Source organism: Marmota monax, unplaced genomic scaffold, assembly GCF_021218885.2.
Source record: "Marmota monax isolate L192 unplaced genomic scaffold, Marmota_monax_Labrador192_F-V1.1 WCK01_AAM20220418_F8-fsc00029, whole genome shotgun sequence".
Lineage (NCBI taxonomy): Eukaryota > Metazoa > Chordata > Mammalia > Rodentia > Sciuridae > Marmota > Marmota monax.
In genome coordinates this window covers 16,824,054-16,896,142 of record NW_026693024.1, presented here as the reverse complement: position 1 = coordinate 16,896,142, position 72,089 = coordinate 16,824,054, and the positions used below count along the sequence as shown (strand labels likewise).

Sequence of the window (72,089 nt, the reverse complement as noted above, 5' to 3'; positions counted from 1 at the left end):
CAGACCAGGGCCCAGGAACAGAACCGGCCATTCAGGGAGACAGGACCCGGGGTCCAGCTCCGGAGCCCTGAGGTTGGTGATGTCGCCTGAGAGGCTGAAAGACAAAGTCGTCTTCTTTTCTAATTGTTTGGGTGGTTACATGGTCCCACTTGGTTCTTCTTTAGCTTTAAATGACCGGAGGGTCCACTCTAGGTAGAAAAACTCAGGCCCCAAGTGAATGGAACTAGAGTTTCAAAACAAGGTCAGCCCAACTGTAGAGTGAAATCAAACCAAGGACCAAAATGCTCTACGCCTGCATCGTGTGCTTCTGAATAGAGGCGGATGGTGTTGGTCGCCTCCCCAGTAGCTGTCCCTGCTCTTTTCTTTCTCTGCTAATAGGGCAGTGTTTTGTTTGAATGACAATGTGCCCCCTCTGTGGGAAGTGGGGAATAAGTTACCATAGACTGAGCCAGTTCAGGACATCCTGCTCCCCATTGGTAGTGACTGGACTAGGGATGGACAACGAGGTGTGAGAGGAAACCTGCTTAGGGACTTATGGGAAAGGTTTTCTCATTGATAATAGGGAGTATTCCCTCCTGCTCTGGAAACTGTTGTTTCAGCATGTGCTGCTGCAGCCAGGTTGTGACCAAGAGTAGCAATTCAGGGGAACCATGGAAAAGCTGCCCTTGTGTCCTGGTCTTATTGAACCTTCTGCTCCGAACGATAGAACAAATTCTGAATCTCCCTATCTCAAGACTTCTTATAGTAGAGGACAATTAGATGTCCTGTTTCTTAAATCCTATTGACCTGATGTTCTGTTACTTGCAACTGGAAATAGTAAACCGAGAGCATTTGTAGGTGCTATGGATTGAAGGTTGCCTCCAAGATTTCACGTATTGGAAACTTAAACCACAAAGACAGATGTTAATGGATTTTGGAGATGGGAAATTTGTGAGGTTATTAGGATCAGATGAGGTCGTGAGGGTGGGGCCTGCATGATGCAAGTAGTGGCCTTATAAGAAGAGGGAGACCTGAGCTAGCAACTTGCTCTGTCTGTCCGTGCAATGTCCTTTGCCATGTCATGACCAACAATCAGCCCTCACCACATGCTAGACAGATGCTGGCATCATGCCCTTGGACTTTCCAACCACCAGAACCATGAGCTGGGTAAACCTTTATTCTTTATAAATTACCCCGTCTGTGGTATTTAACTATAGCAACAGAGAATGGATAGAGGTGGGATTAGGTTCATCTGTGAGGCACAGAAACCCCAATATAATACTGAATCAAAGGAGACGGAAGTTCTGTTCTCTCTTACATAATAGTCTAGAGACGAGCAGCCCAGATCACGTAGTCCTCAGATGTTCTCTGTACCTGGTTGGTCAGCAACCCATACCCTCCTTTTCCAAGGTCACCTTGGGATCTGTGCTGGTTGCTCCGGTTCCAGTGTCATTTCCTTTCTTCATCCAGCAGAGACAGAAGGGGACAAGGGACTCAGGCATGGGGCTTATGTCCAAATAACAAAGAAATAAAGGTTTTCAGGTATGGACCCCAGATATGGGTGCATCTGAAGGTCTCGGTAAGGTATGGAAGGAGATTCTCCCCACTGCAGAGATCCCCTGTGGGAGTAGTTGGGGGGTGTCCTGAGCAGGAGCAGTGCCTGGCGGGCAGGGCTGGGGCAGGGTCAGCGGGTGGAGGCATCAGTAGGAACAGGGCATTAGGTTTCTGATACATGAAGAGGGCCCCCGTGGAAAGCCAGCAGGTGGAGGCTCAAGGTGGTAAAGGGCAGCAGGCGGCCCCGGGGAGGAAGGGACTTCGGGGCAGAGAAACACTGTTTATTATTTTAACATGGCACGTCCCCACCCTTACCTCCAAGCTAGTGTGGATTGGGCCATGCAGGCCACTCGGCGTGTGGGTACCTTCTGAAGGACAGACTGAGCCAGGCGGACGGGGCACCAGGGCTGGTGGGGCATCTGAAGTGCCGATTCCCAGCTCCTTAGCGCTCATCCCACTTCCGACCCGATGCTCAGGTGGGTCTTGACAAGGGCAGGGCTGAGGGTGAGGTGGCTTCCGTGGTCACTGGAGGACGGTGGAGGACACTCAGTCCTGGGGCCGCACTCTCTAGGCAGGTGCAGCTCAGCAACCTGGAGAGCAAGTGATGCAGCAGATAACAAAGGATCCACATTTGAAGGTGGCCCCTCGGCTTCTAGTTCTTGGTCAGGTTATCCGGCCTCATTCAACTTGAAGGTCCTTTCATAAAACAAGAAGCAGAAGCAGTATCCAGGCATGGTGGGATGGGAGTTTCCTTTGCTCGATCCCTTGCAGGCCCAAGGGACCGCCCCAGTCTAGGTGCTGAAGGGTCCATGCTAAGACAGGGGAAGGCCCAGGGCTTTGCTTTGGGAACGGACAGTAGGGAAACCTGGCCGTGAATGTGGTCGTGGCGGCCAGAGGAGACCCCTGTGGAGGCCTCACAATGAAGACACCCCCGTGGGTCCTGCTGAAGGTCAGCACAGCCTTCGAAGGAGCCACAGGACCCACCCTCAGAACACGGGAGATCTCACAGTGTCCCTGCTGCCCACCCAGTGGGAAGAACTAAGGGTACAAAAGGCCCCGAGGACCCCGAGTGGAGGGGCCAGAGGAAGAGAGACCCGGGAGGGGGATCCCTGAGCTGGCTTCTGGGTCCAGGAGCTGAATGCTTCTCCCTGGGAAAAGCCATGTTTTACACCATCTCCTTACCATTGTCTTTTTCTTCTCTAGTAATGGGCGATCCCAGGACCTTCTTACTCATGTGGACTTAATGAAGTGCTTGCATATTTCAGAGAGAATTAAATGTTCTTTGCCGGGTTTCTGTTCTCACGACTAAAAGGCTCAGGGGTCACTCCAGGTAAACTGGGCTGACTGGGCTGCACAAAGTAACCCCACAAGAGACACAAATACCCTTTTCTTTGGGGTCGCTGTGACGGCTCCTCTGACCTTAAGGATCTGCAGGAAGAGAGCGCGCTGACTCCTTTTATTGAGGAGAAGCTATTCAAATGAGGCAAGGAGTCAAGTTTCATGGGGCTGAGTCTATATCTTCATGGTGTCCACTGTCAGCAGGTTGACTGACACCTGGGTAGGCCACACCCAAGGGCACAGTAAGAGGAGGGGACACACACAGGCACTTCCATGGAAGATTTTATCCCAAACAGGGCAAGGGATTATATCACAAAGGGAAAGGTGGGCGTAGCTTCACCCATGGGGCTGTAGCAAGACACACCCATGCAGGAGACACTGACCCTGGAACCCAAGAAGGGTGGGGAAGCTCTGCCACATTTCTGTGACTGAGCACCTTAGCACCCAGCTGGGGAGTGTGACTCAGTCAAGGTTGGTCTCCCACAGTTCTTATGAGTCCAAAGCACTGAGCACAGAGCCCGGCACAGGGTAAGCTTTCAACAGCTGCCGGTCACTGGGTTTACAAATGGAAGTGACTTTAATCTTTGTTCCAGTCCTGGCAGCTGTGTGAAGACATAAATGCTGGTCTTTCTTTAAAGAAATGAGATGACCTCTAGCATCTGTTTTAGCTCTCATGCCCTTGTGGGGTCAGGGTGCAGGGATAGAAAGACCAGGGAAGCATGTTTGCTATGATCTTGGATGATGGGAATCAGCAGGAGGGGTTCTTATCCTAAGATTTCCCCTAAAGACATCTCAATCCCAAACCTGGAGGACTTCAGAGGGAAAACTGTGTCCAGTCTTGAAATATTTTCCGTGTATATGAAATCCTGTCATTTGTCAGTTATTTTTAAGAATCCTCTTTAAAAATGGCAATGCTTTAGGCAAAGGGTAGCAGCATTTTTTTTCTAATGGGAACTGGTTCAATTAAACTGATTTTCTTTGAAGACTTGAGCTGAGGACTTTCTTTGAAGACATGAGCTTCAGGTAGAAAATGAGAGGTTTGACATGAGGATGGAAAAGTAGAGAGCAGAGGGGTGAGGGACGAAGACATGAAGGAGATTATAGGTCTGCCTGGGACACTTGGACTCTGGGTTTGGGAGGGATGGCAGGGATGCCTAAGGGCCTCCAGACCGTATGAGTGTCTCGTGGCTGCTGTAACAAATTAACACAAACTTGGTGGCTTAGAATGATAGACATTTATTCTCTCACTGTTCTGGAGGCTGAACGTCTAAAATCAAGTTGATTTCATTTCAAGGTTCCTCACAATTACATCGCCAAAGATCTTAATATCCAAAGAAGGTCCCTTGTAAGATCCTGGTTCATCATGAATTTGGGGTGGGGGTATGATTCATCCCACCTGATAGACCCTGCAAGAGCCAGGTGTGTGGTGGGGTGGGGAGGGTGACTTGAGGGGCAGAGTCTGAATGCCCACGAGGCCAGATGTATGGTTTTCTCTGCACAGTACACGTTTTCTCTAGCACTGATGCTTTCTTCCAGGTGGAATGTGGCTTCTATTTTCAGAAAATCAGACTTAGGGCGAAGGCACGGCCTTTGCAGATCCTCCCCCCTGCTTGCTCTTCCCCGCAGAGGAATCTGATTCCAAGGAACCCGGGAGGGCTTCATAGACACTGGGCTGCAGGGTGCTCTAGAGAACCTGGTGTTTGAGGTTTCTGTCCAGGAAAGAAATCACTAGTGGCATTCAGCCATATAAATGGCACCCTCTAACTGTCTAAGAGTATTATTAATCACTGACATAACGTGTGAGTGAATGGGTCTCCTCAGCCTCTCCCCTGAGCATCCATCATCTATACAACAGCTCGTGTCTCACAGGCACATCTGCGCCTCTCCTTTATGGGTGACACACCCAGTCCAGGAGCAGAGGGTGGGATTCCTGTTAGCATTTCCCACCAGCCAGGCTGGGTTCTCCCATGCAAATGTGCAGGGCGCTTTCCTTTTATGTGAGCGTCTGATCTACAGCAGGGCTTTCCTCTGACAGCTTTTATCCTGCTCAGATCCTGCAGAGCCCTTTTAAGGTAGGAATCACTAGGCAGCTCTGTCAAAAAAGTTGGCCTTCTTATACTAAGAAGGAGGAGTTCTGAGGTGGGCCTGAAACTCCTCGAGACAAGCGGTCCATATATGCTTAGTGCGATGGTGCATTCATTCTGAGTTATCCCCCCCCCCTTTGGTTATGATAAAAGATCCACGCAAATTACCTTATGCATCTGAAAGGATTTGATAGGATATCGGTGTTTCTTGTATAATCAAAGGAAAGAGCCAACCAACAGCCGGAAGGGCAAAGACACGGGACTGCTCGAGGAAGGGTTGCCGTGGGAGACTGCACTGTGGCCCTAAGGTCATCACAGACGGGCCTGAACTCTGCATCGTGCTGCTTGCACACCTACAGCAGGACTGACTCACTCTCTCTTTGGTCCTATAGTAAATTGCAATAGCAGGGACAGCTGATTGGCTCAGAGGGGTCATTCCTGGGCTGAGAGCCTTCACACATGAGAAGTTGGTTCCCTGGAGAGTTGATCAACTTAGGTTGAACGCGCTAAGCTTAACTAAGTCATCCCCTTTTCTGTGTGATGAAGATCTTGATGGTTTTATTCAGCCCAGGTCTCTTTTGAGGAAATGGATGGTTTGAATATGGTGTTTGCTGCCTTTGACAGAACTTCTCTGGAAATATCCATTTCAGCAAAAAAGTCGGCAGTTACAAGTTTATTAAAATGGGTTCTATATTAAAAATCTCTTGTCACTATGTCAAGACTATTTAGTGCTATCATGTATGGATTCAATAAATGCTATTCAAATATATTATGTCTTGCATGAAAAACCGTGTTCTGTTTTTAAATATACCTTTCATTTACTGAAGAATTGCAATGGGATTTTGGGGGAGAGCTGATAAAACAGTTCTGGGCTACATCTCCACTTTTTAAAAATAAGATCCACAATGGTAGGATGGAATTTGTAGGAAGACAAACGTTGATTGCAACACAAACCATATCCAGTCCTACCACTAGGCCCAGCTCTGACGCTGTCAACCATCATCCCTTGTCCCTCTCTTGCCTCATTCCTGGCTCCCTGGGATAGCTGGCACTTCCTTTAGAAATACGTATTTGCCCCTTTTGAAGGATGTGGGCCAAACCAAGAAGATTGAACAAAGAAGCTGGCTGTCCTGTGGCAACACAGTGCAGAGTGTAGAGGCAGATGGGCCTGGATTCAAATGCAAACTTGACCTCATGCTGTGTGACGCTAAATATAACAGCCAATACTTTAAAGTTCCGAGTCTCTCATTTGTGAAATCGGGATGCCAGCATCACAGGGTGGTTTTAAGCGTTAAATGCTGGTGCAGGGTGCTTAGCCGTGGTTACTTGGTGAGAGTGATATTTGGACACAACCATACTCTGATCTCATCCTCTCACCCAAGTCTCTTCCTAGACCCCTCGACTTTTTAAAAAATATTTATTTTTTTAGTTGTACTTGGATACAATATTTTTAACTAATTTATTTATTTTTTATGTGGTGCTGAGGATCGAACCCAGGGCCTTGCCCATGTTAGGCGAGTGTTCTACCACTGAGCCCCAGCCCCAGCCCCTAGACCCCTGACTTTTCCAGAACAAGTGAGGACCACACCCACCCCTGGGGCCACTTGATGGAAGGCCAAGGCCAGGCACCTTTATCGTCCCTTCTTTTTGTTATAGGAATGTGTAGTCACTTTGGGTTGGCTGGCTCATCTGACGTGGAGTGACTGACTATCCTATGCACCCTGAAGGCTTTGTGAGGTGTGTCTTGAGCAGAATGTTGCTCTCCTTTAAAACTTTTGACTTGGTGTGTATCCCAGTTCTCCCTTCTTTCACCTTCCACATCTATTGGATGTCACTTGAAGCATCCCATATTCTTCGGAGAATGTTTGTTAGAAGAAAGAGGTCTCAAGTAAAAGCACCATATGGGGGGTATCCACGATGGCGGGATGGAGGGAGGCTGCGTTCTGTGTCACTCTGGGACCTGGGATTCAAGTAGTGGGAATACTGTTTCTCTGCGAGTGATTAGAGGATCCCCAACAGCTGCTCCCACTCAAGAACACGGCAGCTGTGCCGCTCAGTTCTCCAGGGCTCAGCATCAGTGCAGGACTCCGGGCCACTCCACCTCGCAGGTCCCCTGGGTACCCGAGTAGGACCACCCACATCAGCACCTGTGCAGGACTCCTGGCCACACACCCATACAGGACACCTGGCCACTGCCCATACGCAGGAGCTCTGGCCACCACCCCTGGGTGGACCCCCACCTATCAATGTCGGGCTCCTCCAGTTGCCTCCATCTTGGGACACTACAACCACTGCCACAGTCCCCTACATGCGGTAGCCTGTACCTGGGGACTACACCAGGTCTGGAGAGAGCCACCAGTCACAACACTGCATGCCACAGAGCTGCATCTCTGAACACGCCACTCAGTGCCACCACCTGGTCCCGCCTGACCCAGGACCCCATCACTGAAAGCAGCCTCCTCTTCTTGCGACACCTTCGTCACCATCTTTAGTGGGGCAACTCCCAGCTTGGAACGCTGGCTGGGCCTTAGAAGCAGTATCAAGGTACTGAAAATCCCCCAACTGCCCCCTCCCCTGGCAGCTGCTAACCCTGCACGACCGGTCCAGTCCCTAGGTTGCAGAACTGGGTCACAAAACCGAGTCCTGAACTGCCCAATATAAAACAGCTCTTCTCAACAGGTGCGCAGCCCCCAGAGTGCAGCCCACAAGATGTCCAGAGAGAGCGGTTTGGGATTGGGAAGTAGAAAGGGAGGAGTGAGTGAGACAGAGTTTAGAGGTTAAATTAAAGACCAGGAATTGCGAGGTCTACAGGTGATATAAAGAGATAAGACCAGGCGCCCACATCACAAGAGCAGGCCCCAAAGGAGGTCCTTGGACCAACCCTCCCACCCTGAAGACCTTCACCATCCTGAGGGTGGAGATACCAGCAAACAGACGACCCCACCTATTGGATGAGGAGGAAAACTGGAAAGATACTGAGCTCCAACAGAAACAATCCTTGTATCATCTCTCAAGATTTTTTTTCTCTCTCTCTCTTCTCCCGCCCTCACATCCCCAACATTTGTGGAACCAAGTACTTTTCATGAATTGGTCTACTGAGGACTGGGATGTCTGAATAGTATGTTACAGTGGTGTTGTATATTGTTTTATCTCCTATTTTTACATTTTTTACTTTTCTTAATATTTATGTTTGTTTTTTGAGCTCTACTCTCTTCCCACTTATTTCTCTCCCCCAAATCACTTTATCTCTCTTCTCCTGCTACTAACTAACTTCTTCAGATTCCTCTTTTACACTTTCTAAGACCTAATAACCCTATATCCTCACCTCCTACCCCCTCAACATCTCATCCTACACCTCACCCCCGGTTCTTTGTCCACCATCAGAAAATGTAGACCGTTTTGCAAGTCTACAGTTTATATTGTAGATAATAATTGAACTCACCATTTCTGTATATTGTGACAAAACCGTAAATGTGGGTGTATATTGTTTGTATTGGGATCTGTTCACATTGTTCTCCTCCTTAAAGGAGAGGTATTGGAACCCTGCAGGAATACCATAGGCCTATAGGGTAGAAACTGTGACACCTCGGATCCGCAGTGCTAGAAGGGAAGACACACAAACAACATGAAAAAACAAGAGAAGAAAGTGCCCCCAACAAACCAAGATATTACATTATGAGAATCCATGGCTAGTGCAACAGAAGAAATGACAGAGAAGGAGCTTAGGATGTACATAATTAAAATGTTCTGTGAATTAAAGGGTAAGATAAGAGAACAAATACCGGCAGCAAAAGATCATTTTGATACAGAGCTACATAAGCAACTACAGGAAGCAAAAGATCACTTCAATAAGGAGATAGAGGTTCTGAAAAAATAGCAAACAGAAATCTTTGTAATGAAAGAAACAATAAACCAAATTAAAAGCTCAATGGAAAGCATCACCAACAGATTAGATCACTTGGAAGACAGGACCTCAGACAATGTGGACAAAATATATAATCTTGAAAATAAAGTTGACCACACAGTGAAGATGGTAAGAAACCACGAGCAGAACATTCAAGAGTTATGGGATAACATAAATAGACCAAGTTTAAGAATTATTGGTGTAGAGAAAGGCATAGAGTTACAAACCAAAGGAATGAACAATCTGTTCAATGAAATAATGAGAAAATTTTCCAAACATGAAGAATGAATTGGAAAATAAAATACAAGAGGCTTACAGGACACCAAATATACAAAATCACAAAAGATCTACACCAAGTCACATTATAATGAAAATGCCTAGCATACAGAATAAGGAGAGAATTTTAAAAGCCACAAGAGAAAGGAATCAGATTACATATAGGGGGAAACCAATTAGGATATCTGCAGATTTTTCAACCCAGACCATGAAACTAGAAGATCCAGGAACAACATATACCAAGCTCTGAAAGAAAATGGAAGCCAACCAAGAATCTTATATCCAGCAAAATTAAGCTTTAGATTTGATGACAAAATAAAAACCTTCCATGATAAACAAAAGTTAAAAGAATTTACAACTAGAAAGCCTGCACTACAGAACATCCTCAGCAAAATATTCCATGAAGAGGAAATGAAAAACAACAATAAAAATCAGCAAAGGGAAGTATTACACTAAAGGAAATACAAATCAAAGGAGAAACCAAAACACGTTAAATACCAAAGTAAACAAATATGACTGGGGATACAAATCATGTCTCAATAATAATCCTGAATGCTAATGGCCTAGACTCACCAATCAAAAGACAGACTGGCAGATTGGATTTTAAAAAAGACCCAACAATATGTTGTCTTCAAGAGACTTGTCTCATAGGAAAAGACATCTGCAGACTGAAGGTAAAAGTTTGGGAAAAAACATACCACTCACATGGACTATGGAAACAAGCAGGGGTTTCCATCCTCATAGCAAATAAAGTAGACTTCAAGCCTAAGTTAATCAAAAGGGATAGAGAAGTACATTTTAATATTGCTTAAGGGAACCATACATCAACAGGACATAACAATTATAAATATATATACCCCAAACAATGGAGCATCTACATTTATCAAAGAAACTCTTTTCAACTTCAAGAGACAAATAGACCACAATATAATAATTCTGGGTGACTTTAATGTGTCTCTTTCACCACTAGATAGATCTTCCAAACAAAAGCTAAACAAAGAAACTATACAACTCAATGATATAATCAATAACTTAGACTTAACAGACATATATAAAGTATTTCATCCTTTAATGAGTGAATACATTTTCTTCTCAGCAGCACAAGGATCCTTCTCTAAAATAGACCATATATTATGGCACAAAGCAACTCTTAGCAAATACAAAAAAAAATAGAGATACTACCTTGCATTCTATCAGATCATAAGGGAATGAAATTAGAACTCAATGATAAAATAAAAAATTAGAAGCTACTCCAATACAAGGAGACTAAATAATATGCTATTAAATGAACAATGGGTTGCTAAAGACATCAAAGAGGAGATTAAAAAATTCTTAGAGGTAAATGAGAACATTCATACAACATATTGGAATCTCTGGCACACTATGAAGGCAGTACTAAGAGGAAAGTTCATGCATAGAGTTCATTCCTTAAAAGAAGAAAAAGTCAACAAATAAATGACCTAACATCACATGTCAAAGCCCGAGGGGAAAAAAATCAACTCAAAAACAGTAGAAGAGAGGAAGTAATTAAAATCAGAGCTGAAATCAATGAAATTGAAACAAAAGAAACAGTTGAAAAAATTGACAAAACAAAGAGTTGGTTCTTTAAAAAAATAAATAAAATTGATAAGCCCTTATCCATGCTAATGAATAGACAGAGGGAGAAAACTCAAACTACTAACATCCACGATGAAAAAGAAAATATCATGATGAACACTAACAGAAATACAGAAGGTATTAGAAATTATTTTGAAAATTTGTACTCCAATAAAATAGAAAATATTGAAGGCATCAACAAATTTCTAGAGTCATATGATTTGCCCAAACTGAATCAGGGTGATATACACAAGTTAAACAGATCAATTTCCAGTAATGCAATAGAAGACATCATCAGAAGTCTACCAACCAAGAAAAGCCTTGGGACCAGATGGATACACAGCTGAGTTCTACAAGACCTTCAAAAAAGAACTAATATCAATACTCCTCAAATTATTTCATAAAATAGAAAAAGAAAAAGCACTTCCAAACTCATTTTATGAGACCAATATCCCCCTGATTTCAAAACCAGACAAAGACACATCAAAGAAAGAAAACTTCAGACCAATATCTCTAATGAACATAGATGCAAAAATTCTTAATAAAATTCTGGCAAATTGAATACAAAAACATATTAAAAGATATGCATCACGATCAAGTGGGATTCATCCCAGGGGCGCAAAATTGGTTCAACATATGGAAATCAATAAATGTAATTCATCACATAGATAGACTTAAGATAAGAATCATCTGATCATCTCAATAGATGCAGAAAAAGCATTCAACAAAACACAGTACTGCTTCATGTTCAAAACATTAGAAAAACTAGGGATAACAGGAACATATCTCAACATTGTAAAATCTATCTATGCTAAGTCCAAGGCCAGCATCATTTTAAATGGAGAAAAATTGAAAGAATTCCCTCTAAAAACTGGAACAAGACAGGATGCCCTCTTTCACCACTTCTATTTAACATAGTTCATGAAACTCTAGACAGAGCAAATAGACATTAAGGAGATATGGATAGGAAAAGAAGAACTCAAGTTATCACTATTTGCCAATGATATGATTCTATACCTAGAAGATCCAGAAAATTCTACCAGAAAACTTCTAGAACTAATAAATGAATTTAGCAAAGTAGCAGGATATAAAGCCAACGCCCATAAATCAAAGGCATTTCTGAACAACAGTGACAAATCCTCTGAAAGAGAAACTAGGAAAATTACCCCATTTACAATAGCATCAAAAACAAAACAAAACTTGGAAATCAACCTAACAAAAGAGGTGAAGACCTTTACAACAAAAATTACAGAACATCAAAGAAAGAAATTAAACAAGACCTTAGAAGATGGAAAGATCTCCCTTGTTCTTGGAAAGGCAGAATTAATATCATCAAAATGGCCATACTACCAAAAGCACTATACAGATTTAATGCAATTCCAATCAAAATCCCAAAGACATTCCTCATAGAAATAGAAAAAGCAGTCATAAAATTCATCTGGAAAAAGAAGGGACCTAGAATAGCTAAAGCAATCCTTAGCAAGAAGAGTGAAGCAGGTGGCATTATTATTCCAAACCTTAAACTATACTACAGAGCTATAATAACAAAAACAGGATGGTATTGGCACCAAAATAGACTTGTTGACCAGTGGTATAGAATAGAGGACACAGAGATAATCCCACATAACTACACTTATCACATATTAGACAAAGGTGCCAAAAACATACATTGGAGAAAACAGAGCCTCTTCAACAAATGGTGCTGGGAAAATTGGAAATCCATATGCAACAAAATGAAATTAAGCCCCATCTCTCACCATGCACAAAACTCAGCTCAACTCAACGTAGATCAAGGACCTAGGAATTAAACCAGAGATTCTGCACCTACTAGAGGAAAAAAGTAGGCCCCAAACTACATCATGTAGAATTAGGCATTTCTTATTAAATGCTTATTAATTATTAAAGACTCCTATAGCACAAGAAATAAAATCAAGAATCAATAAATTGGATGGATTCAAACTAAAAAGATTCTCAGCAAAAGAAACAATCAGTGAGGTGAATAGAGAGCCTACAGAATGGGAGCAAATTTTACCACACGCACATCAGATAGAGCACTAATCTCCAGGGTATATAAAGAACTCAAAAACCTTAACACTAAAAACAAAAAAACAAATAACCCAATCAATAAATGGGCCAAGGAATCGAACAGACACTTCTCAGAAGAGGATATACTATCAATCAACAAATATATGAAAAAATGTTCAACATCTCTAGCAATTAGAGAAATGCAAATCAAAACTTCTGTAAGATTAAATCTCACTCCAGTCCGAATGGCAGCTATTACAAATGCAAACAACAATAAGTGTTGGCAAGGATGTGGGGAAAATGACACACTCATACACTGCTGGTGGGGCTGCAAATTGGTGCAACCACTCTGGAAAGCCATATGGAGATTCCTTGGAAAACTTGGAATGGAACCGCCATTTGACCCAGCTATCCCACTCCTCGGTTTATAACCAAAGGACTTAAAAACAGCAACTATAATAATGCAGCCACATCAATATTCATAGCAGCCAATTCACAACAGCCATTGTTGTGAAACCAAACTAGATGCCCTTCAGTAGATGATTGATACAGAAACTGTGTAATATATACACAATGGAATATTACTCAGCATTAAAAGAGAATAAAATCATGGCATTTTCAGGTAAATGGATGGAGTTGGAGAGTGTTATACTAAGTGAATAAGCCGATCCCCCCAAAAACAAAGGCCAAATGTTTTTTTCTGATATGTGGTTGCTGATCCATAATAGGGATGCAGGGGGAGTATGGGGGGAATGGGGGAACTTTAGATAGGGCAAAGGGGAGAAAGAGGAAAGGTGGAGGCAGGGGGTAGGAAAGATGATGGAACGAGATGGACATCATTACCCTAAGTGCATGTGTGAAGTCATGAATGGCATGACTCTACTTTGTTACAACCAGAGACATGAAAAATTGTGCTCTGTACATGTACTATGAACTGAAATGCATTCTGCTGTCATATATAACAAATTAGAATAAATAAATATTTTTTTTAAAAAAAGCACCACACAGGTGGAGAGGCACTGTTCTCTGGAGTCAGGGGTCCAGCTAACCCCATCCATGGCCTTCTGACCCTATCAAGGCTAGCTAACCCTCTCTATGGCTGGCTAACCTGATCTATTGCCAGCTAACCATACCCAAGGCTGGCTAAACTTATCCATGACTGGCTGACCCTATTTATGGCTGGCACTTTCTACCCATGGTTGGCTTGAGTCCTGGAGAATTCAATAAAGGAAAATCCACTGGCAATCAGAAATAGTGCCATGTAAACACTCAGGCACCAATATCCTCATCCAAGAAACTGCTATGAATGTCAAGTGCACCATATTGACTGAGGCAGAATCACAGAGTAGCCAAAGCCTCAGCCACTAGCAGTGGAAGGGTGAAATATTACTGTCATTTCCCCTGACACCCAGTTTTTTTCTGGGTGACATTTCCCCTTAGTCCTAGAAGGAAACAAACATGTCTTTGGCCTTCTCTTGGTACCAGGAGCCCAGAGTCATTCTAATTTTCTACTTATATCAACATGGAGGCCAGAAAAAAAAATCCACACTCCAGGACCTGGGATGAGATAGCAGTGAACACCACGCACGACTCGGCAGGGGGCTCCACAGGATGGCCAAGAATCCTGCCCTTTCCAGCTCAGCTGAAGGAAAGGTGGGGACCAGCTATCTCCAGAAGTTCAGACCCAGCTTCCTGAGAATTTGCACAACTGCCATAGACGGCAGCTCGACCCTTGGAGCCACCTTTGAGTTCCACCAGCCTCTTGCTGAAGGCTGCACACCACACCCTCTGAGGGCTCCTCCGCCGGCCCAGGGCCAGGATGATACTATTTCTGTTGAGAAGAGTCAGGAATACTCTTCATTTAATCCTGTCTCAGATAACATTCAGCTGCTCTAATCCATACAATGAATCCAGTGCTTTGAGGTCTACTGTGTGTCTGGGTGTTTATATATAGACTGCGGGAGCTGTGTTTCAATATTAGTAGAACAGGGACTAAATGTCTGTAAGATGAAGCCGTGAAAATATTTTAAAGACTCTAATTGTCTTGATAATTGGAGAAAATGCAATAGAATCAGATAAAATAAGAGTAGATTTTTTAAAATTCTAAAGACAATAAGTGGATCTGTTGCAGAGGCTAATTTTTATTTCTTAATTAGAAAAAGGTAAGAAAACCATTCCTATTGCTTTTGGTTCAGGTTCTGAATGAATAATTGCTTCTACCCCAGAATGGGAATTGAACTTGTCTAAAGAGACATTGCAGGGACATCTACGGTGGCAAAGGCAACAGCTTGTGACTCTGTCCAGAGCGTGCTTCATGAACAGGTGCCTATGGCTGCAGAAACCTCAGCCTAGGAAGTGCAATGAGATACAGTTCCTGTTAAGAGAAGCAAAGTGAAAATCCTCTCATCACTGTTTTTTAAATGATGTTTCTCATCTGTAAATACAGCCCAGAGAACACCACCAGCCATTTCTTGGATCACTCAGAATCTGAAAGTGTCTTAGGCTTGTCCTTTGGAAAAATCAGTTCCCTATGCAGAGACTCAAGCTAGGGTTATAGTAGCTATATGTCCATGTGTGTTTTTAACAAGTTTTTTTTTTTTTTTACTCATGCAATTTACCTTTTTTTAAAAAAGCATATAAATGTATTTACTACATTTTTCATGAGATGAGAGGCTTCATAAAGTGAAATAAAGATTCCCCCAAAACAGGGAAACTGGATATTTGTGCTGAGGCTAGGTGAGAGTGGACGGTCATACAGAAGCAAGATTGGACAAAGGGGTGAAAACCTGGGGTCAGCACAGCGAGCCTGTGGGTTCAGGCATCTCTGTCTTCATTCCTCTCCTCTAGGTCCAGGAATGTCTGGAATAAAAGTCCCAGGACCTGCTCACTGCAGGGGCTTCCTCTTCCAGAGAGCCTTCTAGAAGAGGCTGGCGGGTTGCAGAGCTCAGTTCAGGGGAAGAGGGCAGTTGCTGTCTCCCAAGGAGGCCTGCTGGGCAGGAGGGCTGGTTTGGGGGGACTTTGGGGGTCTTGTTGAAACTGGAGTTTTAATTTGAGACTAGATTCTCGCTTTGCCAGTTTCCTCTGGGTTTCTGTCTCTCGAATTTTGAAGAAAAAAATCCACAGACAGTCACAAAGGGAAGAGTAAATGGAGCAGGATTTATTTAAGTGAGAGGAGATAGAACTCCCACCATGTGGGAGGGGGCCTGATAGCTGAAAAGCCCCGCAATTTACCCCTTAATGACAAAAACTGAGAACAGAGAAATTCATTAAGTCGATGATGCTAGTTGATCATGTTATAGTTAATAAAGATGTTTTATACAGACACACATAGTCCCTTTTGTCTTTATTCCATATTTTTATTAGTGCATTATTGTTATACATAACAGTGGGATTCATGGTTATATATTCATACACGCACACAACATGACAATATTATCTGGTCAACATCACTCCTCTCTCCTTCCCTACTTCCTCCCCAGGTCCCTTTTCTCTATGCTACTGGTCTCCGATTTTCATGAGATTCCCCTCCCCCTCTCCTCACTTTTCCCTTTCTTCTCTTTGACTTTCACACATGAGAGAAAACATATGACCCTTGGCTATCTGAGTTTGGTTAATTTTTCTTAACATAATGCTCTGAAGTTCCATCCATTTTCCTGAAAATGAAATAATTTCATTTTTTCTTTATGGCCGAATAAAACTTCAATGTGTATAGATTCCGTATTTTCTTCATTCATTTATCTATGGATGGACACCTAGGATGGTTTCATAGTTTGTCTATCTTGAATTGTGCTGCTATAAACATGGATATGCATATCACGTAGTTAGACGACTTTAGGTTAAATACCAAGGAGAGTATAGCTGGGTCCTATGGTAGTTCTATGCCTAGTCTTTTGAGGAAGGTTCATACTGATTTCCATGAAGGTCGTACTAATTTACTGTCCCAATCAACAGTGTAAAAGTGTTCCTTTTTCTCCAAATCCTCTTCAGCATTACTACTGTTTGTGTTCTTGACGACTGCCATTCTGACTGGCGTGAGATGAAATATCAGTGTAGTTTTGATTTCCATTTCCCTAATTGCTAAGAATGTTGAACATTCTTTCATGTATTTGTTGGGTATTTATATTATTTCTCTTGAGAAGAATCTGTTTAGTTTATTTGCTCATTTATTGATTGGGCTATATATTTTTTATTTTTTGGTACAAAGTGTTTTGTGTTCTTTATATATTCTGGATATTGATTCTCTGTCAGGAGAGTAGCTAGCAAAGATTTTCTCCCATCCTGTATGTTTCTCTGCAGACTCCTAATTATTTTCTGTGCAGAAGCTTTTCGGTTTGACACAATTGTATTTGTTCATTCTTTGTAGGATTTCCTGAGCGCTGGAGGGCCTATTGAGGAAGTTGTTGCCTGTTCTGTATGTTGAAATGTTGACCCTACGTTTTCTTCTAGCAGTTGCAAAGTTTCTGGTCTAATTCCTAATGTGATCCATTTTGAGTTGACTTTTGTTCAGGGTGAGAGGTAATGATCTAGTTTCATTCTTCTAGTTTTCCTAGAACCATTTGTTAAAAAGGCTTTCTTTTCTCCAACATATGTTTTTGGCATCTTTATCAAGAATCACATGACTGCATCAGTGTGGGTTTGTCTCTGTGTCTTCTATTCTGTTCCACTGGTCATGTGTCTGTTTTTATGCCAGTAACATGCAGTTTTTTTTAATTATTTGTTGTAATTTGTTATACATGACAACAGAATGCATTTCATTTCATTGAACACAAATGGAGCACAACTTTTCATTTCTCTGGTTATACACAATGTAGGGTTGCACCACTTGTGCAACTGTACATGTGCTTAGGGTAGTGATGTCCATCTCATTCACCATCATTCCTACTCCCATGCCCACTTCTCTCCTCTCCCTTCCCTTTGCCCAGTCCAAAGTTCCTCCATTCTTCCCATGTCCCTTTCCCCCATTATGGACCAGCATCCACTTATCAGAGAGAACATTCAGGCATTGTTTTTTGGGGATTGGTCTACTTCCCTTAGCCTGATCTTCTCCAACTCCAACCATTTATCTTCAAACGCCATGATTTTATTTTCTTTTGATGCTGAGTAATATTCCATTATGTATATATACACCACGGTTTCTTTATCCATTCATCTATTGAAGGGCATCTAAGTTGGTTCCACAGTTTAGCTATTGTGAATTGAGCTGCTATAAACATTGATGTGGCTGTGTCACTGTAGTATGCTGATTTTAAGTCCTTTGTGTATAGACCAATGTGTGGAATAGCTGGGTCAAATGGTGGTTTCATTCCAAGTTTTCTAAGGACTCTCCATTCTGCTTTCCAGAGTGGTTGCACCAATTTGCAGTCCCACCAGCAATGTATGAGTGTGCCTTTTCCCCCCACATCCTTGTGAGCACTTATTGTTGCTTGTATTCTTGTTAATTGCCATTCTGACTGGAGTGAGATGAAATCTTAGAGTAGTTTTGATTTGTATTTCTCTAATTACTAGATGAACATTTTTTTCATATATTAATTGATCGATTGTATATCTTTTTCTAAGAAGTGTCTGTTCAGTTCCTTAGCTCCTTGGTGTTTGGGTTATTTGTTTTATTGGTGTTAAATTTTTTGAGTTCTTTATATATCTTGGAGATTAATGCTCTATCTGGTGTGCATGTAGTAAAGATATTCTCCCAGTCTGTGGGGTCTCTCTTCATGTTATTGATCATTCCCTTTGCTGAGAAGAAGCTTTTTAATTTGAATCCATCCCATTTATTGATGCTTGATTTTGTTTCATGTGCTATAGGAGTCTAGTTAAGGAAGTCAGAACCTAATCTGACATGATGGACTTACTTTTTCTTCTATTAGGCACAGGGTCTTTGTTCTAGTCTTTGATCCACTTTGAGTCGAGTTTTGTGCATGGTGAAAGATAGTGATTTAATTTCTTTTTGCTGTGTATGGATTTCCAGTTTTCCCAACACTATTGTTGAAGAGGCTGTCTTTTCTCCAATGTATATTTTTGGTGCTTTTGTCTGGTACAAGATAACTGTACTTATATGGGTTTATCTCTGTCTTCTATTCTGTACCATTGGTCCACATGTCTATTTCAGTGATAATACCAGCTGCTTTTGTCATTATAACTCAGTAGTATAGTTTAAACTGTGGTATTGTGATGCCTCCTGCATCACTTTTCTTGCTAAGGATTGCTTTGGCTATTCTGGGTCTCTCAGTTTTTCCAAATGAATTTCATGGTTGCCTTTTCTATTTCTATGAGATTTTAATTTAAATTGCATTAAATCTGTATAACACTTTTGATAATATGACCATTTTGACAACATTAATTCTGCTTATTCAAGAACATGGGACATCTTTCCATATTCTAAGGTTTTCTTCAATTCCTTTCTTTAGTAATATTCTACAGTTTTCATTATATAGGTCTTTCACCTCTTTTGTTAGATTGATTCCCATTTTTTTTATGCTATTGTGAATGGAGTAGTTTTCCTAATTTTTCTTTTATAAGGTTCATCACTGATATACAGAAATGCATTTGATTTATGGGTATTGATTTTATATTTTGCTATTTTGCTGAATTCACTTATTAATTCTAGAAGTTTTCTGGTGGAATTTTTTGGATCCTCTAAGTATAGAATCATGTCAGCAAATAGTAATAGTTTGAGTACTTCTTTTCCTATTCATATCCCTTTAATTTCTTTCATCTATCTAATTGCTCTAGACAGAGTTTCAGGGACTAGGTTAAATAAGAGTGGCAAGAGAGGGTATTCCTGTCTTGTTCCAGTTTTTAGAGGGAATGACATAACAATCATAAATATATATGCCCTAAACAATGGTGCTGCTATGTTCATCAAACAAACTCTTCTCAAGTTACAAAGCAGTATATAATGTCCATCTTTATCCATTTTGATTAACCTTGGCTTGAAGTCTACTTTATTTGATATGAGTATGGAAACCCCTATTTGTTTCCGCAGTCCATATGAGTGATATGATTTTTCCCAACCTTTCACCCTCAGTCTGTGTATGTCTTTTCCTATCAGATGAGTCTCTTGGAGGCAGCATATTGTTGAGTCTTTTTTCTAAAATCCAATCTGCTAGCCTATGTCTTTTGATTGGTGAATTTAAGCCATTAACATTTAGGGTTACTATTGAGACATGATTTGTATTTCCAGCCATATTTGTTTATTTTTGTTATTTTACTTGAATTGGTTTTCCTCTTTGATTAGTTTTCCTTTAGTGTACTACTTCCCTCTGCTAATTTTCATTGCTGTTTTTCATTTCCTCTTCATAAAATATTTTGCCAAGGATGTTTTGTAGTACCAGTTTTCTAGCTATAAATTCTTTTAACTTTTGTTTATCATGGAAGGTTTTTATTTTATCTTCAAATCTAAAGCTTAATTTTGCTGGATACAAGATTCTTGGTTGGCACTCATTATCTTTCAGAGCTTCATATATGTTGTTCCAGGATCTTCTACTTTCAGGGTCAGTGTTGAAAAATCTGCCATTATCTTAATTGGTTTTCCTTTATATGTAACCTGATTCCTTTCTATTGTGGCTTTTAAAATTCTCTCCTTATTTTGTATGTTGGGCATTTTCATTATAATATGCCTTGGTGTGGGTCGGTTGTGATTTTGTACATTTGGCATCCGGTAAGGATTCTTGAATTTGGATTTCCAATTCATTCTTCATGTTTGGAAAGTTTTCTGATATTATTTTATTGAATAGATTGTTCATTCCTTTGGTTTGGACCCCTATGCCTTCCTCTATCCCAGTGACTCTTAAATTTGCTCTTTTTATGCTTCCCATATTTCTTGAATGTTCTGCTTGTGGTTTCTTATCATTTTTGCTATGTAGTCTATGTTCTTTTCAAGATGATTTATTTGATCTTCATTGTTTGATGTCCTATCTTCTAAGTGGTCTCCTCTGTTGGTAATGTTTTCATTTGAGTTTTTAATTTGGTCTATTATTTCTTTCATTGCAAGGATTTCTTTCTTTTTTTTTTTAAAATAGAACCTCTATCTCCCTGTTGAGGTGATCTTTTGCTTCTTGGATTTGTTTATGTAGCTCATTGTCAAAGTGATCTTTCACTGCCTGTATTTGTTCTCTTACATCTTCTTTGAGATCCCAAAACATTTTAACCATGTATATCCTGAAATCCTTTTCTGTAATTTTTTCGGCTGTAGCTGCCAATGCTTCTAATGATGTGTTGTCTTGATTTGTTTGTGGTACTTTCTTCCCTTGTCTTTTCATGTTGCTCATGTGTCTTCCTTTCCAGCTCTGTGGATCTGGTGTGCTATTGTTTTTACCCTATAGATTTGTAGTGCTCTTGTAGGGTTCCAAGATCTCTCCTTTGTGGAAAAGAACAATGTTAACAGATCCCAATATCAACAGTACATCAACTATGAACAAATTGTTGTTATTAAGACATTTACAGTTTAGTCTCAATGTCCACAAATGTTGGATTCAATTATTATTTAAAATATAATCAGAAAGGTTAACAGTTTCTGGTAGTGGACAATGAACTGGGGGTCAAGCATAGGGCAATATGTTGAGGGGAGAAGATGTGAGGGTATAGAATTAATATGTCTTAGGAAATGTGAAGGAGAAATCTAGTGAAGAGGGTTAGTAGCAGGAGAATATATAGGAGGTAATTTGGGGTAGACAATTATGTGGGAAGATAGTAGAATTTGGGGTAGACAATTATTTGGGAAGATAGTAGAAACAGACACACATATGTTTTTTGAAAAATACAGGATGTTAAAATAGTATAATTTGGAGGGTGGGGGAAGAAGAAAGAGAAAAAAGGGAAAGAAAGAAAGAAAAAAGAGAAGAAAAAGAAAAAAGGGGGGCTATGCAATTCCTCTGTATTAAATTATGCAGGTGACTCAGCCTTCAAAGTCCTATTTCATGCAAGTTCTTGGTTTTACATATGTTGGGGATGTGAGGGCTAAAGAATAGAAGAAAAAGAAGAAGAGAAAATAAAAATACTCTTAGAGATCTGTTTCTTTCTCTTCTCACCCAGTAGGTGTTTCTGCCCTCAGGATGGTGTAGGTGACCAGGGTGTGAAGATGGACCTGGTGTGGAGCATTGGAAAGTGGAGAGTGCCACCCACCAATTCCAGCAGGGAAATAGTGCCTCACAGGTCTTTTTTGTGACCTCTCGTCTGACTTGAGCCCCCATTATCATCTTCCTCTCTAGCCTGGATCTCTCTGTTATGCTCCAGCTTTAATCCCCTCCCCTATCTTATTTTTCAGGTCCCAACTGCGGGACTTCTCACCCCCAGGCTCACACCAGATGGGTGGCATCAGTTTTCACTGCACTCCTGTCCAACTGAGAGCTGTTCTCGTGTTGGGTGGCCACTGTGCTGAGTTAACTCCATTGGGGAGGGGGAGGAATTGGAAATCAGGTACCTGTTCAAATGGTGATCCGATCTGATGGCCACACCCACCACAAAATGGTGAGGAAGGTTTTCCAAGATGGAGTCAGTCTGCTTCCAGCACTGGGGTGTCTGGTGTTGTGGGGGGAGCCAGGTGATGGCGTTGTGTTGTGGGTAGGTAGCAGCTGAGTGACCTGCATGGGAGAGGAGTGAAATCTTGGTGATCTGCAGGTGTGTTGAGACGTGATTCTGCTAAGGTGCTCCCCGAGTCTTGTGTGGACTGGAACTTTGGACTTTGGATGCTGCTCCAACACCAGCATCCTATTCAAACACTGAGGCCCAGAGCCCTGCATGGGGTCACAGCTCTGGTGATTTCTGAAGAGACCAGCTGTATAGGGGTCCTCTAAAACTCTCAGAGATGCAGTATTCTGACTAGGTGAGATCTGGATCACAGAGCAACACAGAATGCTGCCTCCCTCTGGTCTGCCATCTTGAAGTCCAATTTCCATATGTCGAACCAACCTTGCATTCCTGGGATGAACCCCACTTCATCATGGTGTACTATCTTTTTATTATGTTTTGTATGTCATTTGCCAGGATTTTACCGAGAATTTTTGCATCTATGTTCATCATGGATATTGGTCTGAACTTTTCTTTCCTTGATGTGTCTGTGTGGCTTGGATATGACAGTGATCCTAGCTTCATAGGATGAGTTTGAAAGGGTTCCCTCCTTTTCTATTTTATGGGAGAATTTAAGAAGTATTTGCATTAATTCTTCTTTGAAGTTCTTGTAGAACTTGGCTGAGAATCTGTCTGATCCTGTGTTGTTAGGCTTTTGATAGTGTCTTCTATTTCAGATCTATTGAAATAGATCTGTTTAAATTGTGTATGTCCTTTTGATTCAGTTTGGGAAGATCATATGTCTCTAGAAATTTTTTGATGTCATCAAGATTTTCTATTATATTGGAATATAAATTTTCAAACTAGATTCTAATTATCTTCTGTATTTCAGTAGTGTCTGTAGTGATATTTCCTTTTTCACTGTGAATTTTAGTAATTTGAGTTTTCTCTCTCCTTTTCATTAGTGTGGCTAAGACTTCATCAATTTTCTTTATTGTTTCAAAGAACCAGCTTTTTGTTTTGTCAATTTTTTCAATTGTTTCTTTTGTTTTGATTTCATGGATTTCAGCCCTGATTTTAATTATTTCCTATCTTCTATTACTTTTGGTGCTGATTTGTTCTTCTATTTCTAGGGCTTTGAGATATAATGTCAATATTTGTTGACTTTTTGTTCTTTTAACAAATAAGCTCAATGCAATGAAATTTTCTCTTAGCACTGCCTTCATGGTGTCCTAGAGATTTTGGTATATTATATCAGAATTCTCATTTACCTCTAGAAATTTTTTTAATCTCCTCCCATGATGTCTTCTAACATGTTTTTGTAACTATAGGTTTGTAATGTAATTTGAAGTCAGGTATTGTGATGACTGCAGCATTTTTTGTTTGTTTGTTTGTTTAGAATTGCTTTGGCTATTCTGGGTCTTTAGTCTTTAAAACTAATTTTAAGTCCATGTTTCTATTTATATGAAGAATATCATTTGTATTTTGGTGGGGATTGTATTGAATTTGTATATTGATTTTTGGTAATAGAGCCTTTTCAACAATGAAAATTCTACCTATCCATGAACATGGGAGGTCTTTCCATCTTCTACAATTTCTTTCTTCAATATTCTATAATTTTCATTTTCTAACCTTCTTGGATAGATTCTTAGAACTTTTTGTTTGTTTTTAAGCTTCTGTGAATGGGCTTTCTTTCCTTCTTTCTTTCTCAACAGCTTCATAATTGGTGTATAGAAAAGCTATTTATTTTTGTATGTTGATTTTTTAAAAATCCTGAATGGACTCCCTTTCAAAACATTCAAAATGTGCTTTGCTATCCAAACCTTGTATCTTCCTGTCTTCCAGATGTGAGCTGCCTGAGGGCAGGAGTCACATTGCATGGGGCTTTGTATCCTGAGTGCCTAGCATAGGGCCCTTTAGGATGGTAAATTTAAAGCAGTGGCTCTCTACCTTGACTGCACATTGGGAAACCTCAGGTGAGCTTTCAAAATGCCCAGGTTCCATCCTCAGAGACTAATTTAATTGGTGTATAGAACATTGTGGGTATTGGGGATTTTAAAAGTTCCCTGGATGATTCTAATGTGCAGTCAGTGTTGGAAACACTTATTTCAGTACCAGTTTGCCAAGTGCAGAATGGCAGTATCACTTCTCTGAGACTTTCAAGGGCAGCAAGGAGGAGGAAGCGGGTGATGCAGAGGCACTTGGGGATTAGCCTGTGCCCACATGGCAATGTGCACCTCCTCTGCACAGTGGCCTGGCATGGCAGAAAAGCATCATGGGAATTTTTTTGGTGCTGTTAGTCACAAATAGTTGAAATGAGTAGAAGAATGCATTTGAGGACATTAGAAAATTCCATAACTTAGGCTGGGTGTGGTGATACATGCTGGCAATCTCAGTTATTTGGGAGGCTAAGGCAGGAATATTGCAAGTTTTAGATCATCCTGAGCAACATAGCAAAGGTCTCAAAACAAACACCCTTCCAGTAAAAGACAAAATCAAAAATGAAAAAGAAAAGGGAAATTCCAGAACTTAACTTCACCTCTGCCATGAGTTTCCAAATTATCATTTAAACAAACAATTCATAAAAGAGAAATTAATAAATTAATAATAAATACTATATGGAAATGTTTTACTTTAGAAAAAAAATCATGAGTGAAAATTAGCATTTCCTGCCTCTTGATTATAATAAAATTATTTTAAGATATTCAGAGTTTACAGGGATCAATTGGAAATGATTTTAAATTGATTGCATCTATTTTGCAAATCACTTGGGCAGCATAGATCAAGGACTATAAAAATGTTCTTATCCTTTGCTTCTATAATTCCCTTTCTAAGGGAACCATTCTCAACATGGGAAAATCTACCAGGATATTCATCATGGTTGTCTCTAATAGCATAGTGTCAGAAGTGAAATATGGTATTCCATGCTTGTATAATCAGATCAAAATGCATACTACTGTCATGCACAACTAAAAAGAACCAATAAAAAAGTGAGATTTTTCTGAATGTGGTAGCACGCACCTGTAATCCCAGCTTTAAAAACATGAGAAAGTTTAAAAAACACAAAATGCATCCACTGCAATCACATGAAAATGGATAAAAATGAAAACTGTGTTTTACATAGAAATATTTATGCTCTGGTGTTAAAAACACCATGATAGAACATTCTTCAGAAATCATGATGTCTATTGGGTTTTAAAAGGACCTCCTTGGATATTTCAATTCCAAAAAATTATTCCTCTCCTGGAAGGGTAGCTACTCTGACTTCACAGATTTGCTTGTGTGCTTGTTGGCCTACAATAGCTCACTTTGGGTTCTAGTCTTTATAAACTGTTCTTGAAAATAGCCAGGATCCTTTCCATCAGACTTTTTTAATGGATAAGATGGTAAATTTAATTTTCATATGTATTTTACTAAAATTAAAAAAAAAAGTTTACTGCTAAGAGCCATAGCCGAGTAGGAATGACACATGGCATTTTTGGTTGAAAGGTGATGGCAGCAAGCCATTGAGATGATAATGATTATGTTAAGATCTGTATTCAATTGGATATTAGACCCCTGCTGTCCACCTAGGGCCTGCTACTTTGGAGCTTTCCCTGGGGACTCCAGGAGAGTTCCCATTGGTTGGGGAAGTGCCGTAGGAGGGATTTCTGGAGGAGGGATTTCCTGTTGGTGTGTGTGTCCCGGGAGAAAGCCTTGTGGTGGGGGAGGGGGTTCTCGGGAGTTTTGGAAATAAAGTTTGTTCCTGCTTGAGTGGCTCGTGATTTTGTGCCCAGCCAGACTGTGGCAGTTTACAATAGATAAACTACTTCAAACAGTACTTGAAATATGTTCAACATTCAGCCATTGCTGAGCATTATTGTCTAGTATAAGAGCTATTTCTATAGCTGAGGCTCGTAAGGCTCGGAGTGAGGTAGAAAGAGAAGATTGACTTAGGAAGTCAGTTTACTACAGTGCTGTTCAAAGAGTGGTCAAGGGGCTTGTGGCCATCTGTGATCAGCTTGCTCTTCATCCGTGATAAAGCAAGGACATATAAAGAGACTAATCACTTAGAAAAAGTTAAAGCAATGTAAAAGCATGGGAGGAGTCTAATAATAAAGAAACATGTATTTTGTATGCTTTTTCATTAGACATTTAAAAAAAATCTTTGTTATCTACCTGTCTTGAATCTCTTATAGGAGTCAAATATCAATGGAAGGGGGAGGCAGTTAAATCCAGCAGAAATTCTCTCTGTACATTGAACATGAGAGAAATAGGAAACACACTCAATTTATCTTTAAGGTGATCTATTCCTGGAGTCCTGTCCCCTCAAATTGAAATTTCCTGATGTTATTAACAAAAAATCTTGCCAGCCACCTTAAAAAGCAGTTCAAGGGTGTGGCCTATTACACACAGCTCAGAATCTCCAACCTGAGTAAAGTAAAAATAGTTAAATGGGAAAGTTGGTTTCAGAAGAAGAATTGCTCTAAAGTGAATAAGAATTATTTTGAAAATTCCCCTGTGAAAATTCCAGAACATACATGGGTCCTGAAGCTTTGGCATAGACTTGGGTACAAAAGCAAAGCTGTTGTTTGATAGGGGAACATGGTTCATTTTCCTGCTAATGAACCCAGTTGACACTTTTGGACAGCAGACTGTTACAGCCAGGCCACAATTAATCAACTCTTGTTCAGAGAAGTGCAAGTTAAATTATGGTGGAATACTTGTAGCTGGTACTAACTTAATAAAAGTTGCAAGACTGTTATTTAAAAAGTTATTTAGTCCAAAGTATTTCCTATATTATAGCCTGAAGGATATAAGTCAGGCTGACCCCATAGGATTTTTTTTTTCAGTCAAAGAGGATGGAAATGATTACCAAGCAGGTAAGCAGCGATCCCAAGAATGAGGTTATAAAAGGTAGCTATTTGGACCTTTAGACTATTTTATTTTCATTAAAAAAAAACATATACATGAATGTATGTATGTGTGCATGTGTTTATTTACCACCTTAACCATTTTTCAATGTGCTGTAGTATTAAGTATGGGTATATTCATTTGTGGTTCAGGAGATCTCTAGAACTTTTTCATCTTGCAGTTCATGGAATATCCTTTGAACCTTCCAGTTCCTCCTCCCCTCAGCCCCTATCACCTATCATGCTACTTTCTATCTCTATGAGTTTGACTCCTGTAGGTAGGTACCTCATACAAGTGAAATCCTATGGTTTTTATCTTTTTTTGGTACCTGGGATTGAACTCTGGGGCTCTTAACCACTGAGCCACATCCCCAGCTCTTTTTTAAAAAAAAAATATATATTTTATTTTGAAACAGGGCCTTAATAAGTTGCTTAGGGCCTCACTAAGTGCCTGAGGCTGGCTTTGAAATTGCACTCCTCCTGCCTCTGCCTCCTGAGTCACTGGGTTTACATGTGACCGACCAGTATTTTCCTTTTTTGTGACTGGCTTATTTTACTTAGCATATTGCCCTTAAGGGTCATCCAAGTCATACTATCTGACAAATTTTCAATTTTTCAAGTCATCTGATTAAAGACTGGGCAAACGATTTAAACAGAGACTTCTCAAAAGAAGAAATATCAATGGCCAACAAAAATTTGAAGAGCTGCTCAGTATCACCAGGTGTTGGGGTTAACAGTGGTCCGTGTCCAGGAAGGCCTGCTCCTGGCGATGCGGTGAGAAGGACTCAGGGAATCAGGGAAGGGAAGGAAACAGACCCCTTGTTTCATCTCCAACCATCAGGGTGAGAACCAAAGCAGAGGGACCTTCATTGTGGAGTAGAAGAATGTCTTCACAGTGACTCAAGAAATCAACCTGCGCAGTGGGAAAGCAGCCTATCCCTGCGGCTCCCATCCTGTCCTGGCTTGCCCTGCCAAAGAGTGGGTGAGTAATAAAATGCCCAAAGTGTTCCCATTGAGGACTCCAAATTCTTTCTTTGGAATTGGAAAACTGTATGCTGGGGGCTTTTGCAATCCTGGGGTTGAACATTATCCATCAGGCCAATGAAAATCAGAGCTCCATTGAGATTCCATCCCAGTTACAATGGCTGCTACACAAAACTAAACCAAAAACAAGCCAACAAAAACAAATCCTGGCAAAGATGAGGAGAAAAAGAGATTCTTTCATACTATAGATGCAAGTTCAAAGCGAGCCTCAGTATAAAAGGAATTCTTTTATATGAAGTTAGTACAGCCAATATGAAGAATAGTATGTAGAGTCCTAAAAAAATCTAAAAATAGAACTACCGTATGATCCAGCAACTGCACTCCTGGGTATAAATCCTAAGAAATGAAGTTGGTATGTTGAAGTGACAATCTACACTCCTGTGTTTATTGCCACACTGTTCAGAGTAGTCAAGATGTGGAATTAGTCTCATTGTCTATCAACAAATAAATGGATAAAGAAAATGCGGCATATATATACACAGTAGAATATTATTCAGCCATCAAGAAGAATAAAATTGTCACCACAGCAAAATGGATAGAACAGGAGGACATTGGGTCAAGTGCCAGAAACAAAAATAAATATTGCATGGTCTCTCCCAAATGTGGGAGATAAAAAATATTGACCTGAAAGTAGAATAGTGATTATCAGAGGCAGGGAAAGGTGACGTGGTGCCGCAGTCTGGCTGGGCATAAATCACGAGCCACTGAAGCAGGAACAAACTTTATTTCTGAACTCCACCAGCACACTCCACACACGCTCCCTGGGAATTCTCCTGAACGCCACCCACGCGGCTCCCCCAGGAACCACCAACCGGAAATCCCTCCTGCGGCACTTCCCCAACCAATGGGAACTCTCCAGGGAATCCCCGCAAGAACTCCAAAGTAGCAGGCCGAGGTGGACAGCAGGGGTCTAATATACAATTGAATACACAGCTTAACATAACCATTATCATCTCAATGGCTTGCTGGGGTCATCTCTCAACGACTCCGTTCTGGCAAAAATGCCATGCGTCAGTCATTCCCACTCGGCTATGGCTCTCAGCAACGTGGGAAGGTTGGATTTGATGAATGCTCACCATATGCGTGGATGGAAATATCACACTGAACCCAAGTCATACGTACAATTGATATATATTAATAAAAAAATTATTAATAAAAAATTTAAAGAGAATTTCTCTTTTTTTGGTTGTTTTCTTTAGACAACAATTGTCCTCAATGATTCCATCTCACAATAATAAAAAATTTTAAAAAATAATCCCTTCTCTTGTCTCAGATCAACCCTCGGATTTCAGCTTTCCTCTTTTTACTCATTAACATAATAAAGCCCCACTCAGTCCTTTACTGTCTGAGATCTGGTTTCTAACTTGCCAGTCTCCTAAAATGATTCTTTGAAGAGTATTAGACTCTCCTCAAATAATGATCAAAAACAAAGAGGTTTCCTCTGCAGCCGGTGCTCTGATGGGAGACGCCCTCCATGCTCGTGGCTTAGCTTCTGTTTTCTTCTGGACTGGGTTCGCCGCCCACCTTTGCATGTGATTTTCTTCTCCCTTTTTTCTTTTATTTTGCTCATGTAGTTTTCTTTTGCCCTGGAACACTTGCAGGGCTGACAGCATCTACTCGTGCTTTGCGAGGCAGCTCTGGTTGCTCTTGGTGTGGAGAATTCCGCTTGACCTGTTCCTGGCCTTAATGAGACCAGTTAGTGCATGGTGCCTGTTCGGTTTTAAGGCCAAGAGTTGCTTTCAGTTCACTTTTATGGAGGTTGGTGTTGTGACGAAGACCGAGCCAAGAGTCACGCTCGGGCTAGAGTCTGAACCCAGAGGACAAGAGCTCCGAAATTTCCTTGAGACTCTGTCACTTGTTGTAGAGCTCACTTGGAGGGATGCGTCCAGCCCCCAAGAGGCTGGGCCATTACCCCAGCTCAGGACCATGTCTTGAGGGAGAGAGGCGCTGGGTGGCTTTTGTAGTATCTTTCAGGGGCCCTGGAGAGAAGGACTTCTACTTGTGGAGCTTTCCTGCAGTTTCCCCGGGGAAGCCTGTGCACACCTCAGTCCTCTTCCCTGCAAGTCGGAAGACATGAGTGAGAGGGCTCAAGATGTCTTGCTCTTCCCTTTTTTTCCTGATAGGGCTTCGGAGGAAGAGAAGGCAGCAGGAACTGTGTTAGATGAAATGCTCCAGAAAGCTCCAGTCCTTCTCTTGATACCTCAAATTCTTCTCTTTTCTTGCTTCATTGCAACGGGTAAGTTTTTATGGTTTTTCTCTTAATGTCTGGAAGTCCAACTGAATCCTCCTCATTACTAGCTTTAATGATGTTTTGTCTGTACTTCCTCCTCCCTTAAGCATTTTTTTTTCATTCTTATAAATCAATTTCTTTTTTTATAAAGGTTTTTTAATTTATGCATTCATGTACGCATAACAGTAGCATGCATACATAGAAATTTGTCATATTATACATACAAGGAGTATGCCATATTCCCCTTAAATGTCTTGATATGGCTGACTCTGCCCTTATTTGACCCGAGTTACAAGATATGTTTTTTCCATCCTTGACCCTGGGTTTCTGTCTTGTTCTGACTCTTCACAAAAACAAAGGTTGTTGGGCTAGTCACTGCTAGTCGCATATGGAATCACCAAGGGAGGATTTTAGAGAAACTTCCCTCCCAGGAATTCTAATTTATTTAGTCTGAGGTGGAGCCTGAGAATCCCTGTGTTTTAGTAACACCACCCCCCCACCCCCGAATTTAATGAGATTGGAGAGCTGCAGGCCCCTGGGTAGGGACAGCCCCTCCCAGCTCTGATGACGAAGAAGGCTGATGTCTTGGCGGAGAAGGCTCCAGAAATCCCCCAAGGCAAGGAGTGGAACAATGTTAACAAAAGGAACGATTCCCAGAGTGAAAAACTCAGAAGAAAACAGAGAACAGGAAGAGGGAGAGGGGCCCCAAACAAAGGAGCCCATTGGTAAATGGAGCGTGGGGTGAAGCGGTTGCATTCTTTGGAAGCCACCTGGGCAATTTTGGTAACTAATGAGATTTCAGAACGATTGATCCGGTTGTCTCACTTGTCTCCTGCCAAACACAAGGTTTCAGAAAGTTCTCCATCCTGTCTACCCAGATCCATGCTCCTCGTATGGATCGTCTCTCCTCAGGTTGGAGCTGTTTGGAAGGGTCTGCAGAGCTTCCCTCTGCCTTTTCTGGGTTCACCCCCCACCTCTGGTCCCAGAGCAGTGGGATTCTCAATCTTATTGACTTATTTTTATTTATCTTAATTAGGTACATGGGACAGCAGGATGCATTTTGATTCATTGTACACAACTGCAGCACAACCTCACCTCTCTCCAGTTGTGCACGATGTAATGTGGCACCCTGTGTGCAGTCATGCATGTACCTAGGGTAATGATGTCCATCTCATTCCAACACCTTTCCTACCCCCAGTCTTTAGTGCACATCAGAATCACCTGGAGAACCTTTGTTTCAACAGATTCCCAGGCCCTGGGAGTAGAGTTTCTGACCCTGAAGCCTGGGGAGGGTGGGGTGGGGGTGGGGTGGGGTGAGAATTTGCATTTCTATCTGGGTTCCAGGTGATGCTGCTCCTGTAGGTCTGGGGCCACCCTTCAAGAAACACTGTGATTGTCCCCCAAACAGACAGGTGCTTCACCCGTTGCCTGAAACCCTGGAACATGTACCGGCTGGAGCGCCTACGCCTCTGCAGGAGTGTCCCTCCCCTCTGCACCCCGACAGGCCCACCCCACATGTCCTCCTTCTCCCACCTGCTGTGTTCTTTCGCACCTCCAGACTCCCAGGCACAATTCTCTCCCTGGAGTCTTTGCTCCTGTTTCTATATTGGGCCGACTCCCACTCATCAGTCAAGATTCTACTTAAATGTCACTTTCTCCATGAAACCTCCACAGAACCTTTCAGAAACACAGAGCCTGTCTCTTCTCTGCACTCCAATTTAGAGCCTGTTCTCAATGCATTTCCATTTCCTGTTTGTGTATCTTCTTCCTGCCCTAGGAGATCCTGAGTCCTCATAAATAACACAAGGTTTTGTTCTCTTCATCTCGGCCTTCTCTGCACCCCCAGGACCCACTACAGTGTCCAGCATGGAACACGTGCTAAAGAAGACTTAATTTCATGAAAGACTGGTTCATCGAGGGCAAACTACATAAGCAAAGAGTTGGGGGACTTTTTCCTTAAAAAGGTACAACCACTCTTTAGATGGTGTTGGGGCTTTTCAGTTTAGCTGAAGCTAGAAATTGTTTTTAGTACTGGACATTATGGAAAAGATGAAGATGTTAAAAAATATTTTCCTTAGACCACTGTCCTCTACCCAAGAATGATGCCATCATCCCCATTTCCTACACAAGCCCCCCAAAACTACTTAGCAGTTGAAATCTGATCGGTAGGAAAGAGAGTTTGAGTGTAGTCCCATCCTTCTGAGCAAATAAACTGCAAATTATTTCACCTGAAAAACAGCCAGAGGAATGACTTCAAAAACTCTTCATCTCAGAAAAACAAGACATAGTGTAGTCTGGAGGAGAAAGACAGAGTCATTCCTTTTTAATTAGGATGAAGGCAAGCTTTTTAAGGGTTAAAGACACTTGAGTGGTCACAAAAGACATTTAGCATGGCTCAAAAAGCCTAAGTTAAAGCCAGTCATTTGGAATTTTCTAGATGATTGTGAGGTTAGTTCTTTTTATCTGTCCCTATGTGGTATTTTACAAAGCACATCTTCTGGGTTTGGCCTTAGAACTTCAGCCGTTAAGAGTCGTACATTCAGAAAAAAGCTGGCTAGCCCAGGAGTGTTGGCAAAGCGTGTGTTAAATGATTTACAAAAGCGTCTGAGCTGGTTTATTCTTAGGTTTAATCTTCTCTTTCGGTAAAACATTGGCCAAGGACTTGGAGGTCTGCCTGTGCTTGTCCCTCAGAGGAGCAAAGTGCTGTGGGTCACAAGTGACAGGTGATCCTTGTGCGTTGAGAAATCTGCAGAGATTCAGCGGCTGGTTGGGTGTGGAATAATCCTTCATTTATTCCTTCACTCAACTAGTTGGCCTCAAGGGCCAGACCTGTACGGGATGCTGAGCTTGGCTCTGGGGATATAGCAGAGAGCAAAAGTCGCCAGTCACTGTCCCCAGGGATCCTGCACTCTGACTGGGGTGAGCCAGGCAATAAACCAGTGTGAACCACTATGGAGAAGACCAGGCTGGAGGAGTCTACAGGGAGTTGAGCACAGGGAGACGGTGCTTTAGATCAGGGGCCGAGGGAGAGCCGTGGGCCTGAGGAGGGTGGGAGAGTGACCTGGGAAGCCATCTGGGCAGAGGGCACAGGAGGGACACAAGATTTGAAGTGGAGCCCTCCCCTGGCATGGAAGACACAGGAATACAGGGACTGCGTGGCTGGCAAAAGGAGCAAGAGGGACAGCTGTTGAAGACACAGGCCAAGAGAGCTCAGGGGGCCTGGCGACGCATGGCCGTACTGGACATGGTTGTAACAATTCTGCCTTTACCTGGGGATCCACATGATGTTGGTTAGCAAAGTGATGGCATCTATTATAAGATGTCTTCAGAATGAACCGAAGAGAGGAAAGGCAGAGCGGAGAGCTGAGACGGCGCTGACCATCGCCCAGCTGAGAGACCGTGGTGGACTGGACAAGTGCTCAGTGCTGAGGAAGCGAGAGGTCAGACTGATCCACTCAAAGAACACGTGAGAGACTCGGGACAGCTTCAAGGTTTGGGGCCTGAACCGTGAGGAGGATGAGGCTGTCATTCGCTGAGATAGAAAAGTCTTTGTGGGGGTGGAGCAAAAGATCGCTGGTTGGCACAAGTGGAGCTTGGGCATAGGGGAAGACCTATTGGGGACCATCCTCACGTGAGTGGCCTTTCAACCAGCACACTGGGGAGGCCAGCAAAGATGAGCAGGTGGAGGGAAAAGACGCCCAGTGGGAAAGGTCAGGGCGTTAGGAGGAAGGGCAGGGGAATGTGGTCTCCTGGAGGCAAAGTGAAGGGAGAATTTTGAGAAATAGGGATGGTCAGCCATGTCCAAATCCACGGTTGATCAAGCATCATAAGGATGGAAAATTGTCCCATTGTCCCACTGATTTCACCTTAATAAGAGCGGTTTTAATGAGACAACAGGGGGAGACCATCACTGAGCTGCGTTAGAGGGACAACACACAGGAGGAAAGAAATGGGAACCATTGGCCTGGACTCCTTCAGTGCAGTCAGCGGTCAGACACAGGCTGGGACCAGGAAGGAACGTTTGGGTAAAAAGGAAAACAGGTGTTCAGGTAAGTGCAGATGTTCCAGAAGAAAGAAAGAAGAGCTACTGACATGAAGCCTGGGAGCCCATTGGACCCGGGGAGTCATGATTAATGTGAGATGAGTCAGCATGGGAAAGCACTTTGGGGGTCACCAGAGAAGAGGCAGTGAACTAGGGGACAAGGGCTGGGAAAGCATCGTCCATGTGGACATTGAAATCACCAAGAATTAGGACAGATAGAAGTGTCGGAGAGTGTACAGTGATCCAGAAGATCTAACATGCAAATTGGTTATTACGTAATCAAGGAGAGAGAAGCAAAATGCCACAAACCCAACGGATTTTGAGTCTGTTTTTAAGAGGGATAGTGATTTTCATTCACTGTCCTTTGGTGCCACCTGCTGGACGTCGATCAAAGCAGACAACCAAGAAAGATGAAGTTTCTGTCTTTGCAACTTGAGTACATTTCACCGTGGGTGGGGAAACTCAGATGCACCCTTAGTGAACTGGATTAACTAGAAACATCATATTGTGGCCTCATCACATATGATCAGTTTCACAAATCTTGGTTTCTCCAAGATGTAGGGGAAAAAGGACACAGAAAGAAGGAAACAAGGGCTAGGGATATAGGATGCATGGGGTGCTGGGTTCCAGCCCTCGTAACACACACACACACACACACACACACACACACACACACTCCAATAGGGAGAAGACTGAAAATAAATACACAAAAGGACACGACTCATCCTTGGGGGATTATACATCCATAAGGTACCTTTCTAGGGAATCATATGGTCATCTCTCCAAGTAAGCTCCCCTTTTCCCTAGCCAGGTACCTGATCTTAAACATGACTTGGGTCATGTGCACTCTACCTCTTATAACAGCCATGCAGAGAGTAGATGCTTAATGTTTACTGGAGATTGAAGCTTGAGAAGTAGTTGAGGGTAAAGATAGTTTACAACAATGTGAATATCCTTAACACTACTTAACCAGACACTTAAAAATGTCAAGAGGATAAGTTCTATGTCAGGTGCTGTTTAACCATAATTGAAAATGAAGAATAATTTTAAGAGGGCAACACGAATACCTATAGTGATGGAGATATTATGTCTTTCGATGGTACCAATGTCAATACCTTGGTTGAGACAACGGAGTACAGTTTGGTGAGACATTAGCACTGGGAAAAACTAGAGAAAGGGGGAATGGGATGCCGCAGTCTGGCTGGGCACAAAATCACGAGCCACTCAAGCAGGAACAAACTTTATTTCCAAAACTCCCGCGAACTCCACGCATTCGGTCTTCTCCCGGGACATACCACACCAACCGGAAATCCCTCCTCCGGAAATCCCTCCTACCATACTTCCCCAACCAATGGGAACTCTCCGGGAGTCCCCGGGAGAGCTCCAAAGTAGCAGGCGGAGGCAGACAGCAGGTGTCTAATCTCCAATTGAATGCGCATCTTAACATAACCATTATCATCTCAATGGCTTGCTGGCGGTCACCTTTCAACCAAAAATGCCATGCGTCATTCCTACTCGGCTCTCAGCAATGGGATCTCTCTCTTAGTTTCTGTAACTTTGAAATGAAAAGTTTAATCAAAGACAAATAAATACATAAAATATGATTTGGGATTAATATAAATGAATGAAACACCAGAAGCAGAAATAAATTCTATATTGCTAGAAATGAAAGGGTAATTTCTAAAGCTTACCAGTGTAGCTGTCTCAAATTTAGAAAAGTTGAAAGCAAATTATTTGAATCCCTTGGTGATAAATAGGTAGAATATAAGAAGATGGCCAGATCCAAATCTAGTGGATTAGGGCTGCATAGCTCTAGGTCTCCAGTAGGAAATTCCCAATACACTTCTTAGGACATACCATCATGAAAAATAAAATCACATCCCAATGATGGGAGATTCAAATAAGGTACCAGCAAAATGAGCCCAGGAGCTTTATGTTCAAATAATGCCTCACAAAGTGTTCACACTGCTGCTGGCCTGTCCAGCTCCATCTGACCTTTCTATTCTCTCTGGAACACACTTTTGTTTGGCCATCCACCCCTTCCTTCCCAAATGGCTTCAGGGAAAGTCATTCTATATGCTTACTCTGAAAGGAAGTTTGATTGGCAGGTGGCTAACTCCCCTGCTTTAACCTTGACTGGTTTCAGAATTGGCAAAGATACAACTGGGCATATGGTAGGCAAGGAGGGGCTACCAGGGTCTCTTAGGAAATTTCTTCCTTGCTTTTGTGGGAAAGCTTCCTGAATGGAGTCAGGTTGTGGCCATGTCCTCCTCTTCTGGACCTCAACCATCCTGAGAAATGTACCTGGTTACTGCACTCTTGTGAAGGTAAGAAGAAGCCAAAGGAGTCCGCTAAGGCCCGCTGCCCGTGGGGTCGTGAAGTGCGTGGAGACCAGTGTCAGAGCATCTTCCTCTAAGTACATCCAGGGGAGGTAGGCAGCTTGGGCACTGTAACTGCTTGGATTGGAAACTTATTTGCCTCCCTCCGAGAGTGTTGCCTTTTAGGACATTTAAACAATCTCATCCAAGTGTGCCCATCAAGCATACAACAACAACACTAAATCTCACAGCAGCCAAAGACAGGATCAGATGTAACAAATAGAATACACACCCCAGGAAATGAGGGTGCTGGAGCAAGGGGTGGGGGGGTGGGGGATATCAAATAAGAGGAGTTTGGCAATGCAGAAAAGAATGTTGAGGCTAAAAAGACATAATTTTCCAGTTAAGCAATTCCAAAGTTAATTAGAAGAGACATTTACTATTAAAACCCCCATCAGTGACCTGGAAGAAGAAGTCTAGAAAACATCTAAAGACCAGAGGAAAAGAAAGTGTATCAAGACAGATGACAAGACACTTGGCCTGAATAGGCCTGAAAAGTCTAATTTTATGGTACAGCTTTGCAAGAAGTAGAGGCAATATTTAAAAAAACAATAAAATTTCGTAAGTATTAGTGGCCTGAGACTATACTGTAGTATACTGGTTTCCAGACTGCGTTCATGAGAAAAATCTCAATACAATTAGAAAAAAGAGAAAGTCATGAAACCTAAAAGAACAAGTAAGTTCTCAGAGAAAAAGAATCAAATTGGCATTGGACTTCTTGTGTGTAACAACAGATGTTAGTGGAATAGAATCTGTAGACTTGTGAGAGAAAGAACTGCAAGCCACAGTTTTATACCCAGCCAAGGGATCCCATCTCACAAGGTAAAGAAAGCAATCTGAGAGCATGCAGGAATTCAGAGATTATATTATTAAGTATCTCCTAGGGAGGGGTTTGCTCAAGGAAATACTCTAGCCACCCAGCCCACCTCAAAACCCAAATAGACAGTAAGATAGGGCCAGAGTAAGATGAGAAGAAACAGGACTGAGCTATGAAACTTGAGGTACTTACATTTTTAATACATCTAGAATGATCTAATTACCTAAATGAGTATGGAAAGATTGTTAGGGAATCTGTAATATAAATGCAAATATGAACTTTAGAACTGAAAGAGCATACATTATGGGTAATTTCACAATATAAAACCAGAAGTATTATCTCAGAAAAACTGGGAATTGAAGTGAAGGTTGATAACTGAAATCATTCTAAAGGTTTCAACTTGCAACTTGGGGGAAAAGGAGAAAACAGTGTCTTGAAAAACATGTAATAATCCTATGGGTGTGTGTGTGTGTGTGTGTGTGTGTGTGTGTGTGTGTGAAGAATGGAGGAGAAACAGTTAATTAGCAGCCACCTGCAGGAGGACTTAAGCTGGCACATTGCTTGAAGGTCCACGGGGCACACCCAGGGTCCTGGAGTCCCCTACCTTTTTCTTGTCTCCACCCTTTCCTAAGGGTATAAAACTTATGTAGCCCCTGAAATGCTCCTTGATCATAGGAAGTAGGTTTTGATTAGGCTGAGTGACATGAAATGCCGAGGATGGCAAAATGCAATACTTTTAACCAAGTCAACCGTCCAAGGTCATCTCCGTGGACACTGCGTTTTTCCTGTGCTGTGCAGTGGTGTCCTGGAGGCGGTCATCTTTCTGGTTACTGTTTGCAGGTCAGCTGTTGTTCACCTTGCACTGAGGACTCATGTCCAGGTGCGTTTCTCCTCCTCAGCTGTGACTGGTGATGGTTTCTGTGTTTGTGTGTTTTCTGTTTATGAATTTACAATATTTAAGCTCCACAGATTTTCACCCAGTTAAAAGGACAAAGGAATAAATATTCTCTCCCCAGGGAGTTGAAACAAATGGTTCCCAGTTGTCAAGGCTAATTGAGCACCCACTCATGGTCATAGTATTTTTGTGGGAATGGCAGTCTTCTGCCATGGTTAGATTTTCTGCAATGGTAAGCACAAGATCCAAAATGAAATCTTCCATTCCATTTACCTTATGAGATGAAATTTACAATTAAGGTAGTAGCCGGCCTTTTTACATGGATAGTAGAATTATTTACTCTAATTTACCACATCAATAAATTGAAAATAATCCAAACTTCTGAATAAAGGAATTGGTTAAATAAATAATAGTAGCATTTCCTGACTTTTGAAATAGCCAATTCCTTAAAGTGGTTCTAAAAACATTTTTACAATTTTGAATGGCACCTGAGACAAAACTGATTTTAAACACAAATTATTTAATTTTTATCAATAAATTAAAGATGATATTAACAAATTTCTTTAATAGATAGATGCCTCTGGGTCTGGGATGTCACTAATGGATAAAAGGCAGTTCTAAAATACAGCAAGTATACATACAGGTCTCTGGCCCATTGCCTGACAGAGCTCCTTAACCCCAGGGAATTTCCTGGGTGATACAACCTTCTTTGATCTAAGGAGGGGTCTTCTTGTGGGCTCCTGGAAGGGGCTCCTCACCAGGAAGACCCAGCTGTGCTTAGAAGCTTGGAGATTTCAGATTCATCTCCGTAGACGGAGAAGAGCTGGAAATGGAATTGATGATCCATCAAGCCTGTGAGATGAGGCCTCCGTAAAACTCCTGCACTGTGGGGTTCAGAGAGCTTCCAGCTTGGTGAATACGTTCACGTGCTAGATGAGTGGCACTCTCTAATTCCATGGGGACAGAGGCTCATTTCTCTCCTAGCTTTTTCTGTGCATCTTTTCCATCTGGCTCTTCGTCTGCATCCTTTGTAATAAATGGGTCAATGCAATAAAGGGTTTCTCTGAGTTCTGTGAGCCATCCTAGTAAATTAATTAAACCAGAGGAGGGGGGTCATGGTAACCCCAATTTAGAGCTAGTAGGTCAAAGGTATAAGTGACAACCTACTGTGTGCAATTGGCATTGAAGTAGTGTTCAGCCTTGTGGGATCTAACCCAACATCCAGGTAGATAGTATCATCATTGAATGGAATTGGAGGATTCCCCACTAGTGTCCACTAGAGAACTACATTGTTGGTGGGGAGAAATGGGACACATTTTGATGACCAGAGGTGACATGTTTTTTATTGTATCAAATGTGTGAGAGTTACAAAGAGAAAAACACCTTTTTTTTTTTTTCTGTTAATAGCAAATTAGGGAGTCTTAAAAACAATGCATAACCCTAAATATTTTAACTTAATACATTTATATGTAGTTTCATTTGAAAATACTGACACCATTTGAAAAATGTGGCACCAATGCATGATTAAAATTCTCATAAACCACATGCATAATACATTATCTATAATTAATTTTAGTCTTCTTAAATTAGGGGTGAAATTTGGACATCTACAAAATGATGTGAGTGTAGAATCCTTTGAAGATTTCTTACAAACTCATCTATTCCTTTACCAGCCACATTTAAAAAAAGTTATTCAAAATTAAATTTAATAGCCAGTACAAACAGCATTAATAGGTCTTAGGAGAAATCTAAGTGACTCTTGGCAAATATTCAACTTCACCCTTCAAGGAATGAGCGCTTGGGCATGCTGGAAATTTGTCTTCTAGACAGACCTGTATGGCTTATTGTGGGCATGGCTTGGTGCGTTTATAGATTGAATGGAAAGCAAACAGAAGATCATCTGAGGGCTTGCAAAACCCTTATCACGGGGCTGATATAGAATGAGGAGGAGCCTGAGAACTTGCATTTATAACAGGTTCCCAGGTAATGAGGAGGCTGCCAGTCGGAGGGGGGGACCCCACTCTGGAAATCACAGCATGGCCCAATCCAGCAAGTTGGTAACTGCATTGGTGTTATGTGTTAGTACTCTGGAGTGTTCCTCCCACTTAACAGTGAGTCTTGATGTTTATTTTAAATTAAGGAAAAGGCTGGATTATTGTCATATGCATTTTTCCCCATGATATACAGTCAGCCCTCTGCATCGATGGGTTCTACCTTCAAGGATTCAACCAACTACAGATTGAAGATATTTGGGGGGGAAACCATATCTGTATTGAGCATGTAGAATTTTTGTTTTCTGGTCATTATTCTTTAAATAACACAGTGTTAACAACTGTTTACATAGCATTTACATTGCATTAGGTATTCTAAGTAATCTGAGGATGACTTAAAATATATGAGAAGATATATTGGTTATATGTAAATATATCATTTTATATAAAGACCTTGAGCAACCTTGAATTTTGTTATTTGCAAGGTATCATGGAACGAATCCTCCATGGATACTGAGGGATGACTGTGTTATGTTTGGTTTAGGAGCTGAATTGTTATTAATAGAGAGAGAAAATTACTACTATAAATTACTAGAAATTACTGGAAGTTAAATGACTGCATTCATGACCCAGTGTTTGAAATGATTGTAATTTGTACATAAACTAGCTGGTCACTTGATTTATTCCATTTTATTTTTTGGTCACTTGATTTTTGTTGACTGTACTTTCTTGTTTCTAAATAACAGAAAAAAATTTCAGACCCTTAATTGTAAACACTTATCTGCCAATAACACTTTACAAATGGGTCTGGTCTCTATGTCTGGCAGTGAAATCCAGCTCAGACATAAGGATATAGTAGTTGTTCCTTTTTTCCCTCTTTATTCTATGAGCTTTTGAAGCCTACCTGGGTCCTCAGTGGGCTGAATAAAAACTGCCATAAGATGAATTCAGTTTTCTGAACAGAGAAAGTCTGGAGGTAGTATTATAGTTTGCAAAGCTCCTATTAATGCAGAAATATTCAGAGGAGAAAATGATTGGATTATGAGAGCGATAACATAATCAGTCCATCCTAGTTTGAATGGACCAACTAACTGGGTGGTAATTGGGTGGGGCATGGCTGGAGGAGGTGGGTCACTGGGGGTGTGTCCTGGATGGGTGCATCTTCCCTGTGGTCCCTTCCTCCCACCTTCCCCACCCCACCCCCCCACTTCCTGACCTTGCCATGAATTGAGCAACCTTCTTCCCGGGGGCTTTCCAGCACAATGTGCTGCCTCATCTTGGGCCCAGAGTAGGGAGTTGGCCATCTATGGACTGAGACCTCTGAAAACACCCACATCATTTTACTTTTCAACATTTCCCAAACAGAAAAGGAAATATATGGTATAGCTATTTTTAACTACGGAAACCCTTCAAAATACAATAGGAAAACTAGACAACATTGTCACAGTCTTATATGGAGGCAGATCATTAGGAATGACACTGTGGAAGTAGATTTATTTACATGAAAATCGGCAGTGGAAAAAGCAAGGACAGAATGGTTTATGTAGTATGAGTCTTTTTTTGTAAGGAAAAAGCACGGAGGAGCATATCTCAAACATTTTATCAGTAGATATCCTGGGGGGAGGGGAAGGTGTGAGACTCCTGGGGTTGTTTGCTTCTTATGTTTGTCAGCATTTCCTATTAATTGTTACTCATGTGATTAAAAGAAAACAAGAGAAAGCTATTATATTTTAAAAGCAGTACAAGGAACAGAACAAACTGTCATGTTGCACAGTTTATTTTAAAACAATGCCCTTCATTGACCTGCTTGGAAAACAAGTTCCACTATTGCCACATGGAGGTGTTGTGGATAAGGTTACTTGGAGGCAAGTGTGATTGGTGTGCAGAGACGACTCAGCACAACACCTCTCTAGGAGGCAGCATTCACTATGTAAGTACTCCCTCGAATACTAGCTGTAACAAACACAGAAACAGGCACAGTCCTAAATTACTGGTAGTTGCTATAGCAACACTCTATGATAGATTCTATTTTTGTCCTAGTGATTACAAATTCATTTTAGTAACCTATGTATCTTACAACATGCATTATTTTAAGTATGAATGAAATATTTAAGATACATCCCTTAAATATTGTTTTTACATGTATTACCTCAAATATGAGTTGTTGGTAAGCTCCCCCTCCCTGACCCCACAAAGTTAGAGACTCTCTAATACCAATATATCTTTTATTAGGTACTCAAGGTCATCTTTCATAAGGAAAATGGAACATACATATACATATCTCTCCATCTATGGCTCCGTCTATAGATCCATATAGCATCTGCCCCAGTTTCATCCTTTTAGGGTTTGAAATGGAATATTCTGGAATGGAATCTCATCAGATGGAGGGTATAGGGATTAACTCCCCTCATCAGATCAAAGACAGATGATTTTAATCCAGTCACCAGTTAGAGAGCATGGGGGTCTAATGAGTTCTACTCACCTCATTAATGGAGGGCAGGGTGGTCCATTCCCCATATGAGTGGAAAGCACTGCGATCTAATTCATATATATCTTTATTCAGATTCAGATTCATTTGTACCTATTCTTGTTGGGAGGTGCCCTGGCTCCAAAGACTAACTTCCCCATCCCCCAAGAAGAGCTGTCCAATGGTGAGCCCTGCTGGATCACATGATCCTGCCATCCAATGTGAGCCCTGCTGGCTCACATGATCCTTACCCACCAATCAGACTATCCCTGCTGGCTCACCTGATCCTACCCACCAATCAGAAAGCACCCCATGCCAACTGTCAAACCACCCCTGGCTCTATAAATATACAGCTGTTCCTCAAAAAACGGGCATTTGCTCCAATGATGAGCCTTGTTCATTCTTTTAATTCTTACATATCATATTCATATTCACATATGTATTTATGCATGTTCACACATTTGTATTCATATTCAAATACATATTCACATACATATGCATGTATATTCATATTTATATTCATATACTTTTATGTACATGTTCATAATCATATCATGTACATTTATATATTCCTACTCCTATTAATATACTTTTAAATGTAGTATGTATTCATATTTACATACATTCATATTTATTCACATGTACATATTCAAATTCATATTCATGTACATGTACATATTAATATGCACACATGTTCATATTCATGCACAGATACATTCATGTCCATGTTCATATTTATATTTATACACATATTCATGCACATGTACATGTATACATTCATATTCAAATTCATGTGTACATACATGGGGATGTTCATATTCATACACATTCACATTCATGCCCATGTACATACGCACATTTATATCCATGTTCATGCACATGTACATATTCACATTTATACACATTCACATATTTATATGTATCTTTTCATACACATATTCATGTACATGTTCATATTTGTATTAGGGTTCTCTAGAGGAACAAAATCAACAGGAAGTATAATTATAAAAAAGAGGACTTATTAGGTTGTCTTTCATGAATAGAAGCTGGGTAGTCCACAATGGCCACCTACAGGCTGGAAAGCTAGAAGAACCAGTAGCATCATAGTCCAAGAGGTTGGAGCCCTAGAACAAGAGGGATCAATGGTGATACCCCAGTTTCGAGACTGAAGGCTCCTAGGGAATCACTGGCAGAGTCCACTTGGGAAGAATGAGGAAGTGATATCCCCAGATGATTACATCAGCAATCAAGAACACATTCAAGAAGAATGGAGCTTGCATCTGCTGCTTCCTTGTTCTTGAAACTTTTATTCCATCTAAGCCATCATGTTATAGGTCGATGCTGCCCACACTTTGGGAGGGTCTCCATTTCAGTTGGCTATCCCACATTCCTTCTAGACACACCCTCATAGACACACACATAATCCTCTTAATCCTTGACATCTCTTAATCCCTAACCACTATAATATTCATACACATTCATATTCAGGTATCTGTACTTGTACATATTTATATTCATGTTCATGTACATATTCATATTCATTCACCTATTCATATTCATATACAAGAGCATATACATATGCATACACATATTCACATACCAGTACATATTTATATTCAAATAAATTTTCATATTTATGTTCATGTACATGTACACATTCATATTTATGTTCATATACATATTCATGTTCAAATTCACATTAATATTCATAAGCAGTCATATTTATATGCATATTCATATATACAATATGCATATGTACATATACTAATATTCATATTATTGTACATAGTATGTACTTATTCATATTCATCTCTAGATTCATATTCTATTCATATACATGTACATATTCATATTCATATTAACAGACACATTTGTGTTCATATATGTGTTGACGATCATATTCATATACATTTTCATATTCATATTAATACACAAATATACATATTCATATTTATATACAAATATATTCATATTCATGTTTATAGATATATTCAAGTACATACTCATGTACATATCCTCATTCATATTAATATTAATGTACATATTTATATTTGCCTATTTATTCATACACATAATCATAAACATATTCATATAAGTATTAATGCCTTCTCCATTCATAATTTTTGGGTAAAACTGGAAAAATCTGGAATGGGAAATCATCAGAAGGACTATACAGAAATAATATTCTCTGATCAGGTGGGTAATATGTGGTTCTACGTATTAACGGTGGAGGGCATGGGATATCTGTGCCTTTTGATGACTGAAGGACACAGGGACCTAAGCCTCCAGAGGAACTACTCTACTCTCTTATCAGATGATGGAGATCTCCACCATCTAGGGGAGGGCATGGTGTTCCATTCCCCATACTTACTGAAAGGCACGGGCATATATTTCCTTTATATATTCTGTTATAGATTCAGCTATATCATCTGTCCCAGTTCCATGATTTTAGAGTTTGAACTGGAACATTCTGGAGTGGGATCTTATCGGATGGAGGATACACGGATTAACTCCCCTGATCAGGTCGAGATAACATGATTCTAAGCAACTTATCAGGTGGAAGGCACGGGGATGTACTCCCCTCATTGGGTGCAGGACACCAGAACTGTCCTTCCAGGGGCAGCAACAGCCCTCACTGTGCTGAGGATATGGAGATCTACTCACCTAATCTGTCGGAGGGCATGGTGATCCTTCCCTGTATGAGGTAATGCACAGAGATCTAATTCATAGATATATATATCCCTAATAGTCATATACAATTAATATATATTCATGTACATATCCTTTTCATACTGATATTCATGTATATATTATGTACATATCATGTATACAATATATTTTCATGCACATGTTCAAGTTCATATTCATATACATATTCATGAATGTATTTACACACAAATTCATATTTATGTACATGGTCATGTTCACACACGTAATCCTATGCATATACATATTCAGAATCATGTTTGTGTACATATTCATATTTATACATATAACTATATCCATAAACATTCATATTCATGTATAAGTACATATTCATATCCATACACTTAATCATAGTCATACACATATTCATATTAACATTTATGCACATGTGTGTATATATTCATGTATATTTACATTACAGATTCATATTCATGAAATATTCATATCCATATTCCTATTCATATTTATATACACATACATATTCATATTCATGTACATATTCATAGAACATAAACATATACTTATTCATATACATATTCATACACCTGTTCGTATTCATGTACATGTACATATTCATGTTATAAAAAGACGTATATTCATATTCTTGTGCATATTCATATTTATATACATATTCATGTATACACATATTCATGTTAATATTCATATACATATTAAAAATCCTTTTCATATACATACTTATATGTATGCATGCATGCATACACACCTTCATACATGTTTTCATATACATATTTCTATACATTTTAATGTCTTCTCCAATGCATACTTTGAACATAGAACTTGAATACTGGAATAGGAAATCATCAGAAGGACTGCAGAGAGTAATTCCCCTGATCAGGTAGAGTATTATTGTTCTATACCTCTCACCAGGAGGAGGGCATGGGGGTCTGTACCTCTCCAGGTGCAAAGGACACAGAGACCTAATTTCCCCAAAGAGGAACTACTCCCCTCAACTGTCAGAGAGCGTGGAGATCTACTGCCTTCATCTAGAGGGGTGCACAGTGTTCCATTCTCCATACGGAGCAGAAGGCACTGGGATACGTTTAGAGGCATCTATAGATCTATCTATAGCATCTGCCCCAGTCTCATCCTTTTAGGGTTTGAACTGGAATATTCTGGAGTGGGATCTCATCAGATGGAGGGCATAGGGATTAACACTGGTCAGGTTGAGGATAGATGACTTTAATCCACTCACCAGGTGGAGGGCATGGGGATATAGTCCCCTCACTGGGTACAGGATGCCTGGACCTACTTCCCCCATGAGGGCCAATAGCCCTCATTGTGCTGAGGTCATGGAGAGCTACTCACCTCGTGTAGTGGAGGGCAGTGTGATCAATTCCCCATGAGAGTTAAGGCACTGGTATCTAAATCATAGATACATCACTATATATTCATACACATATTCATATACATATTAATACACATATTCATATTTATATACACATTCATGTATGTATTCATATTCATACAAATAATCATATTCATGTAATGCACTTGTTCATGTTCTTATACTAATCATATTCATTAACATATGTGTATCCATTAACATTCACATTCATGTACATATTCATATTAATGAAATATTCACAAATTCATATTCATATGCATGTACATATTCATATCAACACATATTCATGTATACTCATATTTATATACTTATTTATATACACATATTCATATTCATATATCCATATCCATATCCATATTTGTTTATATTCACATTGATATCTATTCATATTCACATATATATTTATATACATTTTCATATTTCTATTTATATACATATTAACATATACATGTTCATATTCATATATACATTCATATACATATTCACATACATATTAATGTCTTTTCCTATTCGTACTTTGAGGGTGGAACTGGAATAATCCAGAATGGGAAATCCTCAGAAAGACTGTAAATAAAGTCCTCTGATGAGGTGGCATATACACAGTTCTACATCACCCCTCACCAGGTGGAGGTCTTTGGGATCTGTGCCTAACAAGTTGTGATGCACATGGGGACCTACTCATTTCAAGGGGAACTACCCCCTTTTTGTTGGAGGGTATGGAGATCTACTCCCCTCATTTAGGGGAAGACATGGCATTCCATTCCCTATACTAAGCCGAAAGCACTGGGATAGATTTCATCTGTAGGTTCTTCTGTAGCTTTCTCTATAGATTCATCTACAAATCCCAAGACAAACCACCTCATGGGGCCCCACTTCTGCTTGTGGAGGATTTAGGGGCATATTTGATCCATTTGCCAAAGCAATATTTACACAGCACTTATTCTGTACCCTCCACTTACTGAGGTACAAAAAAATGCAGCCTTGATAACAACAGATCATGGTTGTGATCTGTTCATTGTTTTGTGGGGATTGAAAATGCCTAATGATTACATGGAAATGTATCAGGCAGCTTCTTCACAGGGTGATAAGTGCAAAAATGAGTAGCCCATCTACCACAGGTGACCTGGACCAGGGTGTTGGAGAAGGTGTATCTGAATTGATACATGAAAACAAGAAGGCATCCATCAAATCACAAGAGGGGAAAGAGGAATGAGTGAACAGCATATGCAAAAATCCAGAAGTCAGGGAGAATGTGCTGAGTTTGAGGAACTAGAATTTGTTCAGTTTGCAATCCTTCAAATCTGAGATCTTTATCAACAAAAAGCAGTCTGGATTTTTATCTTGATAATAAAAGATGGTCAACAGGGGGGTCTTGGACAGACCATGGTTGTATGAAAATGGAGAGATTTGTTGTAGTAACCCAGTTGAATCATGAGGGGTGGAGTGGTCTAAACCAGAAAAGTATGGAAATGGATGCAAGAGATCTTCCCATCTGATCACTCTTAGATGCAGAGGCAAGGGAAGGGAGAATCAAGGCATGATTCCAATGAGATGAGCACAGCTTGGAGCACAGACCTTGGGCTCCTCACTTACCCTCCTATTGCCCCAGGGGAAGTGGTGTTTTCAATATGAAGAAAACTCCATGCTTTACATAATTCTAAGAAATGGATATTGTTTACCTAGTTATAAATACAGATGAAACTGTAATTCAGCTTTAAGGTAGTGCTTTATTACTTGACAGCACAATTTTAAAAAACCTAAACACATACCTAAAAAAACACACGGATTGTTAAAATACTTTATAAATGCATTCAATTTTGTTGTAAAGGACATCAGTGGACACAGCCCAAGGTCAGGAGCTAAAAAGTAAGGGTTTCATTTGGCACAGATATATTTACAATATATAAAGCTGCAAGAGATTCATAAATTAAAGACATCTAAACAACGTTTAAAGACATATTGAGGGAGAATACCAATCTCATAGTAATCTAAGCTGGTCAGATCTATCGATCTTTCTCCTGTGTGTGTGCGTGCACGTGCGTGCATCCACAGTAATTTAATTAACTCAACTAATATTCAGTGCATGCAGCCCCACATCATTATTGCAAAAGCTGCACCAGAAATTCCACAGGGTGAGGTCACATGATCAAAGAATATGAGACATACTAAGACTGTCTTACTAGGGAAAATAGATTCCTTTTTATGGTGTTTACACACACACACAAAATGGCTTATTCAAATATATCATCCTTTTGGTTGTAGGACATGTCTGACTCTACAACCCCCAAACTTTCATAGTAGTAGTTTCCATCCATCGGGACTAAGTCATTGTTACTCTTCCTCTTCTGTGGCTCTCCTCCCTGCAGGACAGGTGGCTCAAATGTAGCAGCACTAATGGTTTGAAGTCCTTTTTCAAGTGGAACCTCAGCTCCACCCATTTCAGCCAAATTTGAATGATTGGCTGTGGGCAAAAGGCGGTCACTTCGTAGCCGCCTTCTTGTTTCTTCTTCTTTAATCTGAAAAGCAATATTAAAAAAAAAAAATGAAAAGGAGTCCAAATCACCTTCTGTAAGTTCTCATTATTATTGCCCATCATGAAAATTTCTGGCTTTTCTATGCCATTAACAGTCATATAACCATATTTGTTGAGGAAGTTCTATTGAAGGGGGCAGACACAGGGTCTACCCCATGAAGTACATAGCCAGTCCTTGCTCCTAGGAGGCCAAGTAGAGAGGGCAATGTCAGCTTGGACTAACACCAGGAGGCCTGTCTCCCAGCAGAGCAGCTGGTAGAGTGTTCTGAGGTCCCAGGTGCCAAAGCTGCAGGAATTCTTGTCTGTGGTCCTTAGGGCCTCCTCTCTGCTACACACATCCTGCCCTGATTCTCCTCCTACCCCACCCGCAAGTAAAGTCTTTCTTTTTTCATGTGAAGGAAACCTCATACTTGATTCAATTCTGAGAATTTAAGTATTGCTATCTTAGGCTGTATGGATGAAATTGAAATTTTCGGCCAACTTTAAGATATGTCTTCTGTTACAGCACAAAGATAATTTTGAGAAAGCAAACACTAACCATTTAGCATAAGAAGCATGCAGATCACTGAGATACTAAGTACAAATCCATGCAATTTGTCTTAAAGCTACTGATAGGAAAAGGTCTGAAGTGAACTCATTTTAGCAAGTGTTGAATGCCTCAGACTCTGAGCCTCAGAGCTCACTTACCTTCTGACGCTCCTCTGCTGCCTGCATCTTCTCTTCTATGTCCTTCATTGTGAAATCTCTTACTTCCTTTTTGATCTTAAGTTTTTTCAGTCTGGCTGGTGGCTTTCTCAGTGGCTTCTCGGTTGTGTTCATCTGGAAGAAGACATTTTTAGAAAATTGAGAAACAAGCATATTCAATGGCAGAGGAGAAAGGCAGGAGAGGTAAACACAATTTAGAAGGTAAATACTAAAGACCTAAACTTTCTAGTAGCAGATTAAAACAACAATAACAACTTAAAAGCTGGTAACAAAAGAATTAATTACTAAAGATAAAATGTGTTAGATGCCCTAAAAACAACAAGCTATTAAGAAAAAGGAGCTAAGTAAGCAACAAGTTCTGAAACTGGATAAAAGAGGACTCAGGAGGAAAAAATCTTGAGAATGAACACAAGATGGAAGGTAGAGAATCAGTTATGAATTTGTAATTCAAAGTAAAAGGTCAAATTTTTACCTTGATTTATAATATTCAATGATTTCAATTCATTTTTATACATTCCACAAGTTGCAAATTACTTTCACTTGAATAGCGATTAGATCTTACCACTTTTGATCTTGTGGCAGAGAGAGAATTAATTGCTATTGAGAAATAACTTTGTGCTGGGCTTTGCTATTGGTATTTTACAAAATATTCTCATGAGAGCAGAAACTAAAATGCCACTTCATGTGACTAACAACCTTTTCAACAGTTCAAAGAATAATGAATTTCTAATTATAATTAGTAGTAATAAAAATGTAAAATTATTATGAAGGGCTTATGAAGAAAGTTTTTTTCTTCTTTTTTTAAAAAGACATGTTTAGTTATTTGTTTTTTAAAAAAAATATTTATTTTTTTAAATTTATTTTTAAAAATAGTATTTAGTTTTTTTAGGTTTAAGTGGACACAAAATCTTTATTTTACATTTATGTGGTTCTGAGGATCGAACCCAGTGCCTCATGCATGCTAGGCGAGCACTCTACCACTAGCCACAATCCCAGCCCCAGGAAAGTTTTAATTGACAGTGTTTTTCCTTTTAAAAATTAAATTTTCTTTTAAAAACGTTTTTGTAATATACATTATTATGAAAAATTAAAAAAATACATAATTAACCCCCTAATCGTCTGTTTCATCATTTGGCCCCCAATCCCACTTGTAAACATGATTTTTTTTTAAAAAGTGTGTCTTTCCAGATGTTTTCTACGCACATGAGACATCAGGGATCTCCTTGAGAAAAAGCACCCCTTATGATTAAGGGATAAAACCTCTCAGGGGGAAATAATTCAGCCAAGTTAGCTCTCAGTCTTACGGGGTTACAAGCTGTACAGGAGTTAAAAAGCGAACCAGTCTTCAAGGCTATAGGAGTAAAATAACTTGTTAGGAGATGGAAAGCTGAGAAGTCGCCTCAGCCTTTTGAGATTATGTGGTTGGCAGAAATGTCAAGGACTGGAATTAGACAAGTCCCAAAGACAAGGCCACTGAGACAGAACAACAGTCTGCCCCATTCTGAAAATAACATCAGAGACTTTCTCAGACATAAGGAGTAAATTCCAAATGGTGAGAGACAAATCTATGCATAGAATAGTCACTGAAGTAACCCATAGGCACCTTTACCTTATTAGCATAGTTAAACACACACCACTAGATGGACACATAGGATGTTAATGAGACATACAATGCCTAAAGAAGCACAACGAGGAAGTGCTCAAACCCCACCTCCTCCAGGGACGGAATCAAGGTAGTCCCTCTGCCTACTCTAGATGCCATGAAACTGCACACCTTTATCATTTGTTCGAGTCAGCCTGACACTCTTGGAGAGTGTTCCCTCTGGCCATAGCAGAAGTCCCCAATAAAGAGCTTATTCCTGTTATATGGATGTGTCTGTCTCATTCTTCTGGTAGAGAGCACAGGAACCTACTAAGCCAGCAACACACCTACATTTATATGCGCACATATGTGCAGAACATCTGCAATGTTAAATAAAACCTAAATGCGATTATATCCAAACACATTGTCCTGCAATTTGCTTTCACTTAATTTAATATGGACATCTTTCTGGGTCAGTATATATAGATTGATTATGACTAGGGGAAGATTTTAACGAACTCCATGTCTTCATTATAAAATGAACTGAGTCCTGTTCTAGATAATCTCTCTAAAGACTTCTTTCAAAGAGAAAAGAGCTATTAATATTCATTATAATTTCCAAATGACTCTCTCTCTTTAGACTACCACGCTGTAGATACTGAGAAAATAAATCAAGCGGCAAAGAGAAGCAATTTAGCTTAATAGGGAAAGTCACCGGCTTGGGACTTACACACACCTGGGTTTGGATCCCGACTTGGCTATGGAGTGACTTTCCATGACTTGTTCAACCTGGCTTCCTCATTTGCACAGGACTTAACTTCCTGGGAAATGTTTTAGAGGGAGTAGAAGGGTATAACGCCAACTTGTCAACTCGGCAAACGAACTACCCGAAGGTGGGTAAGGAGACCAGAAAGGTGCTGGAACTGGAACGGAAACCCGGAACCGGAAACCACCACAAGAACAGAACCCGGAACCGGAAGTACAATGGAACCCAGAACCCGGAACCGGAAGTAGAGCGGCAACTCTACCACTAATTCAATGCCTGACCTGAGGCCAGCGCCTTTGGACTTTGGACTCTGAACTTCCAGGTAAGATAGTGAGAGGATGGAGGACGGCTAACTTTCCTTCCAGCTTCAAAATCTAGGATGCTTAGAGCTTTTTGAAAATATTATTGTAAGGTTGGCTCCGTTTCAGCCTCCGTTTCAGCCATCAGAGTTATCTGTGGTGCAGAGTTGTTCACTGGAAGAAAACCGATTTGTTCAGTAAAGAATATTCCTCCTTCTCATTTTGTGTGTGTGTGTGTGTGTGTGTGTGTGTGTGTGTGTTTAATGACACTTGACTTTTAAGCTTCCTACTGGCAAAATCCATTTGCTGGAAAGAGGGACACACTTGCTGTGGTTGCTCAGCCAGAGATACTATGAAATGAATTTGAAAACCTTTCTTAGAGCTGCTCACTCAACAGAGGCTAAAAGAAAATTATATAGTAATCCAAGATCCAATAAAGAAACGCAGAGTTAGATTTTACATAGCAATCTGAACCTTGACTAACACTGTGAGATCAGTCAGTCATACTGAGAGAAGTTGGGATTTTCTGGTTTGGAAAGGCTCTTCCTGTGGCTTTATTTCAAATTGATGCCTATGAAATCATTTTCTTCCTCCTCTTGAGAAGTTAATCCTATCTGTGCAGTCTTTCTTGAGTTTGACAGTTACATAGAAACATTGAAAAAACCCTGTACAGTTATATTTTTTAAAACTGAATTTTGTGAAATCAGAATTCATCAAATGTTGGTTGGCACTTTAAAGTGATAACAACAATTGTTATGCATAGACATGTTGTTAGTAGAAACTTAAAGACCACCATCTTAAGCTTAGAGAAGTTACCAGTTCAATTATTTTCCTTAAGAATACTATCAGAGGACTGCCAGTCCCAAAGATGCTGTAATAATATTTGAGCCTTGTTTCTAGCCAACTGAGCTTGTATATATTATGTCTTACATTCACTATGTATCCCTCAGAACTTTACTAATTAATTATTGACCTATGGATGAACTTATCTTGGGTTTGTTCCCTAAAGGTATCTTGTACACAGAATAGGCCAAAGCTTCCTGCAGAAGACCTGCTCATTCATGTTCTTTCATCTTTAGACCTCCTTAGGAAGATCACACTGATCATTTACTAGCATTATTTAGTCCTAACTCAGTTGACTTTCTCCTCAAAAAACTCTCCATGAAGGTCAACAAATAATGTTAGAGACTCTGATGCAATGTGAACAAACTCCCTAACCACACTAAAGGTTACAGAAGTTGCACAGAGAAGAGAATAAACTTTGATCAGACAAGGCGAAATTCATAGAAAATTCACTGAGCCTCCTATAAAAATACTCAGGGCTTGCAAATAGGTATGAGAGAGAGAGAGAGAGAGAGAGAGAGAGAGAGAGAGAGAGATATGAATTTACAATAAGATACCTAAACAATAATATGACATATTTCTAAAGAGGTCTGTACTAACCCATACACATATTGACAAGTGCACATAAATCCAGTACTCTTTACCATATAGTCATGTTAAGACTCAGTAAAATGGTTTAAAATACACTAAAAGGCTCACTTAATGATCTCATATTTATCTTATTAATGTTATATTTCTTACATATCATTTTAACTCTTAAATCAACATAAAATCTATTAATGTGAACATGCTTGAAAACTGGTTATGTGGAGAGTACTATGGAATTGTAGTACTCACTGGCAAGTGAATGATGAAAACAGAAAAAAGATGAAAGGAGACCTTGCAGCAGACTCAGATACTACTTTGGACCCTTAGGAAGATGGGATGGCCCTGATTCAGAAGAGGAATAGAAGACCCTCACTTTTATCACTCTAACTAAAAACTCAGTGGAAGATGATAACCTGACTAGGAAGTGGGCATATCTAGTCCAGAATTCTCTTGTATTTAATAAGCTATTAGTCCATGTAAGAAGTCGTATTTTTAAAGTATTCTCACATTTATTCTATTTTCCCATAACATTTTATTTTAAATCATTCTTCCCCTAGGAAAATGAAGAAATAATGTTTACGCATCTGATTGGATTCATCACATTGTGATAACTGCTAACACTGGTATCCTTTTATTAATCATCTTCTTTTTATTTACCTTGACTCCTTGGTTTGATTTTTAGTCAAATTTATCAGGGTTTTTCTTTTTTATAAGTATTATATATTTCAAAATATTAGCCTTCAATTACTTCTATACTTTATATGATCCCCACTCTGTCCTTCAGTGTTGATTCTTATCTTTTTATTATATATGTATAACTTTTGCCAAAACATTTAAGGCACCTGGTGTCTGGCCCAATTATGAACTGAAGCACACCTGAATTGAAGGAAGCTCTATTGGTGACACTGAGCTACTGTAGCTCTTTTTTACTTCCCTGGGCTTCTTGAGTATAATTGTAGTTGCTATTCTTGAAATGTTACATTTTCAGGAATATTTTAGAATTGTCTCTCATGATGAATGAGGAATACATTATGATTTCAATAGCTTTAATCCTTCCCATCTTGATAGTGAACTTGAAAGCTTTGTGTATAGGTTTGAGGAAGTTCAGGGTATCTGGTTCTCAGCCTAGGCTGTTGACAGATGATTCTGGTAGCTTTCCAAAACATGGAAGCTGGATTCCACACCCAGGTATTAGCCCAGGGTGGAACATGGGCACTGGGAATTTTGAAAAATCCCTAGGTTACTCCAAGGTATAGTCAGGTTAAGGACCACAACATTAGGCAATAAAACAAAGAGCTATATGTTGCCACTCTGGCCTGTTGCAAACTTGGCTTATGTTGGAACATCTTGGCCCAATACCAAGGGCCAGACTGGGTGGGAATTGTGGCATTCTTACAACCTTATATTTAAATGCTTTTGAGAATGCCCTAACCATGTTCCTAATAGCCATTCTATTTCTATATAATATGTAAACAGTCTTAACTTTTAGTTCACTTAATAGGGTTATTGAAAGTCAAGCCCATAGTTGTCATTAATATATTTCTTTCACAATGTAACTTATGCTAATTAACCTTGGCATCCTATGCAAGATGTATGTTAGAATGCATTCATCTCAAGCACATTATCACTGAGATGTTTGAATGTAATCCCCTTGGTGTCAGCACCAAGGTATCTCCAGCTTTTCCCAGAAGTAGTCATTGCTTAGCTACTGGATGTTTCCATTATCTGTCCTCCTCCACTTGATATGCTCTCCTGTCTTTTGACACAACTTTTTTTCTGTCCCCCAGAGACTCAACTATAGCTAGAAAAAATTCCCTCCCCCTCCATGTTAAAGATCTGTTCTTCTAGTACTTTCTAGTAGGATCAGGTAATCCAGGATGCCTTGGGTCATGTTAGCAGTGTGCAAATGCAAACTGTCATCATGATGGCATTAGCCTTTCATTATATGACTCATTTGTACTTTGCCCTTTTACATCCTCATGTTGGTAGTCTAAGAATATTAAGTGTTGGCAATCTTTCCTCTCCCCACATACTTTCTGCGGGAATTTCCCTTTTCAAAAGAAAATGCCAACTTGGCTTCAATTATAAGTTCTCAACATTCCCTCCAGACAGGGAAGAAAATTAACTTAGGCACTAAGTGACTTGGTCTAGGAGCAGACTTCATTTAAATAATGAGTCTTTTATTCCCAGTTGACTGTTTTCCCTACAACACAGGGATAGGTAACAATTATGGAAACTTTGATGTCATTTCTGATCTCTATTTCCATCATTGCTATTTCTTTTCTCTTCTATTCATTTTTTCCTCAGTCTTCCTTTAATTGTGATTTCTTCTTTTACCTTCTCTGGTACTCAGTTCCTAGATACCTGAAGCATTGGCTTAAAAACAAGCAAACAAAACAAAACAACAAACACTATCCTCTTTTATAGAGAACTAATTTAAAAATTTAGAGTTCTAGACTTGGGTCAAGCAAGTTAAAAATTTTAAAAAGAGTACAATTTTACACTAAGGAAAAACTGCCAAATTGATCAAGATGAATCAACAAAGAAAAATAGCAGTTTAGTAATTTTTACAACTGTATTTCCCCATGTTTGATTCTAGGATGTGTGTATGTACACACACATAAACATATGTGTCATAGCCTTGGCATTTAGGCCCATTTTCTTAATAGGTAAATCAAATTCAGTTTTCTTATCCAAAAGTTAATGCTTAATAAAAATTGCTGAAAGGACAAAGGCATGTTATTCAGTGGGGCTTATTGTACCTCAAATTTAATATAACCCAAGAAATGTTTTATCAGATTCATTACTCAATAGCAATTAGAGCAATTCCTGAATCCACAAAGGATGATGTGCAAGGGCATGAGGGAATTGATGGAAGGTAAAAACTGGCTTAGATAAATGCTGTCACCGGCAGTCACATATGTGGAAATAATGACCTGTGCTCCATCATCTCTGAGGTGACATTAATTATAGAATTACTTGCCATAACATCATATGATTCTCCGTTTCTAAATATTCTGCTGCTGCTTTGTATTATTCCTTGAACAATCAGTTCCTCCAGGATGTCTGATGACTTTTGTCGCTCTCGATTCTCCAGGGGTTGGGGCTTATTGATAAATCCATTGGTCACCGGGTCTTCCAAAGTAAAAGAGAAAGAAAAGGGAATGAGGATTTTTATCAGTCAGATGGTAATCATATGTCTTATGAATCATGCTACGTATTGAAATCTTAGTCTCAACACTCTGTCCTAAGAATCTGTTTCATTTTTAAAAAAGTAGACTCCTTTGCAGTTCAAATTCTTAATGTTCTCTCCAAGGAAACATGGACATATTATATTCCTAGCAGGTCTCATGTTAAGCATAACAAAAAGTCTTTCATGTGCTGCTATGTATTACTTTTTGTTGTAACAACATTTATACACTTGGGTCAGATGACATGGGTTTCTCCACTAATTATGAAGCTAAACTACAGCTAAGACTCATTCTCCTGGTGACTCGGATGAGTTGCAGTTTGGTTTCTATGCTTTGTATACAAAAGATAAACAGCATGATGTTGCCAAGAGACGTCTAGTTCTGCAACCCTGAGTGTACAGTTACACCATCTGCTAAATCTGCAGAAGTAAAAGCATGCCTTTTTGAAAAGAGTCTTTGATCCAAATCAGAACGGGAGTTAAAAATTTGTCAGCTAAATTTTTATTAGTGATTCTAAAAATGAGCCTTGAAATCATTTCTAGGGGGACCTTATTGAACTATTCTCTTGAAAGAAGCCTCCTCATTAAAAATCACCAATTATATAAATAAACAAATATATATTATCACATTACAAAATAAAGGTCCAGAGACAGGTTTGTTTTCTTGTCAGAAGTCCAGCAGTGTGGAGTCCTTGGGGATCAGCTCTCCTCTGGTCTGCAGTCATTGGGAAGTCCCAACTGTAACCAGGTCCATCCCCTTTAATGGATGGAGTCTTTGTATTAAAATTTCTAACCTGGTTATGAAGACAACTTTCACTAGTTTGCTGGAAAGGGAGAAAACACCCCCTGGTGCAGACACACTAATCAGATTTCTTTCACTTTGAAATATTAACCTGCCTTCTCTATGAGATTTCTCAACCTGACTGCTGCAAGCAGCTCCAACACATTCCCAACCATCTTGGCACCTTTCCACTGCTGCTTCAGCTGCCCGTGCAGGTGCTCAAAATAGAACCAATTCTCATTTGAAAGTGCTCTATCCAGATTTGCGTACAGAGTAGTAAAACACGCCATGTAGGTAGGTGAACTAAAAATTTGAATTAACAAACAAAAATGCAAAAAAATAATAGGTCAAAGGTGAATCCAAGGTCATCTGAAAGGGTCAAAATAATAGTAGCTACTATTTTTTGAGCACTTATGTACCTGCAGTATACGAAGTACTTTGTATACTGTCCCACATCTAATTCAAACATAAATAAATAATATCCCTGTGAAGGGATATTATTATCTCTATTTTGTAAGTAAACACACTAATATGATGAAGGCTAACTAACTTGCATAAAGGGATATGGGTAGCAAGAATGTTAACTAGCACTGAATCCAAGTCTGTTTGACATCAACACCCATGTCTTCACTACCTAACTGTCTCTCCCAGACCGGTCAATGTCATGTCATGTAAATGTCTCCCAAATGTGTCATGTAAATATCATGCATGGGAGAGAAAGGCTTCCTCTCTCCTGTGGTATTTCTAAAAGGGATATCATGATTGAAAGATTACTAACATAATAAAAAGTATTGTAACCATTTGAACCCATTCTTTTTTGAGTTCACTCAAGTATTCAGCTTGACCTTTGCAGTAACTAACCTACACAGAGATTCCTAGAATATGTCAGTTACTTCAACTAATTGTCTTCTTTTCTTGGGACACTGGAGAAGATTGGGGAATGTTGAAAAATAACATTGTCATTCTATTTTTATTGTAAAAGTAATACATGGTTCCCACAATGAATTTAGAAAATATAAAAAAAGAATAGAAGATAAAAGCGCCTGTATTCTCACCATTCAGAGAGAACTATTGTCAATATATAAAATTTTATTTTTATAAATTTGGCACCACATTGGACATACAGCTTTGTTTCTCATTAAACTAATATTTACATTAGCATTTTCTCATGTCATTAGAAACTCTTTATAGGCTTAAGTGTGAAAATTGGAATCACACAAGAAAACATGGGTGACATCATCTTAAACCAGGTACAGGGAAAGGCTTTTAAATTTTCTCAAAATCCAAATTCAGGAAAAGACTGATAAGTTTTACTACATTAAAAAAACCCACAAACTTTTGCAAGTCCAAGTACCAAACACAATAAGAGTCAAATGTAGGTACCATGTGCCTCCTAATCTGCTGTACAAATAAATAAATAAATAAATAAGTAAAATTGGATATTATTTCTGATGTTCTTGCCCCAAATGCATAACCTGGACACAACCGTGATGAAATCTCAGACAAACTCAAATTAAGGAACATTCTACACAGCCTCTATCTTCCAATACATCAAGGTCTAGAAGTAAAGAAAAGCCGAGGGGTTCAGGGTAAAGGAGAATAAAGCCATGTGACAAACATGTGACCCAGGGTTAGAACCCAAATCAGAAATTTATGAAGGACATTTGTGAGACAATTGACAAAATTTGAATATGGCCCATACATGAGATAATGGTACTGAAGCGCTAATAATTTCCTGATTTTGATCCTTGTACAGAAATTATGCAAAAAATGTCCTTGCTTTTAGGGAAACACATACTGGTGCATTTCCAAGTAAGGTAACATCAAGTCAGGAAAAAAAACACACTTGTATATGGGGGACATGATCATGCAAATGTGGCCATGTGGTAACACTGGGGAATCTGGATAAAAGAATATAAAGACTTTTTTTTCTTAAATCTGACATTATTCAAAATTAGAAGTTTTTTTTTCCAAAGGAAATACAGTCTCAGACTTAATGATGGTTCAACTTATGACTTTTTTGATTCTATGATGGTACAAAAACCTTATGCATGTTGTAGAAACTGTATTTGAATTTCTGATTTGGATCTTTTCCCGGACTAGCGATAGGTGTTTCAACCCCCTTTTGGATGCTGGGTAGCAGCAGCGACTGTGACTTGCAGCCAAACACTGATTGCTGGTGACACCAGCACTACAGCATGCTGTGGCTGAGCCCAGGCGTTCAGCAGGTCAGTGCAGTCAGAGCATTTTTGACTTCTAACATTCTCGTCCTTTTTCCACTGGTGGTAGGTTTCTCAGGCCCTAACCCCATGGTAAATCAGGGAGGCATAGTTGGAAAACGTTAGTGTGAAGATTGAAACTCTGTAGATGTGAAGACCAGGAGGAAGAAGGGAGAGAGCCAAGAACTGGCAAAGAGGAAAAGTGGGCAGAGAACAAATGTAAAGTCCAAGACATTCTGTGAAAAGATGCCTTCTTGAAACTCATTTACACTGTATTTTAGAAACATCTGCTTTGAGCTGACTTCTCAAGCTGTTCTCCCTCGACACCATCCTGCTTCCCAGCTGCACTCCTCACAGTGCCTTTAACAGCGTGCAGCTGCAGGATCAGCTGTCCCAGCACACCTGTCCCAGCCACCTGACAGCCTGAAGTCTGCTAGCCACACAGGTCTTGAGCAGGTATTTGCAGCCAGGAACTAAGTCACAACTGCATTGTCACAGAGAGAAAGTATCTGTGCTGGCCCTGCAGTCAGAGAGGAGGGGGACATCCTGCTTCCTTCTCAGAGGTCATGTGGACATCACATCAGAACCACAAGAGGGTGGCCAATATAAAATCTGTAATAATCTGAGTGTGCCAGCAAAGTCCAAGAAGAGTAACTTCATGTATGAACTCATGTACTTCCCAGCTCTAACTGGTAACTAGCGAAGAAGCTACAGAGCATTTTAAACTAGGAATGAAATGAAAGCTCCCCGCCCCCCCCCCCCCCCAAATAGAGCACTTCCCCTTGAAGTCTGTGAGGTTCAATTTATTTTGAATGCTGATCAAATATAAATAAGACATTATAAATCTACACCAGGGAGCAACTCAAGGAAATGGAAAATCTGCAAATAGTTCGCAAATAGCACACTAGCTCATGACTACTTGAAAGATCCTTTTATTGCACATTTGCTGATAACTTTGGATGGGGAGACACAGGGAAAGCAGTTGGATGAAGGTTTTATTTATTTTTTTGCAAATGTAGACCTTTCCCTTAGAAAGAGGTTAACCTAGTGGATGTTTAAATGCTTTTAAATTGAGCAACTTGTATTCTTAAATTCTGTTTCCAATTCTCAATAAAGGCCGAGAATGTTAAAAAAAGAGAGAGATGACTTTAATTATCTCACGGACAATAAGATGAATATTTGGCATTATTTACTGACGTAATGAAGACCTAAGGTTAACTTTTAAGTTTTGTCACTGAAAATACTTCATGATCCACAAAGCAGAGATAAAAGGCCACTGAATATACATTGTATTTAGAGAATCAGTATTTTTGTAGAGATCAACATGAACCCACAAAACCCAAGGAGTGGTGGCTTACCTGAATTTACTTTTCTATTTCTGTCACTAGGAGATGGAGAACTTTCTGGAATAGTTCCGGGTAAGCTTCTTATCTGAGCTTGTTGTTCCAGGCCTTCTACCTTGTCCACAGTGTCCTTGGGTGGTGTGGCATCGATCTGGGGCCTGCAGTTCTCCTCGGAGTGAGTTATTTGGGCATCAGCCTGTGAAGAGGGAATACTCAATGGGAGTCCAGATTTCTTGGAAAATGAAAAGTGTTGTGGGTCTGCTGTGTGAGTATTTATCCAACCAGTATCCATGGTAGGCTGAAACCTGCAGATGTTATGTTACATGGCAGGGCTACCAGTTGATGTGATTAACTGAATGGCAAGATTGTCCTAAAGGATCAAGGGGGCCCTATGTGTAGTCACAGTGTCCCTAGAAGAGAGGCAGCAGGAGATTTGACTGCAGGAGGCAAAGCTGATGCGAGGATGAGAGCAGGGACAGCTTGAAGATGCTAAAGTGCTTGAGGTGAAGAAGGAGAAAGGGACACTAGCCACGGGCTCTGAGGACCACTGCTATAGATGCTGCAAAGGGAAAGGACTTTTTCCTTTAAATGACAGTGACTAGCCCTGCCAGGACCTCGACTTTGCCCAGCGTGACTAACTTTGGGCTTCTGACTTCCAGAGCTCTAAGAGAATACATTTGTATTTTTTAAAAATTTTTATTTGTTCTACTTAGTTGTACATGACAACAGAATGCATTTCAATTCATTGTACACAAATGGAGTGCAACATTTCAATTCTCTAGTTGTACATGGCATAGAGACGCACTACTTGTGCAATCATACATGTACCTAGGGTAATGATGTCCATCTCATTCCACCATCTTTCCCATTCTCATAACATTTGTATGGCTCTAAGCCACTAAACTTGGGTTAATTTGTTAAAACAGCAATAGAAAAATGCATACAGTTTTATTAATTTATGTTAGAAGGGATCTGTCAGATACAAGTTGCTGTACTGAACTTTTTATTAAGACAGACAAATTCATAATTAAGTGTGAAAGTAGAGATACTACTACATAAAAAGGAATATTTTTTAAAAAATGAAATATACATCGTTTTTGCTGATTAAAATGTAAGTCAGACTTCTTTTTAAAAGACTTAAATAACAGTGAAGGAAATTACAGTCAGTTTTATGTGTCAACCAGGCTAGGCTACAGTAGTCAGTCAAACATTAATTATAGGTTTTTCTGTAAGGTGTTTTGTAGATGTGATTTATATCTACCAATCAATTGACTTTAAGTAAAACATTATCCTAGGTGGGTCTCATACACTCAGTTGAAAGGCTTCAAGAGCAGACTCGGGGTCTCCCTCAGGAAGAAGAAATTCTGCTGTGGACTGTGCCTTCAGCTCCAGACCACATTTTATGACCACTTGCCCTGTCCTGTGGATTTTGGATTTGTCTGGCAGCTCTGTGATTGCATAAGCATTTTCCTTGCAGTACATTTATTCATCCATCCATTCAACCATCCAACCAACCATCCATCCATCCAGCCAACCATCTGGACCTGTTCCTCTAGTAGAATCCTGACTAATACAGAAACATAGTAGAAAATAAGAAGTACCAACCCCTAGATAGAAGCACCATCAATATCTTGGTATATCACTTCCCAAATGTATTTACTCATATAAATAGTCTTTAAAAATAAGTTGTAATTAGCTGTTAAGCCCATGAAAAGATCTTCAATATTATACAGATCAAAACCACAATGAGTTGCTTCATATCCACTAAAAGGACTAAAATAAAAAAGAGAATAACAAATGTTGGTGAGGGTATAGAGAACTGGAACCCTCCTCCATTATTGTGGGAATACAAAATGGGGAGATACTTTGGAAAACAGCTTGAGATCTCTTCAAAGTTAAATGTAGGGTTACTGTATGACCTGGGAATTCTAATCCCAAGTAAACAACCAAGACAGTGAAAATACATATTCACCCAAAAAACTTGCATAAAAATGTTCATAATGATTGTTAATAATATTAACAAACGGGAAACAACCAAATGTCCATCAGTTGATGATGAATGGGGAAATAAAATGTGCTGTATTCATGCAAAGGAATATTATTTGGAAATAAAAAGAAATTAAATATTGATACAATACAAAATAGCCAACTCTTGAAAACACAATGATAAAAATTTTTAGGCATGCTAGATCATTTTATAATACCATTTTATAATACATTTCCAGAAGGCCCTCTATAAATTCTGCACCAATGTGTGTGTAGTCCCAATTCTTTTCAGTGGACCATACTTCCATTGCTGGTAAAAGTGCATTGGGCCAGGCATGATGGTGCATGCCTGTAATCCCAGTGGCTCCCAGGAGGCTGAGGCAGGAGGATCTCAAGTTCAAAGCCAGGCTCAGCAACTTAGTGAGGTCCTGCCCCAAAATAAAAAATAAAAAGCGCTAGGGATGTCACTCAGTCTCTGCAGAGTAAGTGGACCTTCAATGTACAGCACGTCTCATGTCACATACATCATGTACCACACACATACATTTATATTTGATACATATAACAAAGGAAAAAGAGCCCCATTCAGATGCTCTTGTCTCTGAGGCTGAAGGTAAAGATGCAAATCATGTTGTACATTCTTCCTCTTATTTCTAAATAAACTGTGAAGAGCCAGGATCTGCAATGGTCATGACACAAGTGTTTTTACAAGTTCATTTCATTCTGTAAATTCATCATTTTTTGAAACCAGTGAGTTACACACAAGGACTAATTTTTAATTTTATCATTTAATATTTCCAAGTGGAGATCCTGAAAACATTCAGTTGATTTAATGAAAACAAAGGCAGCACCAACAATGATGATAAGAAGCTTACACTGGAATTGAGTGTAAATTTGAGCATTTTTGGTCTAAAAGGATGACTTTTCACAAAGACATTCAGTAAACTACAGCTTGGCATCTATTTAAACACCATTACTGCAAATGACCTCACCATGGCTTCATCAGCGCTACTATAGACACTTGGATTTGGAATCCAGATCCTAGCGAGGATCTCTTCCCATGTGTACTTAGAGACACTCTGCACCGGAGTGCTGTTACTGACCAACACTTAGGCTGTAGCAGACAAAACACAATCTTTAAGCATCAAATAACTCATACAAGCCTTTAGTTTCCACAGTAGAAATGTAAAGTTCTTCTTTTTTGAAAACTAAGAACATCTTTCAAATAACTTATCAATGTGTGACATATTCTGAGGATTTTAACCCAATCCTATAATCTGGACTTGAAAACAGACACAATTCAAAGACCAGAGATACTGACAAGTTCATTAAATCTGTGCCTCTTGTGGATATGGCTAGTAGTGTTCTTGTTCCATCTATGCATGAAGAGTTTAAATTTTCACTCCAATAAGAAAACCTTCTATATTATATAAGAAATAGTAACTGGAAGAGTTGGCTAGAAGGTTTTATCTTTTCCTTGAGATGAAGTAAGAGAAGTACAGATTAAATGCACTTTTACATTTTGATAATTTTTAAAACTTTTTTTTTGTACCAGGGATTGAACCCAAGGGTATTAACCACTGAGCAACATCTCCAGTCCTTTTTTTATATTATATTTAGAGACAGGGTCTCACAGAGTTACTTAGGGCCTCATTAAGTTGCTGAGGCTGGCTTTGAATTTGAAATCCTCCTGCTTCAGCCTCTGGAGTTGCTGGGATTACAGGATTTCAGACACTCTAGAGCTGTCTGAATAGTAATGCCACCACACCCAGCTATAATTTTGTATCAATTTTATTTTATACTTCAGTTCCTTGAGGATAAAATTTTATCAGTTTTAGACAGAATTTTAAAAATTGTGAATTCTAAGGTGATCTCTATGCATGAGAATTACCAGAATTTTTTAAAAAAATTGCTTTTAACTCTAGATGTGTTTTTTTGCTTGTTTTGGCTGAGAAGTGTTATATGTGTCATACAGCATTGGGGAAACATGTTTGCCAAACAGTTTGGAGGAACTAATTTGTTGAGGCTCCCCAGAGCTGAAATCTTCTTAAATTATTAGCAGATCTATTTTATAAATATATTTGTAGACATAGAGGAAGAATTTGTTCTTCAAAAATATGATTTTTTCTAGTTACTTCTAGAAAAATCACAATAATATCTCTCCAAATCTTATTATTTAAAAAGTTGAGCTTTAAGTAGCTACTTAGGCCTTTTCAGAAACAATAAGCAAGGGTATTTTTAAAAATCAGATGTTGGAGGGAGGCTGTGAAGGACCCTTGGCGATCACTCACTGCAAGCTAACCATTCCCTGTTTGTAACAGGCAAGAAACTAAGTTATTCATGTAGAATAACTCCAAGTAAGCATTTCTCCAACTAAGAAGTTTCCCAGGCTTTTCTTATGAATTATTTTATTATGGTGTCTTCTTGCCACTTTAAGGCAAAAGGGAAGAGAAAGTCTGTAGACAGTTCTCAAAACATTTAATTCAGAATATTTTAAAGTCATGCCACTAAGAAACAAATATTTCATTCCAGCAAATACTTTCATCTCATTTTGAAGACATTTCTGAACTACTGAACTCTGAATCCTCTGCCTTTATGCATAGTAGAGGCATTACTATTCAGACAGCTCTAGAGTGTCTAATTAATAATAATCATACCCTTCCCAGATCAGATTTCCAAAGTCAAGTGTTTGGGGCACACACATAAAGAGAAGGTATATGCGTGAGTAGACTCTCAGTCTATTTTCAGGTTATTATAATATTGAATTTTTTTCCTTGCAGACTGTCATTAGTCTGGTTATGCTACATGGAGACAAAGACACACTAAGGAATCTGGGGACTTGGGTGCGTGGGGAGGACATTCAGTCACTCAAGAAAAATGCATTAGTGCTAGGTCTGCATGAGACACTGCAGTTAGCACCAGAGATACAAAGATAAAAACAGTTCCTGTACCCAAGGAGGTGACAGCTCAGGATGGGAGGCAAAAATGGAAACAAATATGATAAAATGCATTGCCATTTGATAGGAGGAGGTAGAAGATCAACCTGGCAGCATGGTGGCAGGGTCAGGAGTTGGCCAGATGGGCACGGGGAGGAGTGACCGTAAGTTGTCTTAAAAGATGTGCACAATTTGACCAGTGGCCTTGGAGAAGGGGAAGAACCTGAAGGAGAGAAAGCAGCAGGTGCAAGGTCATGGAACTAGGGGCAGATGGGTGTGGGGAACAAGAAGTGAGGCCTGTGCAGAATATGCACATGGGGAGAGAGCAAACCCAGAGTCAGCAGTCAGTGCAAGGTTATGCCAAGGATGTAGGGTTTTATCTTACAACCATCGCCATCATTATAATAACTTACATTGAGTTTTAGTCTGTGGCAGGCATATGAGCACTTTCATGTGAATTGTCTTATTTAATCCTTATAACAACTCTGTGAAGTAAGTATTGTGATTACCCTCATTCCCCAGATAACACTGGGGCAGAGAGGTTAAGACCTTGACCAAGGTCACACAACTAATAGAAATGAACACAAAAATCAAACCCTGGTTGTCATCTTGACCATTGGTTTGTGTGCTCACTTAATGGAATGGTGACATTTTTCTGTAGAGGACTGACATATCCAATTTTATTATATAGAGGTCATTCTGGAGGTCATGTGGAAGATTAAAGCAGAAGGCAGATGATGGTGGAAATGGAAAAAGTATCCAAGCAGGCGATGACTTAACTGTGAAATTCAAGAAGCTACGTAGGAAACCTTGCAGGCTTGGGGTAGCTTGACCTAAAGGACCTGATATATTTGACACATGGAGGGAACTTCTTTTTACTCCCTCCTGATCTATTCAACAAAGTTATTTTCAGTGCATCCCTGTTATCCTTGTGAGGGGAGGGGAGGTATTGGAGATGGAACCCAGGGTGTCTCCATGGGCAGGTGCTCTACCACTGAGCTACACTCCCAGCCCCAATCCAGGGTAATTCCTCTGGAGGCATTAAGGGTATTTTTTTCCCCCAGAATAGGTCATGGAGGGGATGGGTTGGTTGTGACCAAAATTAGGTCCAAAATTTCTTCCCATCCTTTTTGCCCTCCAGATTCCATAGACAGAACTAGGAACCCTCAAGGGTCCATTCCAGAGGAGTTTAATTTAATTTTCCATCAGAATCTGACCTTCAGAGTGAAAGGGAGTTCTCCTGATATATTTCCCAGCCAGTCTGGCTGAAGCCCAGCCCAGCACAGCCAGAGTTATAGCCACCCTTCCTAAAAGTCCTTTGCAGAGTGCTGTTTAAAGAGCCCAGGCTTTGTCCCAGCAGGTTATGTGGGACACTGTGGGGTGCCAGTTTCAGCACCTGCGACATAGAAGGCATGGAGACACCCTGGGTTCCATCTCCAATACCTCCCCTCCCCTCACAAGGATAACAGGGATGCAACTTTGAGGGATTGGAATGAGACTAGATTCTACCCCAAACAAGCTGTGCAGCTTCAGGCAAGTCTTCCACTTCTCTGGACCCCAGGGTCCCCCTTAGCTATGAAGCTAGAGGATGCAGCCAGGTGGTTCCTGAGAGCCCCTCCCATTCCAAGTGACTTCCAAAGAGCCCATTTTCCAGAAGCCAACCATACCTGGCAGCTCCAGGGACTCCCACCTTCCCCATGTCACCTCCAGTCACAGTCCCGCCCACCTCTGGCAGACCACAGGGATCATTCCAACTTCCCCTTTGCCCTGGGCCTTTAAACACCAAAACCTCCCCAAACTGGTCCCACGCCCTGCCTGGTTAAGGCAGCAGCTAAGCACTGGCAGAACAGGGCTGTCCCGCCTCATTCACCCTATTCTCCATCACGAGGCGGCCTGGGAACTTTGGTCCAGCCCATTCCAGCTGTCCCCAAGCTTGAGAATCGCGAGGCTTCCGGAGCAAAGGCTCTAGGTCTGTCTGATTCATTTTATTACTTTTTTTTTTTTCTTTTACCTGGACTCCCTCTTCCCATCCCTTCCTGGGCGCGGGCACGCGTCTCTGGTCCTCGGCGGGCTGGGACGCGCTGCAGCCCATGCTGCCCGAGCTCCGCCGCCCCTCGCCGCCCCTCGCCGCGCGTCCTCCAGCGCTCGCGCCGCGCCACCTCCCGCCCTTCAAGCTCGGGCAGGAGACACTCGGTGTCTGGGCAGTTGCCGGGAACTGTTGCCACAATAAACTGCGTCAGGAGGACCTGGGACTGGGCTGCTATGGGGCTCTGTAACGGAGAACTCGAGGTTGGAGGCGTCTAAATTCCAACTAGGATGCAAATCGCAGCTCCCTCCAGGGTCAGGGAAAGGCAGGGTCCGCTGCCTGGCCCAGTTTACCAGGTACTGCAGTCTCAGCATCCTGCGAGGACCTTTTATTGATTTTCTTTATAAAGCACCGTGGGACACGCCCACCCCGTGCCTGGTCCACACTCAGCTGCTTCGCGACGCTGTGGGGGTGGTGTAGAAGGCGATTGTGTGGAAGGCGACGCAGATGGCCAGTCGGTGCAGACTCCTCCTTTGTGCAGGTGGCCAGGACAGCCCCAGAAGGCAGTGTCATAATGTGACCTCACAGAGGGCTGTTCACACAAACAGAAAGCCACACACTGAAGGAAACCAGACGTTGGGACCTTAAACAGTTCATCAGATTCCACAAGGGTCATGCAAGTCATTTTAATGGGAGGTGCATTTTATGAGCTGTAAGGAAAGAGCACGGGTGTGGGTATCTGACAGAGAACCAAGACTGTGAGATCCACCAAGAGAGGTCTGCTAGGACGACTGCTCCAAGGAGCAGCAAGTTTGTCTTTCCTGACTTTTTAATTTTTATCCTACTTAATTATATATTAGAGATGATTAAAAAGGAACTGAAGGGGATCTTAGAGATCTCCCAACCTTTCGTTTTGCAAATTTAAGCCAGAGAAGCTGGGTAACTTTCTAGAGTCCGGGAGGCAGCCAGTTGTGGTTGAACCAGGTGGCCTGACTCAGTCCTTCCCTGGGTCCAAACAACAGGAAAACACAACTAAGGATTCTTGGAAGAGTAAAAATCCTGGATTCTCCCAAGGAAACTAGTGGTCAGTTCTGTCCTAAGGAACTGGTTATACTCTTCCTAGCACTTACACTCATTCCTTTCTCCCTCTCCCTGTTCTAATGATGCTGCCTGTCAATTTCCTTTTTTTAAAATCCAGGAACAGGAAATGAAACTCCTGTCAAAGTACTGCAATTATGGAGCCACAGACATTGAAAGTGCGTGAATGAAGATCTGAACCGAGGCTAAAATGGTGTTTGGGGAACATCTCTGACAGCATTGCCTCGTGGGTGCAATAATTCAGATTAAATGCCCCAACTCGAAACTGGAAATTTCTTAGCTAGAAAAACTCAGTGCAAAGGACACCTATAAAAATGTTCTTGGAGAAGTTTAATAGGTATTTGAGTGAAATACTGCACAGTTTTTTTTTTTCTTTTAAGGCCATCTATGAACAAGGGGTGGTACTAAAATGTGTTTTACAGGTGTCTTTTGGAGCATCCTAGGACTATAACCCAAAGTTGTGAAAATATCTTTTTCTAAGAGTGTGGTAGGGCCAGCTAGTTCTCTCTCACAAGAGCCAATTATCAGGAATATTTAGACCCAAGTGTTAAACACAGCCATTATTTAAATTAAATTCTGTAAAGTTACAATTAAATCAATCATATTGAAAGCAAAGATAATAAATATAACAATACCCTGCGTAGCAAAAGTGTATGTTGACCATCTATGAATATTAAATCACTACATCAAAAGACAAAGGAAAAACAAAGATGGAAGGAAGGAGAATGAAGTGAGGAGGAAATAAGATTAAGTCTGTTATAGCTGGGTGCAGAGGAAAAGAAAACTGGCCTCATATGATCGAGGTGTTTTCAGTCTGGGAGGACCTCTACACAGAAAGTTGCAACTAGAAGCCTAGATGCTCTGTCACCTTCTGTTCCCTCTTCCCTGGTAGAGAAGGGATCTCTGTAAGTCAGGGCAAAGGAGGAAAGGAAAACCTTACTTGCCATTACCCAAGCTCTGGGGACAATTTCCCCCTTTCCTTCTACTCTGGTGGGAAGGTAACTACGTAGGAAGGAAAGTCAACTGGACAGTGGAGACCTGTCCCTGAACTCTCAGTGCCTCCATATGTCAGGGCAGGGTCAGTCAGATGTGGACCAGGGATTTCAAATTCCACACGAAAAATTTTCAACTTTCATTCGGACTCAACTTTTCTAAGAAGTGGAAATTCACACAGAGAACTCAATTCTGATTCCAATCTCAAATCACTGAGTTTATAGCCTTCTTTTTGTGAATAGAAAAATTGTGTGCTGATTCTCATTCCTAAATAGTCCCAACTGTCCAATGAGTACAGTCATAGGTGACATCTTGAGTGCTTGCTAAGATGTCAACGAGGGAAGCTGTTGGCTAGGTCGGCATTTCTACATTATCAGTCCTTTATTGGTTTAAAGCAAGGGTTAGGAAACAATGACCCATGGCTGAATTGGGCCCACTGTCTGTTTTTGTATCATATATGGCCTAAGAATGGATTTTATGTTTTCAAATGATTGAAAAAAAATCAAATGGAAAATAATATTTAGTGATTTGTAAAAAAGTACATGAAATTCAAATCTCAGTGTTTATATAGAAAGTGTTATTGAAACACTGACCCTCTGAGTTACTTATGGTTGCTTTTGTGTTACCACGGGCAGAGTTCAGTAGTTGTGACATGGCCTGCAAAACTTGAAATATTTATTGTCCAGCATTTTCTGAAGAATATTTGCTGATTCTTTGTTTTAAATGATAAATTGATAAGGATATCAAATAACTACATAGGACCCAAATGACTTGAAAGAGTTGTGGAACTTCCAGATAGGGTGGGAGAAGAACATACCCCAGGGAACAGCAGCCACAATGGGGATGAGGCCGGGGTAGCTCATGAAGTAGCAGAACTCTCAGGCCTGTAAGACATTTTAAGTGGCTTCATTTGGCTGATCAAACCCTCCAAGGCCTGACTGGAGCACCCTGTTCAACAGGATACTGTGGAGCGTGAACAAAAAAACCTCACTGTGTGCTCATCTGTTTTGCATCAGAGACATCTTTGTACCTGGGGCATGGTAGATTCTGCAAAAAGAAAAGAAAGCACCAGATTGTAAGAAGTGGGTGGCATTTCGAGTATCATCTTTAATTCAA

General features: G+C 40.4%; 1 protein-coding gene across 1 annotated transcript; it reads right to left on the bottom strand.

Annotated features, from left to right (window-relative positions):
- Positions 1 to 48,792: 48,792 nt before the first annotated feature.
- Positions 48,793 to 69,310, bottom strand: Stmnd1 (stathmin domain containing 1). The gene is made up of 5 exons (XM_046453507.2): positions 68,868 to 69,310; positions 61,950 to 62,130; positions 57,385 to 57,536; positions 50,306 to 50,437; positions 48,793 to 49,601 (listed from the first exon to the last, which is right to left on the bottom strand). The coding sequence occupies exons 1-5, from the start codon at positions 68,946 to 68,948 to the stop codon at positions 49,317 to 49,319; spliced, it is 831 nt and encodes a 276-aa protein (XP_046309463.1). The 5' UTR covers positions 68,949 to 69,310; the 3' UTR covers positions 48,793 to 49,316.
- Between the last annotated feature and the right edge of the window lie 2,779 nt (positions 69,311 to 72,089).

Bases quoted from the DNA above. Each gene is read 5' to 3' on its own strand.
- Stmnd1 (XM_046453507.2), bottom strand. From the start codon at position 68,948: ATGGGCTGCAGCGCGTCCCAGCCCGCCGAGGACCAGAGACGCGTGCCC. The intron at 57,537-61,949 runs GTAAGCCACCAC...TTACTTTGGAAG, and splicing joins AAATAGAAAAGTAAATTCAG to ACCCGGTGACCAATGGATTT. The intron at 50,438-57,384 runs GCAAGTAATTCT...GTCTTCTTCCAG, and splicing joins GAGAATCATATGATGTTATG to ATGAACACAACCGAGAAGCC.